The sequence below is a fragment of the Nymphaea colorata genome, chromosome 14, assembly GCF_008831285.2.
Source record: "Nymphaea colorata isolate Beijing-Zhang1983 chromosome 14, ASM883128v2, whole genome shotgun sequence".
Taxonomy (NCBI): domain Eukaryota; kingdom Viridiplantae; phylum Streptophyta; class Magnoliopsida; order Nymphaeales; family Nymphaeaceae; genus Nymphaea; species Nymphaea colorata.
The window spans coordinates 6,382,368-6,454,456 of NC_045151.1; the positions used below are offsets into that span (position 1 = coordinate 6,382,368).

The 72,089-nt window shown below is 36.9% G+C and overlaps 1 protein-coding gene across 1 annotated transcript; it reads right to left on the reverse strand.

Annotated features, from left to right (window-relative positions):
- Positions 1-16,363: 16,363 nt before the first annotated feature.
- LOC116267574 (obg-like ATPase 1) lies at positions 16,364-59,358 on the reverse strand. Its single transcript, XM_031649381.2, has 13 exons — positions 59,188-59,358; positions 54,246-54,413; positions 51,243-51,366; positions 50,583-50,674; positions 48,159-48,257; positions 43,709-43,822; positions 42,215-42,279; positions 35,992-36,108; positions 32,564-32,639; positions 29,896-29,988; positions 17,232-17,282; positions 16,790-16,930; positions 16,364-16,708 (listed from the first exon to the last, which is right to left on the reverse strand). The coding sequence occupies exons 1-12, from the start codon at positions 59,269-59,271 to the stop codon at positions 16,832-16,834; spliced, it is 1,182 nt and encodes a 393-aa protein (XP_031505241.1). The 5' UTR covers positions 59,272-59,358; the 3' UTR covers positions 16,364-16,708; positions 16,790-16,831.
- Positions 59,359-72,089: the final 12,731 nt, after the last annotated feature.

The window sequence follows — 72,089 nt, forward strand, 5'->3', positions numbered from 1 at the left end:
GTGCACAATCAAGGTTAAAGAGATATTCGACTCGATACCCCACCTAATTTGCCCTGAGCAATTATAATTGCTAGTATGTATATGCAATTGCGTAGTAATTTTAAAAACAAAACCAATCTCATAATCATTCAATCACATGTATACATTCATTCAATCACAATACAATTACAAGATCCAACAATCCTGAAAGACACATTCTAAAGTTGGCACCAAGTAGGGATCTGTAAAAAATGCATACTTGTCACACGTCGCCAAAATACCCAAAATGCCTCTAGCATCGAATATTGTCACTCAAGGTCTACTCGGCGTGCCTGGTGTACCTGAAAGCATAATCAAGCAATAAGTTCTCTACTTGCTTCGCTTTACAATGTATACAAGTATGAAATATAATCATTGAGACATATATCATAGCTTCAAGAGAGTGCCAACGGGTAGTATCGATCAATAAAACCCTCCAATAAATCTCTTTCCCAACAAGTGACGTAGTATGCACATCAACAATAGCATTTGTCACGAGTTCACTAAAATGGCAATACACCTTCTCCAAAACATCAAAATTTTAATATGCTTCCTAACCGCTTCAATTATTAGTCTCATCATGCTAAAAAGATAATCATATGCATAAATCATCGACCCTCCATAACAGTCATAGACCTTCTTCAAAATAGCAAAGTCGCTAACGTGCATTATAAAACATTCAATCTTAAGTCTAACATGCTTAAACAATAATTATACATGCACTAGTAGAAAATATTAGATAATTTAGGCTCGATTAGGCCTCTCTCACCCCAGTCTAGAGTCTTAACTATTGGAGTGTTCTCAACAGCCACCTCAAGTACTCAATTGATCCCCAAACAGCTAAAATTATATGTTGTCTTCGCCTCCAATGCCTTTTATTCCTTGTTATGAAGGGAAAGACGTGTTCTCCAAGTAGCAATTCGACCAAAACAACATTAAATAGGGTGAGAATTAGCAAAAAAGAGACCAAAAGTGAGGTCTGTTGTGACAGTGAGGGACCTGGTTCGACTGATTTTGACACATACATGGAATAGAGTGTGAACAGAGGACAATGAGAGTGAGAAGTGAAGATCGCCATAATCATCAATAGATTGCAGCTACCTTCAGTTTGCAGTAGTAGCTTTGCTTTCAAGTATGGCTGTGAATGAGAAGAGCTGACAGTAGAGAGAGAGAGGGACTAAACAGAGAACTCGAACAGAGAGGGAGACGACAAAGAACGACAAGAGTGGGATGGACAGAGATATGTAGAGGGTGACGAAGAAGGAAAAGATAGAAGAGAGGGCTCACCTAAGCGCCACCGCTGTTGTTGTTTACCTCTGCCACTACTGCAATTTCTTCTGCCTCCTTCTCCTCTACGTTGCAGTCGAAACAGTGGAAGAGACAAAGAGGAAGAGCCGGCATTGGGCTCCTCTTCACGTGATGGAGTTTAGGTCCGGGTCTGGACCTTGATCCAGCTCGACCGCCCCAAAGCCAAACGTTACATATTTACCTTTCCCCCAACCACATCATCCGATATAAGGAATTTTTTCTCTTGCATAAATTTGTTGATACTTTATCCCTACCTTGTATTCTTTTAGGTGACTTTAATGCTATGACTGGTAGATATGACAAGATAGAAAGGAAGCCTTTGGTGGTCTCCTATGAGTCTTTCAATTCTTTCTTATCCAATATAGTTTGAGTATCCTTCAATAAAAAAATACATGCATCACATGGTCCAATAATAGAAGCAATGAAGGGCTTTTTCTTTGTAAACTAGATTGATGCATCATCAATCACTTGTAGAGAGAAGCCATTGAGAGCACTAGTAGAATCAAAATCCTCCGTCATACCACTTCTAATCATAGCCTACTAATTCTTCACATGCAGATTGGAGATGCTCCTAGTGGAGGCTCTTTCGTTGTCATATGGTTCATGTGATTAATAAGTCGGAGGCTACTAGAGGTGCCTTAGCCAAATGGCAAAAGCACTAACTAGGTCCAGTCAAAGCTAGACTGTCCAACCTCTAGAGAGAATTAAATAGGATGCAACAAGTCCAAGATTTTGGAGGCGATTTGGCTGAAAGCTTGGAGAGGATGTTAAGAGCAGAGTTGTAGGACACCCTACATGTGGAAGGGAGCATGTGGAGGTTGAGAACTATAATCATATGGTTATAAGAGGGTGGCCATAATATTGCCTTCTTCCAAGCCATTGTTTAAGGTCGCAGATCAAAAAACTATATATACGAAATTGAAGTGGATGGTACCACACTCAAGAACTAAGAAATGATTTTGGAGGCTGGTAAGAGATTTTACCAGGCCTTGCTTGGAGTGGAGGAGATGGATGGTTTTCATTTTGTAGATGCTCTAGATGGTCATATTGTATTGCAGGAAGAGAATTTCTCCCTCTATGGACATGTTTTTGAGGAGGAGATTTGACTTGCAGTCTTTAGTTTTGATGGAGATAGTACCCTTGGTGCTAATAGGTTCTCTGCATTTTTTTAGCAATTGTATGGAGATATTTTTGGCTAGGATGTAACAAAGCAATTATAGGATTCTTTTATATGGGTAGGATTGTGAGGAAAGTTGACACGACCATCATCACCTTGATCCTTCAGTCTATGGTGCTAGACTTTTCAATGAATTTCAGCCTACATTTCTACTCAACTATCAGTTTAAATTCTTTACTAAGATTATGGTCAATCGTGTGAAAGGGATCCTCAAGAGAATAATCTCTCTTGTACAAGCCACCTTCCTCATTGACTGATCCATTTATGAGAATGTGATCATTTCTCATGAAATTGTCCATAGCATAAATATGTCCAACATAGAGGTAGTTTGCTTGAAAATATATTTCTTCAAAAGTATACGACATAGTGAACTAGATGTTATTTCAAAGGGCCCTTCTTCATTTACGTTTTGAGAGCAGTTGGGTGGATAGGATCCTCACTTATCTTTCCTCTACTTTTGTATTAGTTATGATAAATGTGGAATTAGGAATTTCTTTGTTCTCAAACGGGCTCTTGGCAAGGAGTTGAGAGCAGTTGGGTGGATAGGATCCTCACTTATCTTTCCTCTACTTTTGTATTAGTTATGATAAATGTGGAATTAGGAATTTCTTTGTTCTCAAACGGGCTCTTGGCAAGGAGATTCTGTCTTGCCCTATCTATTCATTGTTGTTATGGAGATGATGTCTAGACATACAGCTACATGTTGTGATGTAAAAAAAACCTCCCTCCCTTGTTTTTTATGTCCAGGTATGCTTTTTTTTTTTTTTTAAGATGATGTTTTTTCTATCCACAAGATTGCTAATCTTTAGGTAGTCTATTTTCTCATGCCAGTCTGAGAATCAACCACCATAAATCCATGATCATTCCTTTCGATTTGGATGAGCACCTCCTAAACAGGATAACATTAGTTCTAGATTAGAAAGTGGGTGATCTTCCAACTTGATATCTTGGCCTCCCTATCTCTTATGCCAACCTCAATCTGAATGGCTGTGAGGAGTTGTCATCTAAAGTTAACATGTACCTAGTAGGATGGAAGACCAAACTGCTTGCTTATTCTAGCAGTTTGTTCACTCAAGCATGTTCTCTTCAGCATCACAAGGCATTGGATAGTTATCCCTAATCTTTTTTCTGTGGTTCTTAATAAAATTAAATCCCTAATGGCAAAATTCTATGGGATCATTACATGACACTAAAGGTAACCATTTATTGTGTGCAAGCCCAACAAGGAAGGGGGGGGGGGGATGAGATTATTAGATATTCATATGCTAAGCAAAGTGGTCAGTGCACTTCTTTCCCTGCAAATTTGTTGCAAGAAGGAAGATCGGTCAAAGTTTTATCTACTATAAGTACTTCAGTGATCATTCATTATGGACCTAGAGATATGTGAAAAATGCCTATTGGATCATGAAGGGAATTATGGAAGGATGAAAGCCCACTCAGGATTTAATTGAGTATAATCAACTTTTGGTTTGTTAATTGGTCTTCCATTTGTCTGAAATATCTCATTAATGAAGAATAGTAACCCCACTTTCAAGGTTTGCTTTGATGCTCTCTTCATGACATCATTGATGTTTCCCTTAGATGGCATGGGAAGATTCAGAGATTTCTTGAGTGAGTCCAGATCCTCTACCACCCATGCTACTCTTGTCCAATTGTTGGTTCAGGGTCAGCCAATTGAGCATGTGAGATTATGCCACATACTTCAGATGGTTCAACACAAGAGCCTAGAAGAGGGTTGGAGGAATTGGGTTTGGCACAAAGATAGTACCCCTTATGCCACTTGGTTTTGCAACGTTGCTAAGGAAGACTGGTCACTCATGACTATATCAAAGCTAAGGATCATTTCTTAGCTAACAGATGCTACCTCTATTGGAAACAAGAAGAAGAGGCTCAGCATGTTCTATTCAATTGTCGTAGAGCTGTGAAGGTGTGGAAGTCTATCATGAGCAAGTTCAGTAAGAAGAGAATTCCCTACCAGCCTTTCATATCTGAGCTCAAGTGGTAGTTCACCATGAGCTTTAAGCATGGGTGGTTTATGAATTGTGGTAAAATATGCTTCCATACTGTCAGATGGAAACTGTGGATGGCTAGTGATGCTAGATTTGCACAATGTGGGGGACTATCCAACTTGGGAACTTCACCATTCGGATTGGGTCTACTTATGTTGAGATTTCCTCTCTTATAGTTAGGTAGGGCACTAGAGACCACCAAACGGGTTCATGGCTCAGATCAAAATGCATTGTCGATGAGTAGCTTGTAAATCAAGAGAAAGACATGTGCATGTAGTTAGCGACAAGGAGTTGTCCTCCTATAAAAGAGATTTCCTTTGGAATCATGTTAGGAACTAGTGGTAATACTGAGTTTGGTTTCAGGTGGTGTGGGCAAAGCGAAAACTTGGCTGAATTTTTATCTTGAAGGAAATTTGCAACCTTTGGTGGATGACAATGACATGAACATTTTCCTCATTTCTAACAAGAAGTTTTGGCTTGGGAGGTTAAGAAGCTTGCTAGTGAACAGAGCAGACCACCACCTCAACCTTCCCCATATTAGAAATGTCAGCCACAGAGGTTCTACTCTTTGAATCAACCCCGGGACATTGTTGCTATGCCTACTGATTTGTAAATCCTGGTTTGCTCCTAAGTGGTTCCTTTTTGCCTTGATGTATAGTAATTTTTTATATTTATTATAATAAATTGGTGGGAGGCCTATCCACCAGCAGGGTTTGCTTCTGAAAAATGTTAATTAATGCAAATGAAGGAGTTGGAAAACCTGTAAGCTTTGGCTAAGACGTATACAGACTAACATTTAACCCCAAAACATGTAAGCCTAAAAAAAATATTGTCCACCCATTCAGGTTTCAATTAGGAAGACCAAAGAAGAAATCAAAATTTTTTATTAGATATGTATCTGCTGTCCAAAAACCAGAACTGCTTCCTCTCTATTCCCTCGTATTGAAGAAAAAATAGACAGGAAATTTCCCAGTTTTGTATAGTTGGTAGCATGACATGGTGGAGATTTTCTGTTCGGTTTTCCTGCATGAAGTAGTTGATGGAAAACAATAGTTCTAGTGCAGTAAATAAGAAGAAGCAGTTGGAGGTTAAGAATCAGAAAAAAAATCAAGGGCAACGTCAACTCCACATTTAAGTGTTTTATTATCGTTATGTCAGAGTTTCAATCAAAAGAGAAACAAAACATAAAACCATTAAATAGATGACAAATTTTAATTACATGACAATCAAGTGTTCTCGTGAGCAAGTAAAATCGTGTTCAACAGAACAACTAATAAATGAACAATTAGATCCCAATGAAAACACAACAGGGTCGACATGCATGATGCATATTTGTAGACACTTCCCCTATAGTGCAAAAATATATTTTAGGGATTTATTTATAGAATTGTTATTCAAAAGGATCAATGCCTTGACCATGATCCTTTCGGACACCCAGGGTAATTTCAAAAATAAAACTCAAATAAGAAAAGAAAAATAAAAACGTAAATGGAAAGGATATCGATAGAGATGAAGCTGGCAATGCTGAAGGTTGCAACAAAGGGAGAAGAGTCTAGCAATCAAAGTTCATGTTGACTAAGGGGAACATCGATGAGGAGGGGGAGCTACCGAATTGGTGAAGGGCAAGCCATCGTCACAAATATCTCTGACGGGTTCTGACGAAGTTTTTCTCTGGTATTTTCAGCAAAGCTGAAAATTTCAAAAAAAAAAAAGCAACTTTTTAAGAAAAAAAATTCTAAAAATTAGGAAAAAATAAAGTCAATAGCTAAAAACAAAAAAAAAATAATCACTTGATAAAATGACGAAATGTTGATTTAGGAATGACAAAAATGAAGACAAATACCTTAAGGTACACTTTAAAATTTGAAGTAAAAGTAATGTAAAAATAACAACAAAAAATCTGATAAAACTGCAAAAAATGAAATAATTTATTTTGGAGTTCTAAAAAATGAGAAAAAACAGTTTTTTTTTCATTCTAATTGTTTTATTATTTCTACCGAAACTTTTTTGAAATAGATGAGTTCTCTTGAGAATGGGTCACATCAATGGGAGAGGGATCAACTGAAGACGAAACTCGTGCTAGTTCAGATGAACACAGTGGGAGAGGAAGACGGAAAAGTCGAAGCTCAAACTGATGCGAGAAACTATCATATGAGAAGAAGCCAATGAAGTCAAAGCTGACGCCCCTAGAGAGGAGAACTAATGGGGAGAGGAAGCTGGGCAAAGTAAAAAATGAGAAGAGCCTGTGAATATGGAGTTATGTTGGTAACACCTTATGTATCAGTGTTTCTTATCCCTAGTACAGTCACAGCATTTCTTGTATTACTGAATTTGAAAAGCTAATGTCTTCTTCGATTCTGCATCTCCCTCCTGTTGGGGTAAACCCACCACAGTTGGCATGTATCGATGACATATAGGAATTAACCAACCAAACTCTCTATAAACAAGAAAGTGTTTGTAATGAGGAGAGAAGTGTAACGGCAAAACACTACCGATTTGGGTAAACGTGGTCCCTCTCAGCCTTTGTCTTTACCCTGTCCAACCTCATCAAGTGTGTCGATGGTTGAGGAGAGACGCCCAACACCTTCCACTACTGTAGGAGCATATGCCCATGTGACAGCCATCGATGTTCAGTCAGTGGTTGTTAATGCAGGTTCAACCTCTCCTCCTCTTGCACCAAGAAAGTTTTTGTCGATTTTGTGCATCTATTCCATCAATTGTTAAGTAATAGTGCAAATAAGCTATGGGCCCATAGACCCTTCTCCTTGTGCATGTTTTCCTAGCTTCTATCATGATGCATTGTAGACCATGCTATGGAGAAGAGTCGTGCCCTTTTCCCCTTTAGGCAGAGTGCTACCGTCAGATAGCCCATGTCTGTTAATCACCGTCGGTAGGTGGGAGACGCATTGAGTGATTTCCTTGCACATGGGACTCTCCACTTTCCTTCTTTCTGGCAAAAGAGTGGCTCAGTAATGGCCCAGCCCTGCGTTAGTAGGTTGTACCTGTCATGGCTTGTGGTAGGGACGACCATCATGATGGTCATCGACTCTACCGAATGGTTCATCAACATCTAGCCATGGAACAAGGCGACCATCATTCACCAGGGATGGGCCTAACCAGTCTTGAGTCTCCGCTCTTGGGCAGTGCAGAGGCCGGCCGAACAGACCTCTACCTTGGGTCACCGGCATTCGGCAATCTCCGACGACTCACAACCCAGTAAAAAAAGGGAGGACGGCCTTACCTATGCATCACCTGTTGTGGAGTGCAGACGGATGGGTTGGCTGCCATTAGGTAGGACGACAGTGGATGGTTTGGGTTGCCAGCATTGCTGCGTACGCCAATGACCCGTTGTATTTTCTCTTTGAAACCCCAAGGAGTTTTTAATGAAACTCTTCTTACGTATGATGTATGCCTCAATCAGACATTGTGTTCTGCATTTGTAATGATAAAGTTGTTTATTTGGATTCAGTTACTGATAAAATCTTGGGTTGCTGACATATGATGTTTTTTCGGCGACACGTGGCTGTTGTAGGCACCCGTTCGATTGACTTCATGATGATTTTCTTTTCAAACCAATGGAAAACCCAGTTGCTCAGTTGCTATCCAACCTTGTCGAAAAATTGCTACTTTCTAGGGATGGCTGAGGGGAGCGAGGCCATTAGATGGGATGTTGAATCACCATCAATGGCCACCAGTGGTCCGTTTTTGCGCAAGACAAAAGGAGAGGGAAAGAGAGGTTTCGAAAAGAGATGGTTGTTGACGGTTTTCTTACAGGTGCTAAGTTTTTTTTAGTACGTTTATTTTGAAACCAGTTAGGGCCACCTTCGAACTGGTTCATGAGGTTTTCTGACTGGTTCCGAGCCTATACCAACTGATTTAGTGCAGTTTTTACTGATGCAGGACCGTTCCAACCCATTATGTGGCTGGTTTGTGGAATTTTATGAACCTGTACGGCTCCTTAGACCGATACAGAGGTGGTTCACTTTCATCTTTAGTTAATTTGGTAGTAATTTTAAAGCATTTGAAAGGAAAATTGGGACACTCTAATTAACATAAAATTTTAAGATGCATAAATGATTTTCATGGATATAGTTTATTTATTTTATGCTATGTCTTGTATGAAATGAATAATTTTATACGTAGTTCCTTATTAAGCATGATATTAGAAAAAATCAATCGTCGATATTAAAAATGGTAGGACTTTATTAAATTGTGTTTAGTGTCACCAAAGTGAGATAGTAAGTTTTAATTGAGAAAAATTTCAATAGAAAGAAACATCAACATTTATGTTGCCCTTAAGCTCATATGAAGTGACAGTGATATGCTAATGTAGTAATAGAATGTTATGTTCAAAAGAATAGGAATGTAAAATAGAAAGATTGACATTTCAAAAATTTTAACTAGTTACACCCAAAAGTATCTTGCTTTTATTATTGCTATGTCTAATCTTTTTAGATTTACCAAATAAAGTTTAGGCAGATTATATATGTTTGTTAGTTGTATCACCAAGGTGACATCCTAATGACTCCTTAGTATTTTCCTTGGAAGTAGTGAATATTAAGGGGCCTTATTCTCTATGTTTTCCTTATATTGCTTAATCTAAGCTTAATCTAATGCATGTCAACTTATAGATGTTTTTTATTTCTAGCTCTTATCTTATGAATGGTTCTAGCAGCATCCTTTTTCTTGATGGATCAAATTTCTATGAGTGGAAAGAAATTGTCATGTTAACTTTGGGGTATACTGATTTGGAACTAGAACTAAAAAGGAGGAACTCTCTAGCTCTTATACCACAAAGTACACATGAAGAGAAAATATTATATGAAAAGTGAGAGTGATCTAATCGACTTAGCTTGTTTCTTTTTCAATCTAAAGTTATAAAGAGCATACTAGGTAATATCCCACAATGCAAAACAGTGAATGAGCATCTTGACACTAAGGTGGAATTTGTCAGCCCCGGTAAAGTCAAGGGCAATAACCAAATAGCCAAAGATATATATGAAGTACCCTAGAGGGAACAATAGTCACCAATACATTATGGAGATGAGGAACATAGTAACACAGCTAAATGACATGCCATTGATAATATCACTATCTTTCTTGATGCATTTCATTTTTGTATCATTACTCAAAATCTCCTACAATACATGTAACATTCAATGCACAGTTTTTTTCCCATAGGTATTGAAGAAAATGAGATACTTTGAGGTGAGAAGTTGGAAGCTGAGAAGAGGTCATCAAGAAAAAATGTTGCATAGGTCAAGCAGTCTAATCCAGCTCCTATAAAGTGTTTCTATGTAAGAAGAAATGACATAAAAAGGTAGATTGCTTAAAGTACAAATAATGGTTAGAAAAGAAATGTAATTTGTTATTTATTTATCATAATATAGTTTAGTACATGTTCTTATGAATAGCAGATTAATTGACTTAGGTGGTGCATATTGCTAATACTTTGCAGGAATTTCTGAGAAGAAAGGAGCTGATAATATATGAAAAGGAGCAACTTGTTAGGAAGCAAGATGCACTCATGTCTAAAAGTTGTTGGGACCTACCAAGTTAAATTTTATACAAGTTTTATTTTGGATCTTCATGATGTACTTTTTGTACCATCATAGAGTAGAAACCTAACATCCAAACCAATGATGAAGGTACTTGGTTTTTTTCTGAAGGTAGTAAATACCAAGATGTATATATACATAACTATACTTTGCTGAAGTTAGTTTTGCTCTTTTGTATAATGATTTATATATGAAGACCCAAACTCAAGAGATATTGGTTTCTAAATTTACAACAATTGCTATAAATGTGACATCATAAATGATAATTCTTATATGCTATGGTACTTCATACTAGGCCATATCTTTGTAAAAAGAAAATAAAAAGACATGTAAAATGAAGAGATCCTAAAAACCTTAGATTTTATAGATAAGTAGTACATATGTTGATTATATGAAGGCAAAACAAACCAATACAAGTAAAGAATGTAGTAAGAGAAGTAATAAGAGATTAAAGATTATTTTTACATATGTTTGCAGTCTTTTCACTCATAGTTATACAAATAAAAAAAATTTGCCACTTTTATTAATGACTACTCACAATATATGTATCTCTACATACTTTTTGAAAAAACAAAATGCATGTCAGGTTTTCAAAGGGTTTAAAGAAGAAGTAGAGAAACCGATCAATGAAACAATCAAGATAGTTACATTAGATAGAAGAGACAAATAATATGGTAAATTTATGGACATGGAATAAATGGAGTGATTATTAGCATGAATTTTAAAGGAAGAAGACATTGTGCGTCTACTAGGCAGTGCTTACTAGAGTGACATAACTAGAAGAAGAAATCATATGCTTAATGAAATGGTTATATTTATCTTACATCACTATGAATTTCTTATTTATTTATGAGGACCTGATCTCAAAACAATAATGTATATTTTGTATAATGTTCATACTAAAGTTATACCTAAAATTCTACACAAGTTATGGACAGGTAGAAAACATTCCCTTTCTTATATGCACATATGGGGATCATCTATTGAACTAAACTATATAACCCCCACTTAAAGACCTCTGATCATAGAACAATAAGTGGATTTTTCATTAGTTGTCCAAAAAGATAGAAATGATATAGATTCTATTGTTTGTCTCACTCACTACATTGTGGAAATAGATAAAGGTAAGTTCTTATAAAATAGTCCAAAACCTTGAATTTGAAGAATTACATGATAAGTAGCACAAACATGTTAAAAAAATACTAAAGAATTGTACTTTATTATCTCTGATGATAACATGGAAGTTGATCCAATGCATAATGCACCAAGCCAAGATGAGAGAATTGTGGATCGAGCAAAAACATGGTATACAAGTTTAGGTTGACAATGTACAACCACATGTTCAAATGACATTTAAAATAAGGAAACTTCCTATTTCACCTGAATATGTGGTGTATCTATAAGATCCTAATGATTTTATAGATATTAATGAAGGTCTCCTAACCTTTACGAAAGCTACAGAAAGTACACAATACACATACTTGATAAAGACTAAAAGAAAAGAGTTTGACTTTATGGCAAAAGACCAGATGTAGAGTTTTATTGAGATGTTTAAAGAATAACAATCATATGATGTAAAAAAGTCTATAAGACCAAAAGGAACTACAAAACACATCAAGAGAAACAAAACATGTCATGTTATTAAAGAATTCACCCAAATTGAAGACATCAACTACAATGAGACGTATTCTTATATCTCTACTAAAGAGTCAATAAGGACAGTTCTTGCATATTTAGCTCATTTTGATTTATATTTATACCAGATGGATGTTAAAACAACTTTCCTAAATAGGGATTTATATGAAGAAATATATATGGAACTACTTCAACGGTTTTTTGAAAGCAATATAGACCATTTAGTTTGCAAGCCTAATAAGTTAATTCATGGACTTAAGCAAATCTCTTGACAATGGTATGTCAAGTTTTCCAGTGTCATTGTGACTTTTGGGTTCACGAAAAACATCGTCGATCGATGTGTGCATCTTAAGACTAGTGAGTGAAAGTTCATAATTTTAATGTTCTATGTTGATAATATTTTGCTTGTAACTAATGATATATGGATGCTGATAGAGACCAAACAATTTTTTGCATCTCATCTTGAAATGAAAGATACATGTGAGGCATCTTGTTTCTTCAACATTAAGATCTTTCAAAACAAAAAGAAATGAATTTTAGGCCTCTCTCAAATAACATACATAAATAAAGTACTTAAGAGATATGAAATGGAGAATTGCTTTCTCATTTCAATGCCCATAGCAAAAGGAGATAAACTAAACCTAAAAGATATCCACATGACAAATATGAAAAGGTAAAAATAAGTAACATTTTATATGTATAAGCAATTGCCCGCCTGTAGTATGTGTAGGCTTATACCAGATTTGACTTTTGCTTTGCTGTTAGAGTGCTTGGGAGATTTGAATATAACACATAGATGACCCATTACAAAATTGTAAAGAGTCATGTGATATTTGTGAGAAAAAAGATTATATATTGAGATACTACAAAATAAACCACTTTGAAGTAGTTGTCTTAGTAGTAGGAAGTCTACTATGGGATATGTCTTCCTTTTAGTTGGAGGTGTTATATCATGACATAGCAACATGCAAATTGTTGCTACTGCTTGCATCATGAAAATATAGTTTATTGCATTATATGAGACTATATCGTATGTAATTTTGATAAATAATTTTATCTCACAGCTCATAGCGATAGTACTGTTGGGAGACCACTTAAAGTTTACTATGACACTGAAACTGTAGTGTCTTTCTTTAATAATAACAAGAGTGCAATCTCATGTAAGCATATTGAATTAAAGTACTTTGTTGTTAAAAAGAATATAGAAAATCATTAGGTGTGGATTCATCAGATAAGTACTAAAGATATTATGACATATCACCTTACTAAATCACTAGCATCTGGATTGCATTATGAACATGCATTGAAGACAAGTTTGCTTAATTCGACTACAAACACAACATTTGCAATATAATGAGCCATCAGGATAGATTTGAGCCTGATTATATAGATCAGCCCACAAGACTCAAGTCACTACCCCAAGGTCAATTTAAAATTTATTACCTATATGTCTAGTTTCCCATAGACAAAAATTTCTGGCTCTACCCTTATACTGATCACATACATTTTATTGGTTCTCATAATAATTTTTTGTTTTACATAAATTTTTCTTTCATTTTTTTTTACTTAAGGAATGTAAAACAACTTAAGGTCCAAAGAATGGATACCAAAGTCAATCCATTCATAAGTACTAGCTCTCTTACCCCGATCAGGACTAGTGGGAGAGTGTTGGGGTAAATCCATCAATAATAATCATATTGATACAAGAATATAACCTACTAAACTTTCTGTAAATAGAAAAGTGTCTTGTAATAAAGAGAGACAGGTAACGACAAAACACTACTAGTTTAGGTAAACCTGGTCCCTCTCAGCCTTTGTCTTTTTACTATCTACTCTCATCAAGCGTGGGAATGGTTGAGGGGAGAAGCCCAACACCCTCCACCATTGCAAGAGCATCTGCTCATGCAACAAACACTGATAACCAGTCGATGGTACTAACATAGGTTCGACCTCTTCTTCTCATGCATCATGAAATTCTTTGTCCATTTTCTATATATATTGAACTGATTATTAATTAATATTAATTAATGTCCCCAATACCTTCATCTAAATCACTTTGTGTGTTTGGGTTTTCTTTTGTCCTCAATCGGCAATGGGTTTTGAGTTTGTTCGTGAGATTCACTTGTATCTCTTCTAAAAGTCCAACTTCGTGTAGGAATTCATATGCAATTGAGGATTGACTTTAATTTAGGATCTTTTTATACTTTTATTTCAGCAAATTTTTATGCTTTTCCAGCATGGTTTACGATGTTCCTGGCATGGTTTTATAGTTGATTTGCAATAAGAACTGGATTAGGCCTTAGATTTGTGATTCAATTCTTCCATTGTTATTTTAATTCATACATCAGGATTATATTAGGTTTATTAATAGTGATTTTACCCTAGCATTTGTATAGGTTTTCACTTTTACATTTCAGGTTTTCAGTCAAATGCCTAGTGTGTTGACAACATTTTTGTTAGGTTGTTTAGGATTTGAAGAACTTGTGCATGCCTAGATCCCACTAGAGGAGCACCCAAGGCTATTTTACCTAGAAAACAGAAACCATGGTAGCTTGTTTTCAATGAAAATAATTCATTTTTTTTTACGATCAAACTCTCAATTTCTTCTTTCGATTTTGGTTATGATTATTTCTATGTTCAAAGTCAAATGTTATTTGGATCAGATTTTGAGCTTCAACAATTGCATTTTTCATCCTCACACAGATTTTGAGATTTAAAAATTACATTTGTCCTCTCTATGATTGCTTTTAGTCAAATTGCATGTGATAAAAATCAAATTTTGATTGAATATTTCTCTCATTTGGATTAGATTTTCATGCTATCCTTGCACTATGGAAAATATAAGTGGCTTGGAGGGGTATTATCAAATAGAGATTGGAGCCACAAACTAGCTAACATCTCTAAAATTTCATTAGACATTTTGACTGAAAATCATTCGCAATAGAACTGCCAACAATGCAACCTTTTTTCAGCTTGATTCTCGCAGTCTATGTGACTTTTGATCTACTAAGGACCCACTTTCGCTTTTCAAGTGTTGATAAAAAAGATTCACGGCTAAAAATGACCAGGTCATTGCCAGATGAGAGTTGATTTGGGCTGTTTCTACAACCATTCATCCTGTTTTCACTGCCAAGTGGTGTGGCTCCCTTTAGGGATGTGTTGAAATTCTTCATTTTCAGTCCATTTTTTAGGTTCTTACTAAAGTGAGGCTTACTACTTTCAAGTGCATCAAGCATTTACGCCAAATATCAATAACCACCAAGTTTTCATGTGAAATAATCCATTGAGCTGCATCTTACATATTATGTTTACATCCAACTTATTTGCGGTTAAGATTATTAAGTATTACCTAGTGATGATAACACTATAAGCAGCGACACGTCATACAAAATTCATTTCATGAATTTTACCTTGCTTACATGCAATAAAGCAATATTTGTTAATGGCAAAAAATATATGGACAATTTACATTATTGTAATAAAGGAGGTCGCAAAAAGAAATTAGGTGCAAGAAATTGGATGTAACGCTTGTGTTACATGTGTAGCATTTTGCACTGCATGCGTTCAGAGCCTTCATTGCATGATGATCATTAGTTAATGTTCCACTCATTCATGATTCATGCAAACATGCACAAGCGGAACAATCACAGCTTGCTAGTGCAAGTTACTAGACCCCTAAACTCTTGCAGGACAAGTCAAATTCAAAGGCAGATTCTGCTATGGACAAGCCACAACTCAACAAATCTAAAGAGCATGGCTGCTACTCATGCTACTTCATGCAGCACTCTGCATGACCATGTTTGAAAGGAGATATAATTTGACAACCGTCAATGCAACCCCAACATTTTTGGGGGGCATTGCTCACCATGTAAAATTGAATGGAATTGAGCAACTCAATGAAGATAGTGACAAGGTTGGGTCTTTCAGCAATATCAATCTTCTACGAATCATGAAAATATCACTACTGCCCATTTCGGGAAATGATAAGGTCTACCCTCAGAGAGAAACATCCAGCTAGTATAGTTGGAAAAGGGAAAAGCTTACACAATTCACAGCAGCGTTAGTATTACTAGTAGGCTAACGGGACAAGGCTTTGCAGACCACCACTTATGGACGCCCAGCAAGTTAAACCACATTTAGTCTGCCAAGTCAGTACTCACAAGTACACTTCAACCCATATCAGGGGCTTCTGTCATTAGGAAGCATAAGGGGATCCCCATCCTACCAGTTTGAGGTGTATAACGTGCCGCTGTTTCCAATACAATCCATGTTTGGTGGCTGATTCCGACATGGAATCCAACGAAATCCTCTTCGTACAGATTTTTTACCTAATTTCTCTGCATATAGAGAACCTCTTCCCACAGCAGCCAACGTAATAGGGCTGAGAGTTGGCGGTAGTTTTACCAGTACTTACCGTAGATGTCTTCTCACGCCAATAAAAAGTTTCATAGCACTATAAACATCATGTAACATCAAACTTTTAAAGTCGCCCGGTTAGTTCCTCATGGCTTCAACTTCATTAATTCTGAAGATTTCATGGAAAAGAAACCAATGGGGGGCAAATTTGTAGGGAATGAAATCACCTTTAAATTGCTTGGAAATTCTCACCAGATGAAATTGGGTTGCATCTTGTTCGCTGAATCCAAATACAGCACAAAGAGAGATTAACACCCTTTCCTGGCATTTTACTTTTGAATATGATTGACATAGATTACACAATTTCCCCTCATAGACATAACCTAATAATGCCCCCGTCTGCCCTGAGCAAAAAGTCAAAATAGCACCCGCTACTTCATATTGATGTTACAAATTCTGGAAGGCTGCTGTGAAACACAAACAAGTATAACAAATCAATGGTGCCCACTCAGAGTTATAACAAATGCAGATACCTTGATTAGAAATCAATCAACTTCAATCTTGTTGCACATCACTAAAGCTTGCTTGCAGTCTGAAGAATCTGTCGTTGAAGGATGTTTGATTACCCTTAAGAGCATGAACTCAATCTGCCATCAAAATCCGAAAGGAACCCAATTTAGTATCCGAAGAATAAGTGGGATACTTTGATCAACCTGCTGCAAAGCTACCTGCTCCGTAAGCCCCAATCAGATAGGTCAGGTAAAGCAACTTCACTTTTTCCCACCCCCAGAGACATTGAACTTGAATAATATGATATCTCCATCGGCGACTACATATGTCTTTCCTTCCTGCCTGTACTTCCCGGCTGCCTGAATAGGAGCCAAAGAACGTGTAAGAGAGACCATGACAAATAAAAAACCAGGTCATCGTTGTTGAAGCTTCTAGGCTACTAAGCAACCAATTCACATCAATATGCCATGAAGAAATATGAATTACTCCAGCAACAAATATTTGGCAAAATACATGGATTCAAGATGTATAATAAAATTTTGGCAAACAGATTGTTAGAAAGTTAAGAGAGGGATAGTATTTCATTTGCATAGCCATCGTATTTTGATAAAAGAAAAATCTCATTGGATCACATTAAAGGAAAGAATCCATCATAAATACCTTGACTGCTGATTCACTACCCAATTCTTTTAAATCTTCAAACTTCATCACCTGAGCATCATGTCATCAGGAAGTTGGTCACAGAAGAAAAAGAAATACATATTCCACATTGGCAACTGAAAACATAAAATCTGAGGTCTGAAATTAAGTTCCATAACTAGGACAGAAGGTTCTACCTGAAACATTTAAAAAATAACTAGAATTACAAAAATGGTATGTTAAATTATGGTTGATTTATTCTTTTTATCGATTGAAAAGCTCTTTCACCATCATGAACTAGGAAAACTAACATACACATGAAGTTCAAATAAGAAAGCAAAAAGAAATGCAATGCTGTGACACAAATAAAAAATTTGAAACAGCACTTTTCCCTTCTACTAGAATATGCTATATATATCAAAGATCCAAGGAAAAACATTTAGCTGAACAAATAATAAAGGCCATGTGCACAACCAAAGTGAACATTAGAAGTAATGTTAAAAAAACTGAAAAAGGAAAGCCAAATTTTGTGATAAAAGGTCAGCATCTATGTCACCTGAGTGCGGGGTGCGGATATATATATATATAGATATATATATATATATATATATATATATATATATATATAAAACTCAAAAGCAGCATCTCACATGACTTTATTAGCTGCACGGCTGCCTGATAAAACTCATACAAGCATAAAGAAGAAAGCTAATAACTAGTATATAACTAAGATATATCTAATAAATAATATATAACTAACAACAGCATTCCTCAACAGAAAAAGCATGGCTCGGACAGAACAGAAATACTACATAAATTAACAAATAACATTATAACAATTTCACGACATAAAGAAGCAAAAGGAGATAAAATATCTTAACGAAAAAAATAACAACAATGAAAAGGTGAAAAACGGCAGAACGGCATGCACAAATTGGGGCAAATCAGTAGGAAATAGGCCAACACATGAAAAAAAACAAAATAAACAAGATATTAAACATGAAAACATTCTGAAGAAACAAAAAAAAAAAAAGTTTTGCAAAATCACGTCGTTGTTGCCGATTCACAAGCTCGCCGTCGAAAATCACCACTGCTGTCACCGACTTGATGCTCACTGTCGCTGTCGTCGATTCAATCACCATCATCGAACTCTAAGGTCGCCAGGGGATGAAGGAGGGAGGGCCGCCATGAAAATCAGATTCTTGCCGGATTGGTTGGAACTTGGAACTCATTGTCACAGAAAACGCGTATTAATTGAAAAAATATGTTAAATACGTGAAAAATAAGTAAGCCGTATAAAATGGCATGTAGATGCATCTTTCTTTTAAAAGCACCAGAAAATAAAAAACGTGAAACAAAGGCACATTATATGCATTTTTTATTAATTTTATTTTTTTTATAATTTTCAGGATTTATTAAATGTTTTAAATTTAAAAAAAAAATCGCAATTTTTCCAAGATATTCCCGAGACATACAACTTTGTCGTATTATACCTGAAAAATCCCTCGCCGTATAACACCCATACACGATATATGTGACAATGGTTGAAAGTCTGATCGGAAGTTGTGAGAGAGGTAGAGGGAGGTGAGCGGCACTCCAAGTTCACGCGTGAAAGGGTTAAACCTAAAACCGTGAGCTTTAAAAAGTCAAGCTTAAAAGTTTAAGTTCAAAAAAGGGACAAAAGTGTGCTCGGTGCGCACACGGATGAAACTCACCCGAGTCGGTGCCTGTAAAAAGGCAACTCTCAGTCTAAACCCGTGTGGTCAGCCGCATGGGACTCACTTGGTGCAGCATTGGTGGCGCGTCCAAGGCAAATTTGCACGCACAAGTGCACACACATCATGTCGACATGCGTGCGGGTGCCTAACTCAAGCACTCAGGTGACTTAGGTAAGCATTGTTCAAGAATGTGACACATCACATGGGGCTAGGTCACTGGCACCAGGTAATGGCGTTTAAGAAAGTACCTCGGCAATGCACTAGAAACTGAAAGTTGACTACATCCATGCAGATTAGACTTCAGCTCAGCAGTGTTACTAGATGGGTTACAAACTGACAGATCGATTAATCACAATATTGATCCACATTATCAAATTTACACAGATGACTCAGGGACCACCACAAGTTTTTGAGAAATGCTGCACAAGTGTGCACATCTACACTCCACACTCACATCTACGACATAGTTTCCAGGTGAAATGCCTGAATGGCACTGATAATGGTTCACCAGTGAGGGTTGAAACACTTGTAACTCTCTTCACTGATACATCTTTTCAAAACAGCATCCAGACACAGCTCTAGGTTTGAGAAACAAAAATCTGCATAGCTATTTTCAAGCATAATTAACTAAGAGAACTGCATGTAATCACACCCTTTCTAGCACACCCTATTACAGATTTATTTGTAAAAAAATGCACTTCAAAAATAAGTAGATTCACCAAGCCACAATACAAAACTTGGCAACAACTCACGAAAGATACAAATAAAGGCACAAACCCCAAGAATAACTCTCAAGAGTAGAAATATATATAGAATACTACAATAAGGAACAAATATTCAAGTGGAGAAACCCCAATATTTATACATGGAAGGAGCGCTTCTTGCCGTTGGAGGCCTCATCATCGGCTCAATTTGAGCTGTTGGAGAAGTTCCAACAGCTAGTTGGACCAGAAATTTAAGAATAATAAAAAATAAGAACACCAAAATACAGAAATCAAGTACACACATTTATCCTGTATACAAAATACACTTTAAAGACATACGTAATGTATGCATAATACACATACACTACATATATATCCAAGATTCCAAACTATACAAAATATGTACCGTATGAGCTACCATTTTAACACCTCTTAAACTAGTGATATAACCAAAAATTTGTCAAGCAAAAGGTTAAACCTAGGAGAGCACAAAAGTCTTCAAAAAGAAGTCAGCCAATTGGTACTTTAAGGTCACATATGGTAAATCAATAGTTTCATAAAGATATCATAAAGGTATTTCTCTAACATAATGATAGAGACCATCAATATATAGTTTGTCCTTTCATCAAATGTGTCCTTTCATGCAATATAAATTGCACTCCTGCTACCACAGCACAGTTTAGATGGTTAAATAAAGTCAGCACCCTTTCCTTTGTCCATCGTTAATCCCTCCTTTTCTTTTCCTTTCCTTGCCATTCTTTTATCTTCTTTCTCTTCCATCCACCCAAACAATAACGTTAAGGAAATTGAATCAAAATGTTTACACAAGAAATATAATCAAAACACTTATGTGAAACTAAAAAACGCAACAGGTATCTAATATTTTAAATAATTATTTTGCATGTCTTTTGTTTGTAAGCCATTCAATCAAGTTGACCGAAGGCTGATCAAGGAAACCACGAATGCTCACATTTAGCATATCTGGTGTTGCTTATATAACAAGAAAGTCTGTTGGGTGTGCAGTATCTAAACTTGAGTCCATGTCCAGATATGCAAAGCTCATCATGGGCCGCAGCTCCAGGGACCTTGCCTCAGCTATAGCCACCCTTGCAAAAGTGCTTACTCTCTTCCGAAACACTGGATACAGTAAGAACTAATTCTAGCACAACTTCTTCATACCAGTTTCCAAAATAGACACAAAATTTTCAAAATCAGAGGCTGAATACAAGTCGAAATCAATACCAGAATAAAGACAAGCCGGTCGAGCCAGTCAACTAAAAATAAATAAGCATGTATTAATACAAAATAAAATATAAAAAACAAATAATATATATATGTAGTCTCACAATTAACAGTTGAAAAAAAAATAGCAGATAAAAAAGAATGTCAAAATGGAAATATTGTATTTTCCTCACATTTTTCCCCTTCTTTCAAAAATATATATATATTAATTCTTATGAGGTTATTTAACATATTATTAAATATTTCAAATTTTAACCACATTTTTGTAAGAAAAATAGTACAAAGCCCAAAATTTCATATTTTTCTGTTGTTTTTAATATTTTTAAATTTCTGGAATCTCACAATTTACCAAGTAAAACAAACTTCCAACGGAGAAAGACTTTACCAAAACAACAGCCAAGAACAAAATTTGAAACAATATGTCCATGTATAAAACAAATTAGTCACTGGTTGCATGCCTGTTGACAACCGACTCTAACAACTAAGTGGACTAGTTGCCAACGAAGTCAGAATTTTGACTATATGCACATGCATGTCACACACACACACACACACACACACAAACAAACGCACACCAAATATGGGTTCAAAGTCTAGGTACAACATGTCACTGAAATCTCAATACACAAAATCCTTACTAACTAGTTTTTAACCCTCTCGCATTATCAAACCAGTAACTAGTTAGTCACAGTGTCAAACTAGTCAACTGGTCAGACTTGTGAGTTCACTAATACTTCACACATACACAACAACCAGCCTAAAAGGGGACTGCTTTCAGAATTTCCACGCTCTTTAGGAATGATCCACAAATCTTCACATAGGGAAGATGTACGTGAAAAGGAATAAAGAGCAAACAAAGATAGAAAGAGAAAATGTAGTAAGAGACCAAGAGGAAAAAGAAAGGTTGGAAAGCCAATCCAATTTTGAGACGGTTGAACGCACTTTTCAAGAACCCAAATGGACTAGTCAGTCCAGTCCAGGACATATATATGCACACACATACATATATATAGTATATACACATAAATACATATAAAACTGATTTAGAAACCTTTTTTATGTGGTTTTCCATGCTTTTCTACCGAATCTGCATCTTTTACTAATTAAATTAGTAAGTAGAACATGTTAAACTAAATAAATTTTGTAGTCATTTTAGGGTCTTGAACAACTTGTGTCCTAGTAAGTAGAACATGTTAAACTAAATAATTTTTGTAGTCATTTTAGGGTCTTGAACAACTTGTGTCCCACTGCCAAACAATAACTTGTAACTGTTATATGACTTCTATACAAAACTTGTAACACAGACCTAACGATGCGGGCTAGGTTGATGGCCAGCCTGCTTAAACAAGATCAAGGGTGGTCTGGGTGAGAACCATCAGCCAACGGCCCAACAGCCATGACGGGTGCAAATGGGTTGACTATTGGGAAGATGGTGGCTTCAAGAAAGCCTTGCACCATGATGCCCAATGAGAGCAAGGACAACTTGTGTCCTCAAAGACTGTCCGATATGTCTGGCTACGGACCACCACCGCAAAGAGCATCACCAAGTCCAACAATGCACGGGATGCCCTTTGGCAACCTAGGAAAGAGGGCCCGAGTAGCCCTCTATCTTTAAGGAATTGAAAGACAAAATCAAAGACACAAGGTTCAAATTCTTCATTCAATATTCAATAGATGCTTGCCAGACAGTGCTGCCCTTATTTATACTAAAAACATAAAAAAATCACTCCTAACAAATTACTAAAAATGTGCTATAGAAATGGAAATCAACTCTAGCTAATAAGGATCCATGCACTACATTTGGTAGAATTTCAATGGCAACCTTAATGCTGAGTTGGTTGCGCCCCCCATTGTGCTAAGGATCTCGCGGCTTCCATCTTGGGAGAGAATCTCCATTCAATTCAATACCAGCTGGCATACTGCCAGCTGAGCACATTGTCTGCCGCCTTCTTTGCACCAAGTTCCCCATTTGAGGATTTTTTATCCTTGAGGGATTCATGGTTGCCTTGCAGAGCTCAGCCTAACTGTAGACTTGGCCTTGCACTGTTGAGCTAAATGCACATATCAGGGAGGAGTGGCAAGTGGTGTGGCCCTAGGCAGGTCAGCATCACCTAGACACATAATCCTTTTTCTACTTAATCGACATCATATAATTAATTTAGTATACAAAATATGCTAAGTTTAACAATCTTTCAAGCAAGCAAAATCAAAGTATCAGCATGGTTCTTGGAAACTAAGTAATAAAAACTGTGTGTTAAGAGTCTTCACACCTAGAGAAAAAAGCACGTTAAAGCCTTTTGAACATACATACACATTCATAAACATACACTTTTACAGAAATGACCAAATGGTTGTGATATTCATACGTTAAAAACCTGGGAATTGAGAAAAGAGAAAATACTTCCGCATATGGAAAATTTCAGATAAAGTTGGGAAAGACCAAATTTTTTATTTTCAAATCCTTGTAAATAAAATCTACGTAATAAAAACATGATTTTTTTTATTTCTAGGTTTTTGAACATGGATGTCAAACGCATATTAAGTTTTGTGAAAATGCAATGATGACTGAGTCACTGAGCTATTCGGCTGGAGTGCATTTACCATCAAAGTGCACATGAACTATCCTTTGCACCTTATGTTGCATGGACACAACATTGGCAACGGTACTGGGTCAGAAGCATCAGACCCAACAAGTGAGAGGATACTAGATAACTTGGCATGGTGAGTGTGCATGCATGCACACAGACCACATAAATAAATAGCTACATATATATGAGAAACAAAAATATGTAAAATAAAGAAAATGTTAAAATAGATGTAATGGGGAACCGGGTCCATTTCTGGACCCGGTCCCATGGGGCACGGGTACCGAGGCCGGCTCGGTACCCTAGGCAGCATTCTTCTCTCCCTCCTATATAATCTTCACTTAAGTGTAATTGTGTGATTAAGTGAAAATAATTTTTCTCTCTCCTAGGGTTGCGGTGTGCACCTAGGTCAGAGCTTCCCGTGGTTTTTTCCTCTTTCTGAGGTTTTTCCACGTATATCGTGTGTTCCTCTCTTCTTCTTTCGTGTGTTGCATGTTTCTACATGGTATCAGAGCCGTGAGATCGTTCGGCTTCGTCTCGTATTTTCGTAGTCGCCCTTGCACCGCAGCCGCCTACGCCGTTAGGGTTTCCCGCGCCGCCACCATTGGGATCTTCTGCGCCGCCGCCGTCAGACGATCCAGCGCCGCCGCCTGTTGCCGCTTGTGACTTCCGCTGCCGTGGGTGTCTCCTTTTCCGCCGTCGGTCGATCCAGAGCCATCCCATCTTTCTGCTGCCGTGGGTGTCCAGCGCCGTCACGCCTCTGCGTCGCCGCCGTCGGGCGATCCAGCACCGTCGCCGACACCTAAGGTTCCGTGTGGTGCTGGTGTTTCAGCCGCCGCCGTGCTGTCTTGTTGCTGCCTGGGGTTGTGTCTGACTTGACTGCTTGTGATGGCGGAAGAGCTTGCACCTAAAAGTGATATGGCCTTTGACGCGGGCAGCACTCCCAAGAGCGAGATCTTGCCGGTTCAAGTCACGCCCATTCGTCTGACTAAAGACAATTATCTTTCTTGGTCTGCTGCTCTCGAGATTGGGATAACGAGCCGTGGTCGTCTTTCCTATATCACAGGCGACAAACCGGCGCCCAGCAAAACTGATCCTCAATGGGCGACGTGGGTGTTGGAAGACAGTCAGGTTAAGGTATGGATCATCAGCTCTGTGTCTGCTGATATTCAGCCTCTTATTCTGCGAAAGCCGACTTCGTTTGATATGTGGACTGTGCTTGCAAGGATGTATGGTCGCAAGAAAAGAGTTCTACGTACGTATCAGATTAAACGCAGTATTTATTCTCTGAAACAGGGTGACCTGTCTGTTGCCTCCTTCTATGCAGCCCTGAAAACTAAGTGGGAGGAACTTGATTATCATGTGAATGATAACTGGGACTGTGGTTCTGATCATGCTCGGTACTGGGAAAAGGAATGGATGGACCGGACGTTCCTCTTCCTTGGAGGCTTGCGTGATGAGTTTGAATCCATTCGGAGTCAAATTCTCAACTGTGATGAGATTCCTGGAATAGAAGATGTTTATGCCAGAGTGGAATCAGAGGAACAAAGGCGTCAAGTGATGCAAATTGACCCCAGTCACGGGACTGGTCCCTCGGCCTTTGTTAGCCGTTCTTCTGTGTCTGGACCACGCCCTGTTAGGCGATGTACACATTGTCACAAATCAGGACATTCTGTTGACTTTTGTTGGGATCTTCACCCTGAGAAGAGACTTGTTCGTGGTCGCCCTCCGTCTAGTCGGCGAGGTCCTCTTGTGCAGGACTCAACTCAGAGTGGTTCTTCAAGTGGTGAAAAATCGAGGCTTTCCTCTGATCAAATCAAGGAACTACAAGCTTACATCAGTCGCCTTTCTACTACGCCAGAGGACACATCTACGTCTGATGGAGCTAAATTAGCTCAGGCTCTTGTTGCTACAAGTGATCAAGGTAATTCCTCTCCTGGTGATTGGATTGTTGACAGTGGGGCTACTCATCATATGACCGGGGACCCTAAGATGTTTCAAGAATACAAGTTGACTTCTGGGCAGCAGCGTGTTTCTATGGCTGATGGTTCTTCTATTTCTGTGGCTGGAAAAGGGAGTTTCTCATTACTGAACAAATATTGTCTTCATAATGCCCTGCATGTTCCTAATATTCCCGTGAATTTGTTATCTGTCAGCAGTATTACCAAAGAGCTAAACTGTAATCTAATATTCTCTGCTGATCGTTGTTTACTGCAGGACTTGGGGACGGGGCAGAAGATTGGGATTGGTTCGGCTATTGATGGTCTCTACAGAATGCCAGTACAGGTTGCCTCTGCTTTGATTTCAGCCACCAGTGGACAGTTATCTGACGTGGAGGACAGATCCGCTATTATGCGCTGGCACGAGAGACTTGGTCATCTTCCTTTTCAGTTGATTAAACAATTGTTTCCTAAGATGTTTCGGTCTGTTTCTTTGGACACCTTCGCCTGTGAAGTGTGTCAGTTGTCTAAGCATGTTAGGGCCTCGTACCCTATTTCGTTCAATAAAACCAGCCGTCCTTTTGCTTTGGTTCACTCTGATGTTTGGGGTCCTTCGGGAGTGCCCACCGGTCGTGGTTTTCGTTATTTCATGACTCTTATCGATGACTACTCTCGTTGTACGTTCGTGTACTTGTTGAAAGAACGTAGTGAGGTTCCCGACATTGTCAAAAACTTCGTTGCATTTGTTGAAACTCAATTCCAAACCCCTGTTCAGACCCTTCGTACTGACAATGCTCGAGAGTATGTCTCCTTATCCCTTGATGACTTCTTGCGAAGCAAAGGTATTATACATGAAACATCCTGTAGCTACACACCTCCTCAGAATGGCGTGGCTGAAAGGAAGAACCGTCATTTGTTAAATGTCACCAGGGCCCTTATGTTTCAACGTCATGTCCCTAAGCGGTATTGGGGTGATGCACTTCTCACTAGTGCTCATCTCATTAACCGTATGCCTACTCGTGTATTGAATGGTCATTCCCCTTATTCTGTTTTGTGGCCTAATCAGAGTCCCTGGCCTTTGACCCCTCGGGTGTTTGGGTGTGTTTGCTTTGTCCATGATCATAGTCTCACTCTCAAGAAACTTGATCCTCGGTCCATCAAAGCGGTCTTTTTGGGGTATTCCTCCACTCAGAAGGGATACAAGTGTGTTGACCCTAGCACTTCCAGAGTCTATGTCTCTAGGGATGTTACCTTTCATGAACACGAGGCATACTTTCCTGCGAATCCTCTTCAGGGGGAGTGTTTAGGTGAGAGAGTGGACGAGTATTCTTCGCATCAGTTGATTCAGTTCACAGATTTCTTGGATTACACGACTAGTTCTCCGAGTGTGAGTGTGGATGACACAGTCAGTGAGGACAGAGACAGTCAGATGGAAGGGGGCCCTGTGGAAGAACAGTCCCGTGATCATTTGTTTGGTCAGGTATACACCAGGAAGAAAAATGATGTGATGGAGGTTGTTGATGTTACCAATCCCGATCTTGTGAGCTCCCCGGATGATCCAAGTCCAATGAATGAAGATCTTCCCATAGCCCTACGCAAAGGCACCAGGTCATGTACTTCTCACCCTATTCAGAGATTTGTCTCGTATGCTAAACTCAGTAAAGACTACAAGTGCTTTATTACCTCTTTATCTATGGCTGTTATTCCCAGGTCAGTGGAGGATGCCAGGGAGGATCCCAAATAGCTACAGGCCATGACAGAGGAGATGGACGCCCTGGCAAAGAACAATACGTGGGAGGTTGTTGATATTCCTAATGGAACTCACTTAGTTGGTTCCAAGTGGGTGTTTACTGTGAAGTACAAACCTGATGGCACTGTAGAACGCTATAAAGCTCGTCTTGTTGCAAAGGGGTTTAGCCAAAAATATGGGATTGACTATCTTGAGACGTTCGCTCCCGTTGCTAAACTGAAGACAGTAAGGGTCATCTTAGCTCTGGCAGTACAAAAGAAGTGGAGCATGGACCAACTTGATGTCAAGAACGCCTTCTTGAATGGGCACCTTGAGGAAGAAGTCTATATGAGCATGCCGCCTGGATATGCGCAGAAAGGAAAGTGTTGTTATCTCAAGAAAGCATTGTATGGCCTCAAGCAGTCCCCTAGAGCGTGGTTTGAAAGACTAAGGGTTGTGATGAAGACTAATGGATATAAACAGGGAAATGGTGATCACACCCTCTTCATCAAGCAGAGAAATGGTCTGGTGAGCCTCCTACTAGTATATGTTGATGATATGATTGTCACAGGTGATGACGAAGAAGAAAAAAGGAAGATGAAAGAAACGTTAGCTGCTGAATTTGACCTCAAAGATTTGGGTAAACTGAGGTATTTTTTGGGAATTGAGATTGCTAGATCTGAGACTGGTCTTGTTGGACCTTCTAAAAGAGACAGGTAAACTGGGATGCAGGCCCTTTCTTACTCCAATGGAGTCTGGCACAAGGATAAGTATCAAAACTGGGACGATCTTGGATGAGGAAGGAAAAGGGAGGTATCAGCGACTGGTTGGTAAACTCATTTATCTCACCCTTACTCGCCCGGATATTACGTATGCTGTGGGTGTGTTAAGTCAGTTTATGCATGCCCCTACTGATTGTCATTGGAAAAGTGCTGAAAGAGTATTGGGATACTTAAAGAATGACCCAGGGAAAGGACTGCTCTATACTCGACAAAGTCAACTCAGTATTGAAGGATACTCTGACGCCGACTGGGCAGGTTGCACAGATACTAGAAGGTCTACCACAGGATACTGCATCTTTCTTGGAGGTAACCTGGTGGTATGGAGAAGTAAAAGACAAGAAGTTTGTTCCAGGTCCAGTGCTGAGGCTGAATACAGGGCGGTTGCCATGGGGGTTACAGAAATGTTATGGCTCAAAATTCTGTTAGCAGATATTAGGGTGAAAATGGAAGAGAAGATGAGGATGTATTGTGACAACAAGTCGGCTATTAACTTGGCAAACAATCCAGTCTTGCACGACAGAACCAAACATGTGGAGATCGATCGCCATTTCATACGGGAACGCATAGATTTTAAGGAGTTGATCCTGCCCTACATGAAGTCTGAAGATCAAGTTGCTGATGTTTTAACTAAGTCTTTATGTACATCTCAATTTGAGAAAAATGTTAGCAAGCTTGGCATGTTTGACATGTATGCCAAGCTTGAGGGGGAGTGTTAAAATAGATGTAATGGGGAACCGGGTCCATTTCTAGACCCGGTCCCATGGGGCACGGGTACCGAGGCCGGCTCGGTACCCTAGGCAGCATTCTTCTCTCCCTCCTATATAATCTTCACTTAAGTGTAATTGTGTGATTAAGTGAAAATAATTTTTCTCTCTCCTAGGGTTGCGGTGTGCACCTAGGTCAGAGCTTCCCGTGGTTTTTTCCTCTTTTTGAGGTTTTTCCACGTATATCGTGTGTTCCTCTCTTCTTCTTTCGTGTGTTGCATGTTTCTACAGAAAAAAAAAACATTTGCTTTCCTTTCGTAAAATTTGGAATTTATTTTAATAGAAAGCATAAAAAGGTAACAAAATGAAGAATCTTGAGTCCACTAAAGTGGCAGTTATAGCCACCAGCAGCCTGCAGCGTGCAGCTCCACTTTAATGATGAAATAAGAGAAATGATGATAGAAAAAGGTTGAACGATCTGAAAGTGAAAAAGGATGAAATTGGACTTTGCCTCAAGAAAATAAAAGCTATTGGAGTTGTGAAAACCCGTATCAACAAAACAGAGAGAGAGAGAGAGAGAGAGACCACGACAACCAGATTGCACCAAAAGAAGAAAAAAGGGAGGAGTACAAGGAAACAAAACAAGTACTGTATTTTGATAGAGACCAACTCTTTTACGAATGTATATTTTTGAAAACATGTCATACAAGAGGTACACAGTGTCCAACTCTTGAATACTTCATACTCTAAAAATGCTGCATCAGTAATGTCAACAAATATTGGTGTCAATGCCCAGACAAGTTTGAGACTGATACATCATGCTTTTTGCAATCAATAGCCAAAAATATTTCTAGCGAACATTTTCCACAACCCCTGGAGAGATAGTTCAATAATAGACCAAGGGTTAAGCAGGAAAACATAGCTTGTCTATTGGAACGATGATCTCAAATTGGTCTATTTTTTATATCATATAAATAATGAGCAGATTCAGCATAATTAGCAAGTCTGCATCAACGTTATCATCATCAGTCTCATTACTTTTCCCCAAGAACAAAGTTCTCTTAATTCCTTATGATCTGTCATATTACATGATAGAACTGGAAATTATGGTTCTTCTAACATGGGCTGATATTCCATAACATTCACACAAGCTAAGAAGATGCAATATCATGCTACTAGCAACGTAAGCAGAAAGATGCAACAGATTCTGAACATAAACCAAACAGCTAAAACCAAATTTGATTTCAATATCCTTTAAGAATAATCAACATTTTGACATACCTCCGCACAAATAAAACCTCTCTCAAAATCCGAGTGAATGGTACCAGCAGCTTGAGGTGCCTTCGTTTGCCGTCTGATTTGCCAGCATTTTACCTAAGAAAAAATACAGTCCACATTAATGCTACTGCTCATCAAGACAGTCTGGACTTCAAAGATTCTCTAAGCATGCCAATTAACAGAGGATGACAATAATAAGGTCCTATTTAGATACTGCAAACACCCACCAGCTGGAAGTGGTGTGACTAAGTCATTTCAGAACAATTGATTGTAGAATATAAACCTTGTACACCATAATGCCTGTTCAGGATGTTAATGATGAAAGAAATAGGTACCTAGAAAAGCTGGCCCAAACTTATCTCAAACCAATTTTAACATAAATAACTGGATAGCAGTAACTTCTAAACAATACTAGAAGATGACTCTATTCTAACCTCAAAAACCATCAAGAAGAATCAGCATAATAAATTGCATAGCTGCATGGGATAGGAAGTTATGATGGCTTAGCAAATTGATAGTTTCTAGACGAGGGCCAAGAACAAAAAGGACATAATGATACTTAGCTTTTCAACTTCTATATTGAAAAGAGACCATTTTTACAATTTACAGCACGATTCTTCTCAATTTTCTCCTTTCCTACTTTAAATTTCCCATTTATTAATATAAGGGCTTATTTCACAGTCCACAAAAAACTTATTTACTCTTACCACTCTCATTTATTAATATATACGTGACGTAAGTCAAAACAACTTGAAACATGGCAAGAACACATAGGAAGCATAAACGACTAACTATCATGCAGTCTTCAAAAAATTGCTGCAACTTAGTTGAACTGGGGTACGGGTGTGGCAGCAGACAATTTGCTTTTTTTTATCTCTTTGAATAATTGAGGACGAATTATAGCTTGTTAATTTTATTGTTTGCTAAGAATTTTCTATCATATATATATATAGAGAGAGAGAGATAGAGAGAGATATAGACAAATTGAATTTAGTTGGCCACTGAATATTAGTAGAATTTTTTTTTAAAACTGTCGATAAAAACACCTTGTAATGGAAGCATTATAACGGCTTATATATAGTCACGGTTTATCAGTTTTGTAAGGAGCATCAAACTAGTATAATAGCTATGTAACAGAGGTACCACTAAAATAGTGCCGTACATATGTCAAATCAGTACGACTCGGTTACAGGTAGTGGTATACCGTAGGACATGCCTCGAGTGCACATACAGTCATGTCAAGTGCATTCAACATGCCCAAGGATGTACCCATCCATTTTTTCACTCGGCTAAAATTGACGAAGTTTATTTTTGAATAAGATTTGGGGCTTCTTTTAAAAATCCCTGCATGTATACACGTGAAAGGGCCAAAATCGTCCACCCTCAACCATTTTCAAACCTTGAAAACCTCAGATAGAAAACATTGTGAAGTTTAGTGCTTCTTCGATAATATTCCAGTGACACTTCGGCAACTATGCATCTGACAGCAGCATCTCCAGGAGTCATTTTTATTTTCTCCAGCAACAGGTACGTCATTTTGTCTTTCTCTCTCCCTCTTTTTCTTTAATTCTTGCTCCCTAGTGTCTTCCTCCCTTTTTTCTATATTTCTCTCCATCTTTGTCATGTTCATCCTCTCCCTTTCTTCTGTCTTCTGCTTCTTTTCTCTTTGACTTTGTGCCTGCCTTGCTTACTTTGCCTTTTTCTCTCACTGCTCTCTCTTTCTTGGTTTCCCTTCGTTTACCCTCTCCTTTGCTCAAGCTCACTCAGCAAGCTTGTGCTGGTCGGACAAATATGCTTGTGCTGCCCAAATAGAAAGCCAAGATGCTAACCATATATATCACTAATTTGCAAAGGATATGAATATACTATCAATACGAATATGTGATTGTTTTTTTTATGTATTTATTAGTTTTTTTAGGCATGCAAATGGCATTAATAATGCAAATGATATGCTATGTAACACTTTTGTGATCTTGTGTGTGAATACATTTAGTGTGTATGGTCATTTATGTTATATGTTTACCACTCAATAAGTTTTCACTTTGCAGATCTGTTGCCATATAGGAGTTGAACGATATAATTTTGAAGTGTGTGTGTGTGTGTGTGTATATATATATACACGCCCATGTCCCCATACCCAAGTTTTCTGAAAGTGCTCTGCATGCATACCCAAACCCATGTGACAGTTTCAAAGAGGTCAGAAAGTATGGACAGATGCAAAAATGAACATATATGATTAGAAAAAAAAAAGGACTTGAAAATCTGACACAAAGATCAGATTCTTATAAGAGCTTTACGATTAACATTCTTAGTTCTCTCGACTCAAAAAATTCCTAAATTTTAAAAAACTTAACACCATTTATGAGTCTTAGATTTAAAAACAAAACAAAAAATGAAGCAGACTAAATTTATTAACACAGTCGAATGTAAGAATGATCACCTAATACAAGAAGATTTGATCCATAAGGGAAAACAGTATCAATGAAGAGAGTACAAATAACATATACTATTGCACAGGAAAAGACACGGCAATGTCACATAAATACCACAACTATCAAACATAAATGCATGGGACAAGGACCTCAACAGAACACTGACAAGCAACCAAAATATAATCTATATAGCTATAGTGATATGCTGAATAGAATATGCTTTGACATAAACTACTTACCTCATCGGGCCCTGCAGTGAAAAAATATATGAGATTAATTGCAGCAAAGCCAGTCTTTATAATTTTAGGGAGAGCACTGCAGTACCATAAATTTCAAACATCAGTGTACAGTTTAATATTGTTCCCCAGTAAAAACAGTAAAACCATCTCAAAATAAAACGTGAAGAAAATAAATGCTTAGAACAGTCAAAAGTTGTCCAATTTGCACAATGGCAAATAATCAGAATTCTATCGAAGCTTTTACAATTTACGATTAGTAGAAACCCATATGGCAAGCAATAAGGGGAGAAGAGGAAAAAAGGACATCATGGGTAAAGTGTACACCCCAAGGCATGAAAATATTTGACCATTATCAAGAACATAAACAGAAAATAAAAAATTAAGCTTAAAATAGCTGTTTATCATTTGGATACATCAAGTAATGCCAATTAAGAAACTATACAAATCTATGCAGATAAAAAAAAAACTCCTTGTCTCGTGCATGCAGAACACAGTATGTAAATTGTAAAGGAACTAAAACTCCCTGTCTTTTAATCGGTGTCACAAAAGATGCATTTTTTCAAATAAAACGTGAAAAAAAGTGATAAATAAAATTCCCGTTTAAAACTCTAAAAATCATGTTTTTGAAAAAAAACGTTAAAACGAAAAAACACACGTTTTTTCACATTTTTTTCATGTTTTTATAATGCCAAACAGTTTTTTTTCATTTTCTATTTTTTAATTGTTGCAAATCTACTTATTTTTTTATGTTTGAGTTATTAGTTTCTCACTTATTTTATTTTTCCCTCATTTTTTTGTTTTTTAAAATTTTAAAATTTACTGTATTTTTCCCCTTTTTTCATGCTTGCCGTATTATACTCGATAAAAACCTCTCCATTTAAAACTTTGAAACGTTAATTGTAACTATGCTTTTCATTATGATCCTGCAATGGTGTTATGTAAATTGTAAAGGAACTGAAACCAACTTGAAAAGCATGGTAGTACAAAGTACAAACTTGCTAATGGGTTTGATTTCTTATCAACTAACGAAATTCAACAAGACCACAGTATATGCACTCATGGTATTAAACTATTAATCATTGTTCTCCAGAATAACCTTCACCAGCCCCAAATACTGCTCTAAACTTGACAGAAAGGCAAGCAAAAAAGGGAAGTCTTATGAGGTAGAATATCCTAACGGTGAAAATCAAACAACTAATCAGTTGGCACCTGAGCAAGCACTTGGTTATGACTCACAAGCAGGTGTCTCAAAGCAGAATAGTACAAGAAAGGTCATTTTAATCTGTAAGCGCAGGGACAATGGTATACGTGAAAACTTCAGTTAAAGTCATTACATGCAGATGAAGACAGGAAATATGACACAAATAAAGCACATCCACATAACCCTGATTTTCACCAAGGAAAATGACCAAAGATGAAAAACAAACGTGTTAGGGTCGTAAAAGACTGACTAGGACAATAGTTACAAATATACATATTCCTCTTATGTAAGGTTTTTCTCAGTTGTTAATCAGGAAACCTGCGTTTCTTGGAAAAATCTCAGGAATTCAAAAATTAAAAATGCAGGTAAAATGCAGAAACAAATTTTATTAAAAAAACATTCATACCCAAGTAATACAATTATTAAAAATATCAGAAGAATATATTTTTAAAAATTTTTAAAATACTCTGGTAATTATTGTGAAAATGTGGTATTTTTTGTAAGAAATAGATTGGACATATTCAAAATACTGTAATACAATTGCTTCTATCACTTCTTTAGTCAAAATGTTTTCTTTCTTTCAATTTTTTTGGTTCGTATTATTGTGATACTTTTGAAAATATCCTACATATTTGTAACTTCAATCTCAATTAGTCAGGGCTTAAACAGTTCGAGTCAGTTCAAGTCAGTCAACTAACACAAAAACAATAGAAAAAATATAAAAATGCAATCAGATATATGAAGAATCATAGCTCACCCTGTCTGCCCATGTGAAATCTCTTTATCTATCTCTTCTTGTGCCAAGTCGGTCTTTCTAGTGGGTTAGCTCTACATTGTCATTCAGATCTGTCTTCATTCTGGGGTTATATTTTGAACATTTAATGTCAAAATCCTCACTAATGAAAAAGTAAGCATATTCCAGATGTGTTTTGCTTTTGACATGTGAAATCTAAAGTTTGAAACTTTGAATATTGTCATATTATTATATTTCAGGATTATCCAAGATTTGGGATGTATTTAGAATTATCAAAGATCTGGGATGTGTCCAGAGGGCTTTCACTCAGAAGGAAAACATGATTTCTCTAGCATGGATTTTGGAAAGCCCATCCATCCAATTCTAATGATGAAGTAGATTGATGATAAGTTTATCAAAATCATTCTCATAAACATTCTATGTGGTATATTTGGGATGTTTGTTCTTTACCATTAGTGAGTCTCCTTATTACTTTATAGGTTTATGTCTATTAGATATTGTCTAATAACATATAAGTTATGAAACATGAAAACATTCTTTTGTTTGTTTGCTGAAAATCTTACATATATACATAGATACGTACATACACACACACACACACACACAAATATGTATTCATACCCATAGATATCACATCTTTTTTTTTTACATATTTTGCACATTTATTCCTACACTGACCATTACAAAAAAAATTAAGAATGAAAATGGCATTTGGTGAATTTTTCTCCACATAGAAGAAACATGGGTTAGGAAGGAAGTAAAAAAGGCAATTATTGAACAAGTCATACCTTTTTCGTGGCAAAAGGGCAACGTGGATAATTTCTAACCCATTCCTTTTCAATGGGTTAGATTTCAGGATATTTTTCATTTTTTAAAACATTCCAAGTTCCAACATTTTCCTGAGATTCACATGAGAAAAACTTTGCCAAAAGATATCCAAGAGGGATATTCATGGCTATAATGCACACACACACATACAAACACACACGTATTATGTTATGTCCCCACACCAAGTATTTTGAAATTGCACCACCCCGTGACTCCACCTGCACCTGTACCTATGTGACATAGTTCAATGATTGGTAGGGACTAATCAATGCAGCTGGTTGACTAATCCATGGTCCAAAACCTTACCAAATAGGTGGCTGTAGACAACTTGACTAACTTTAAAGTAAGGTGTCAGATAGTTGCCTAGGCAACAAAGTAAAACCACAAGAAAAAAAAAAAGTGACAATGAAACAGTCTCTAGGAGCAAACAGTCACGCAACAAGGGTCATGACAAAAAATGGTTAAGATGGACCATCACACTCCACTAATGACAACCAATTTTAGGTTATAGCTGGATGGATCACCCTTTACAAGAAAAATAACGCTTTATCACATCCAAAGGTAAATGAGGCTTATCTAGACTGAATTATTGCGATCTGAAGCAACAAATTTATAAAAATCACATTAAGTGCAAACTCAACTGACCTCTGCACCTTATTCTCTTCACAATATTTTGCAGCTTCATCTTCAGGCATGTCTGCTAGTTTCCTCTCCAAAATGCAACTGAATGGGATAATTGGCTCGCCACCATGTTCTTGCACCCTTTGGCGACCACCGAATAAAAGCAAACAGTGATCTTTTATTACAAAAGGATAACCAGAATTTTGAAAAATATGCGGAACTATAAATGCACAAAGGTTGAACAGTTCATGCCCAATATTCTCAAATTTTGGATGGAAGACAAATTTTTTGCATCAGTAAACATTATTCCAATTCAAAATGGATTCCGTTTTGTTAACATATCATGTATAGGGAACCGGGTCTGGATCCAGACCCGGTCCCATGGGCACGGGTACCGAGAGTGGCTCGGTACCCTAGGCGTTTTTCCCTCTTATTTAATCCCACTTATGGTGTAATTGTTGATTAAGTGGAATAACATTTTCTCTCTCCTAGGGTTGCGGTTGTGCACCTAGGTTAGAGCTTCTCCGTGGTTTTTCACCTCTCTTAGAGGTTTTCCACGTATATTGTGTGTTCCTTTTCTTTCTCTCCATCTTGGTGTGTGTTTCTACATGGTATCAGAGCCAACGCGTGAGAGATCGTTGGTGTGATAGTCGTGTTTCCGCCGTGTTTCTTTGCCGCTGCTGTTTCTGCCATTTTTTTTCTGCCGCTGCTGCGCCGCCACCGTCCAGCGCTGCCAGCTGCGCCGCCATCGTCCAGCGCGGTTGTTCTCTGCTGCGTTGCCGCTGTCCAGCGCTGCCGTCGCCCATTTCAGCGCCGCCGTCGCCCATTTCAGCGCCGCCGTCGCCCATTTCAGCGCCGCCGCCGTCCCGCGCCAACGCTGCCCACCGCCGTCGCTCTCTTCCACACCGCCGCCGTCCAGCGCCGCTGCCTCTTGTTTGTCGTCTCTGGTGCTGGGTATTATTTCTCCTTGGTGATTGTGATGGCCGAGGAGATGTCCCTCAAGATCGATGATGCCCTAGACTCGGGCAACAATACCAAGAGCGAGATCTTGCCTGTTCAAGTCACCTCCATCCGGCTGAACAAGGATAACTATCTCTCTTGGTCGGCTGCCCTAGAAATTGGGATAACCAGTCGTGGTCGCCTGCCCTACATTACTGGGGAGAAGCCTGCACCTTCAAAAACCGATCCGCGATGGGCTACTTGGACGTTGGAAGATAGTCAGGTTAAAGTATGGATTATTAGTTCTGTTTCTGCAGATATTCAGCCTTTGATCTTGCGTAAATCGACTGCCTACGACATGTGGACTGTGCTTGCACGGATGTATGGCCGTAAGAAGAGAGTATTGCGTACGTACCAAATCAAACGTAGCATATACTCTCTTAAACAGGGTGACTTGTCTGTAGCCGCCTTCTTTGCAGCCCTAAAGACTAAGTGGGAGGAACTTGACTACCATGTGAATGATGACTGGCACTGTGGGTCTGATCATGCCTTGTACTGGGACAAAGAATGGATGGATCGGACGTTTCTTTTCCTCGGAGGAGGCTTACGCGATGAATTTGAATCCATTAGGAGCCAAATTCTTAATTGTGACGAGGTCCCCGGAATTGAAGAGGTGTATGACCGTGTGGAATCTGAAGAACAGCGTCGCCAGGTGATGCATATTGACACCAGTCAGGGGAGTTCTCCTTCAGCCTTTGTTAGTCGTGTTTCTGGGATTGGACAGCGTCCTGTTCGGCGGTGTAGCCATTGCAACAAATGAGAACATTCTGTTGATTTTTGTTGGGATCTTCATCCTGAGAGGCGGCTTGTCCGGGGTCGTCCTCCTTCTAGCCGCCGGAGTCCTTCTGTGCCTGAGCCTAGTCAGAGTAGTCCGTCAAATGTTGCCAAATCTAAGCTTTCCTCCGATCAAATCAAAGAACTGCAAGCGTATATCAGCCGGCTGTCTACTACTCAGGAGGATACTTCCACGTCTGAGGGGGCTAAGTTAGCCCAAGCTCTCGTGGCTACTAGTGACCAAGGTAATTCCTCACATGGTGATTGGATTGTTGACAGTGGTGCTACGCATCATATGACAGGGGACCCTAAGATGTTCCAAGAATACAAATTGTCTTCGGGGCAGCAACGTGTATCTATGGCTGATGGTTTTTCTATCTCTGTGGCTGGAAAAGGGAGTTTGTCCTTGTTAAATAAATACTGTCTTCATAATGCTCTTCATGTTCCCAATATTCCTGTGAATTTGCTATCTGTCAGCAGTATTACTAAAGAACTGAACTGTAATCTGATCTTTTCTGCTGATCGGTGTTTTCTGCATGACTTGGTGACGGGGCAGAAGATTGAGATTGGTTCGGCTATTGATGGACTCTACAGACTGCCTGTGCAGGTTGCGTCCGCTCTTATTTCAGCCACTAGTGGACAGTTGTCAGGCGTAGAAGACAGATCTACTATTATGCGATGGCACGAGAGGCTTGGTCATCTTCCGTTTCCATTGATTAAGAAGTTGTTTCCTAGTTTGTTTCATTCTGTTTCCATGGACTCCTTCACCTGTGAAGTGTGTCATTTGGCTAAACATGTTAGGGCCTCGTACCCTATTTCATTCAATAAAACCACTCGTCCATTTGCTTTGGTTCATTCTGATGTTTGGGGTCCTTCGGGAGTACCCACTTGTCGTGGTTTTCATTACTTTATGACCCTTATTGATGATTACTCCCGTTGTACGTTCGTGTATCTGTTGAAAGAACGTAGTGAAGTTCCCGTTATTGTCAAAAACTTTGTGGCCTTTGTTGAGACTCAGTTTCAGACGTCTGTCCAAGCTTTTCGCACCGATAATGCTAGAGAGTATGTCTCTCAATCCCTAGATGATTTCTTGAAGAGCAAGGGGATTGTTCATGAAACGTCATGTAGTTACACACCTCCCCAAAATGGCGTGGCTGAACGGAAGAATCGCCATTTGCTTGATGTTACCCGGGCCCTTCTGTTCCATCGTCAGGTTCCCAAGCGCTACTGGGGTGATGCGCTTCTCACTAGTGCCCACCTTATCAACCGTATGCCTACCCGTGTGTTGCAGGGCCATTCCCCGTACTCTATGCTTTGGCCTACTCAGAATCCCTGGCCTCTTACTCCTCGGGTGTTCGGGTGTGTCTGTTTTGTTCATGACCATAGTCCCACCCTCAAGAAACTTGATCCTCGGTCTGTCAAGGCTGTCTTCCTGGGGTATTCCTCCACTCAGAAGGGATACAAATGTGTTGATCCTACCACCTCTAAAGTCTATGTTTCCCGGGACGTCACCTTCCATGAACATGAGGCATACTTTCATGTGAATCCTCTTCAGGGGGAGTATCTAGGGCACAGTAGTGAAGAGTATTCCTCAAATCAGTTGATTCAATTTACGGATTTCTTGGATTACAAGGCCAGTGACAGTGTGGCAGACACAGTCAGAGATGATAGAGACCATCACATGGACGAGGGTCTTGTTGATAATCAGCCTACAGCCCGTGATCATTTGTTCGGCCAGGTGTACAAAAGGAAGAAGACAGATGTGATTGAAAATGTTGATGTAATCAATCCCAATCCTGTGAGCTCCCCGGATGACCCAAGTCTAATCAATGAAGAGCTTCCTATAGCCCTGCACAAGGGCACCAGGTCTTGTACTTCTCATCCTATTCAGAGATTTGTCTCTTATGCGAAATTGAGTAAGAATTACAAATGCTTTATAACATCCTTGTCTAAGTCTGTTATTCCCAGGTGTGTGGAAGATGCTAGAGAGGATCCTAAATGGCTACAGGCCATGACAGAGGAGATGAATGCCTTGGCAAAGAATGACACTTGGGAAGTTGTGGATATTCCCAAAGGGACTCATTTAGTTGGTTCAAAGTGGGTGTTCAATGTGAAGTACAAACCAGATGGTACTGTGGAAAGGTATAAGGCTCGGCTTGTTGCAAAGGGGTTCAGCCAGAAATATGGTATTGATTATCTTGAAACCTTTGCTCCTGTTGCCAAACTGAAAACTGTGAGGGTCATATTAGCTCTTGCCGTGAAAAAGGGGTGGAGCATGGATCAACTTGATGTTAAGAACGCATTCCTGAATGGCCATCTAGAAGAAGAGGTCTATATGAGTATGCCTCCTGGATATGTTCAAAGCGGAAAATGCTGTCATCTCAAGAAAGCCTTGTATGGATTAAAGCAGTCTCCTAGAGCATGGTTTGAAAGACTGAGGATAGTGATGAAGACAAATGGATACAAACAGGGAAATGGTGATCACACCCTATTCATTAAGCAGAGAGATGGCCTGGTGAGTCTTCTTCTTGTGTATGTTGATGATATGATAGTCACAGGTGACGATGAAGAAGAGAAAAAGAAGATGAATGAGAGGTTAGCTGCTGAATTTGATCTTAAAGATTTGGGTAAACTAAGGTACTTTCTGGGGATAGAGATTGTTCGGTCAGAGACAGGGCTGGTTATGAGCCAAAGGAAATACACTCTGGATCTTCTAAAGGAGACAGGCAAACTTGGGTGCAGACCCTTTCTAACTTCAATGGAGTCTGGTACAAAGATAAGCATCAAAACTGGTAACATCCTAGATGAGGAAGGAAAAGGGCGGTATCAGAGGCTGGTTGGTAGACTCATCTATCTTACTCTTACTCGCCCTGATATTACTTATGCTGTGAATGTGTTGAGTCAGTTTATGCATGCTCCTACTGATTGTCACTGGAAGAGTGCAGAAAGAGTGTTGGGGTACCTAAAGAATGACCCAGGAAAAGGGTTACTCTATACTCAGCAAGACCAACTTAATATTGAAGGATACTCTGACGCAGATTGGGCAGGATGTACTGATACTAGGAGGTCTACCACAGGGTACTGCATCTTTCTGGGGGGTAACCTGGTTGTTTGGAGAAGTAAGAGACAGGAAGTATGCTCTAGATCCAGTGCTGAGGCTGAATACAGGGCTGTGGCTATGGGAGTTACAGAAATGTTATGGTTAAAGATTCTCCTAACAGATATTGGTGTTGAAACAGAAGAGAAGATGAGGATGTACTGCGACAACAAGTCTGCAATTAATCTTGCGAATAATCTCGTTCTGCATGACAGAACTAAACATGTGGAGATTGATCGCCACTTCATACGGGAACGCATAGATTCAAAGGAGTTGATCCTACCTTATATGAAGTCTGAAGATCAAATTGCAGATGTTCTAACCAAAGCCTTATGTACATCTCAATTCGAGAAAAATGTAAGCAAGCTTGGCATGTTTGACATGTATGCCAAGCTTGAGGGGGAGTGTTAACATATCATGTATAGGGAACCAGGTCTGGATCCAGACCCGGTCCCATGGGCACGGGTACCGAGAGTGGCTCGGTACCCTAGGCGTTTTTCCCTCTTATTTAATCCCACTTATGGTGTAATTGTTGATTAAGTGGAATAACATTTTCTCTCTCCTAGGGTTGTGGTTGTGCACCTAGGTTAGAGCTTCTCCGTGGTTTTTCACCTCTCTTAGAGGTTTTCCACGTATATTGTGTGTTCCTTTTCTTTCTCTCCATCTTGGTGTGTGTTTCTACACGTTTCAATAATTAATAAGTCAAAAATTCCAAATATTACCTCAACCTCATGAAAAAAAAATTCTTTCTACTTGCTCACAGTACCAGTTTTTTCTGGTAGCATAAAAGTTATGCTTGACCAGTAAAATTTTCAACTTTCAAGACTGGATTTAGTTTATTTAGTTTATGCAAGATATTGAATTCAAAGATATAACGTCATGTATATCACAATTATGTTACCGAAAATGGGTACTTGGACACACTTGGGTACCTACTAGAATAGGCCTGAATCAGCCTCTTCAAATCACATTAGAGGCAAACCGATTCAATTCCATGGCTGATTCAGGGAGTCACATGTCACATTAAACTATTTTTTTAATATGTTTTAGTTTTTTTGTTAATTAATTCATATATTTTTCATTATTTTAAAAAAAATATTATTTTTTCAAATATTTTTTGGCGATTCACAAACAAGTCGCTTGAATCAGCAAACCAGCCAATTCCAATAATTGGAAGGCTGGCCGATTCGATTCCTGAACTGATTTAACAAGACTGATAGGCAGACCATTTTTACTCAAAAAAAATATTTTAAACTTCAACAGTTCAAGCATGGAAAAGAAGCATATGAGAAAAGATTGCAGCATTGCAGAACCTTAACTTCCGAATGAAGTATAGAGATCTGAGATAAATATTTATCATAAAATAAGCATTTATACCATGCATGTATCTTCGGTAAAAACTTGTTCTTCTTTCTTTGGTAGTCCTTCTCATTCATGTTTACCTGTGAGTACAACAGCACGTCAAGCATCACAAAGAATGAAAAGCATCACCAAGCAATAAGGAGACTCAAACTTGGTAAACGGCCTTAGGTGTTCTACTAATGCTCCATAAATTCATTTAATAACCTCTCACCAGTAACCATCTAGCTAAGATACTACAAAAACTTTAGATGAAAAGTTGCTAAACATCAACATTTCACTTGAAAATGCTTCAGAAGACTCAAAATGTCAAAAGAACAATATGCCCAATCAGGCACCCACCCTGTCTTAAATGTTATGGCACACCAAGTTTTTCGTAAATTGATAAAAAAAAGATATACTAAGAGAAGTTACGTCCTTATTATCAGTAGCTACACTGAATATGATTGACAAGCTTCTGGAATGTTAAGATGCTAACCAGTTATCCCAAGTGGAAATCCCAACCAGGCCTACCTTTTGAAATATAAATTGAGAAAAGAAAGAAAAGTGAACAAGTTCACCATCTATGATGTCACGGGTTCAGCACATTTTACTTGCATAGGTATTCCGTCCAGTATAATGAACCAGTGATAGAAGGCATGCAAAACCATGGGCATGTTTCAGCATGCTAATCACTGGCCCAAAATATTGAAGATCAAGATAAACTCGCAAAATTTTTGAAAGAACATTACAGAGTTGCAGCACAGAAATGATATCTCAAGCACTTGTATCAGCCAATGATCCAAAGTGCAGCATGCGAAGCAAGTCTTAATTAAACCATAGAGACCTAAAAAACTGATGGCCTAAATCCTTTTTGAGGATTTTCCTTATGTAATTTTATGGATAGCATATTGCTTAGAAGGTCTTGAGCTATGTCATAGGGGTGCTCCTAAATGGCCGCCACACCTGCGTCGCACCCGTGTTGATGCTGGTGCTTCTTTGACACAGCACATCCAGTGGGGTCAGCTGAATCAGGGCAAAAGTGACCATTTAAATGTGCACCTGACTAAATCAGCTCTAATAAGTTAATATGTAAACATAAATAAATAAGGCTACTAAACAACTAAATAACAATCTAACATTGATATATACACACACACACATATAGATACATTCTTGACAGAGGCACAGCCGCACCTAAATTTGTTTTGAAAAATTACTGCATTCGCACCCACACCAGCACCTATCAACAATCATGAAACAAAAGATACAATTTCCTGGCAAATTTTTCAAGGTCCAAGTCAATATCACAAAGATGGCAAAGCAAATTCAGGGTTTCAAAAAATTCTGTGCAGAATTTTCAACCTAATTGATGCATAAAGAGGCATGACACGGGTGTCCAAATGTCGATCATGCAGCACAGGGCTATGTCTTGATAAAATAAAAGAAATGTATAAAAGATCAAAACTATAAAACAAAAACCAAAAATACAAATAAGTCATAAATAAGAAAGAAACAAATAGAATGGCCCACCAAGTACACAACAGGCTTTGCAGTGAGCAGCTGGAAAGTATTCAAAAATTCTATATCAGCAGCTTTCCAGTCTCCAAGGCGTACATCTTTTTCCTCTTCAAGCCATGCTTTCACCTGAAAAGAAAATTCAAAACATATGATTTGGACCAGAAGGATCAACTATTTCACGTGACACATCCACAGGTTCACCCCATGTATGCTTCCACATGTGGTCATCAGTGCTTTATGCACCATGAGTTAGGTTTCTGCAATGGCATAAAAAGCGTGACAAGTTCATCCAAAAGCAAGTGAATTTTGTGCTATTTTATCCCATAAATAATCCTTTTTTGTTCCAAACCAGCAAAGAGTGCTCCCAAGGCCCTCGTTCATTCAATCAACCAGAACTCTCTCTTTCCATTCTCCATTCCCTCTTATTAGTTTCTAATAGACCACCTATGCACCCATTTTCTTCCTTCTGCCATTCACTCCTACCCTAGAGTTTCACTTTTAAACAAAACTCACGCTTTGCTTTAGAGAATGCTTTGTGCCTCATGTCCAAGGATTTCAATCGTCCAGCCCATGATCATGTTTCCATCCTGAGCTTTCACATAGCACATCGAATGGTAGCATCTGATCCATCATTTCTTACCTTTTTCCCTCTTTCTGTAGAGATCTAACAGCACGGTTCAGAAGCAAGATTGAGCTTCCAGTCACATTAGCAATCCATTTGGATGCCTTTTATTTATCTCAAATGACAATTGACAATTAGGAGCTAGCACAAATACCTTAAAAAAGCATAATGTGTCATCAACAAGTATACAAAACCAATAAAGGTGACAACACATTAGGTTCTTGTAGAACAAGGACTTTGCATATCAAAAACTAGAAACTGATATGAGATGCACCATTAGTCTTTGGTACCGAAGAAGAGTGAAAAAAAATCAAAGGAAAACTTGTACTGAAAGGTCAACAGGGGACATTTTCCAGAACATTTTTTTCGTTTTTAACTTTCCAATACACAGCTTCTCGGTTTGCAATCAACTGAAGAAGAACACTAATTAACGCCAAGGTAGACAAACCATGGGCAGGAGAAGTTGTAGCTAGTCAATGATCCAAACAAGATTTGAAACGAATTTAAATATAAAAAAGACCTTAAAATAACAATAAATTGAGAAAGCTCACAAGCCAAATTAATAAAAAATCTTCACATATAATTTCTTTACATGAAAGACGAAGGAAGAAAAGAGATTTTAGGTGGCTCTCGATTAGGCTATACTTGAGCACCTAGGGCTGAAGTTATCACTAGGGAACCTACAGCTTACATGATGCCAAAGTGAAGTTGTATTCTAGACTAGGCCCAAAAACATGCCATACTTAGGCATTTCAAAACGACCGGTTAAGAATGCCTCATAATTTTGACTACAAACATCATAAGAACTGTTTCTTGTAAAATTCAAACAACTCACTCTCTCAAACCATTGAATGCTTATTATTGTACATTTAATGAGAAGAAAAATAGAGAAGTGTTCCAACAACTAATTGTCAAGATCCAGTTACATAATACATGCATACATATATACATCCATGTATGTGTATAGATATATACAAGAAGTGATTTCAACAAATCCTACTTTTGGCTGCTTTTACTACATCCATAATTTTTAACATTTTTCGCTGACTTTTGCATTCCAAAAATTATGAATCCATAAAGAAACACCTGCAGCAATCCCTTTTTTAGAAAACTTACAATTATTTTCACTTTATTATCATCTTCACTTGCGTGCACCATCGCAATGCAGGATCATTTGAAAGTTGAAACCATATCTTCAAAAATAATAGAAACTAAGACCAAGCACCACAAACTTTTAACAAATGACGACAACTTAGATTAGTCAGACAATGACAGGAGAGTATGAAGCCCTGATTCATGGACTTCCCATTTTCAAACAGTCAATATGCAAGATTGAAAAATTTTGCATGTAAATACGAAGTCACATGGACATGGAAAATTTATCCACGTACCCATGTCAACACTCCAATAGTCTGATACCAGTACTCAGACACGTCAGACACCTTGGATCCAAAACACGTTAAATCGTTCTTCTTTAAAAAAATCCACGAATTTTTTGTGACATTTTGTATATATACATTAGATGTTATTCAAAATAAACTAAACCCATTTTCTTTTTAACACTAAACCCATTTTCTTTTAACAAAATGGGTTAACTTTTGTGGGATTGTGTATACATATTATATTACCTTACATATCCTTGTGGCTTGTACCCACATCTTCCAAAATTGTCGTACCATACACGCATCGTTGTACTTGTACCATTACCAGTATCCATGTGACTTAGAATAGAAACCTATGGTTACATTGGAAGAATTTATACCGTTTACAGTATAAATGGTCATGGAAAATTTTATATCTTTCATAAGAAAAATGAGTTGTCACGCAGAAAACGAAGGAAACCTCTCCTTGTTTGACCAAAGATTAATACCTCACATACTTAAATTGATGTTTTCTTCTTCAAAATGACAAAAGTAGCCTTGCACACAACTCCTAAGAAGGTCTAGGAGATGTCAAACATGTATAATGCTATATGGTCAATATTGGGTGTTACACTCCTAATAATAACACTGGATACATGGGCTTACCATGAAGTTTTCTCAACATTGGTAGTCTTATGTGATGGTCCACAATACATTATGCATTGTAATGCAGAACGATACGCAAAATACTAGTTTATCAGCCTTTGCACCTTAAAAACGTAGTAGTTAAAACTTAAAACTTCATTGACATTTTCAAGATATTCCTCTCATAACTTTTAAATGCCTCCTGGTCTTTGAAACATTCTAGAGAAACATGAAGCAATTGGAAAAATGACAACTGGACAAAATGGCAGTCACCGGCTATCTTGGCTCTTTCCTGTGAGAAGAAAGAAATGAAAACACACACTCTAACATATAATAAGCTAGGGATGTGAAAATAACAACCTTTTCATCTCATTCATAGTTTTGGGGGTTCACCCTGTCAAACATATATAAGGTAATACAGCCACATGGGCAGCATGGTTTTTGAACCTCTTTGGTCCCTGACCCAACCTATTATAAGTCTTTTTCTTTATATATATAACTACAAAGCATGCATGATACTTTGTAACTATCAACACTTTGCTAACAAGAACCTTGTCCACATATATAACTAGAAGGTTCCTCCCCCGTTTGCATCCTTGCCATGCATTTGTCCCTGTTGTGTGAGAGACTCAGTGGACTGTTGGAATTTCTTGGCACTTAAAATATTGTTCAACCCCAGATACTGAATTAAGTGGCCTAAATATTTGGGGTATTCCATCTTCATGGCTTGTACATACCTTGTTTGTTAACCCATTTCTATGAAAGGGCCCGATAGAGAATCTAAGAGGAGGCTACGTACCTTGGATGCTTGTGTTGGAGAATGACATGAGGGTTTATGTGTTTCATGCCATTTTCATTTTTGCCCTTTGACTGCTGGCCGATTATGATTGGAGCACTAGTTGTCTTGAACTGGTTTTTCTCTTGATTTTGTTGACTATTTCTCTAAACAATGACGTCAATGTCTATTCTCGGTTAAGATTGTATGCACTCTCTAGTCTACCTCCAACAACCTTTGGCCAAGGTCACTGAAATTCTTCTCGCTCACATCTATTTGGCCTGTGAGTGCTAGACGCTCTTCATCTACCTACATTCGAAGGTTCTCCAGGGCAGTGAGAGCTTATCTTCTCGACATTTTGCCCAAGCACCAAGACTAGTTGTCAGTCACCTACTACTTGTTTCTTTCCTATACAAGAAAGGAAAATATGTGCACCGTAACACATAATAAGCTAGGATTAGGGAAGTAACAACCTCTTGATTTTGTTCATAATTTATGGGACTCCCCTTGCACAATATATACAAGGTAAATACAATCATGCAAGCCCGAATGGTTCCTCAACATCTTTGGTCCTGGCTAACTTATTACACCTAATATTCATAAGCCTAATTTCTCATAGATCTACATTACATACCTGAATACCTATGTGACTAAGAGATCCATGTTTAACCTTCCAAGCACATATACATGACCTAAAATGGTCATTGATAGATCAAGCTATTTACACCCCTAAAAAGTCCAGATTAGACTATTGCTTTCGCATATTTTGAGCACATACTCCAGTACAACCTTCGACCCTGGTTAAACCTAATAGTGACTAAGCAAGATAGCTGCATTGATTGCAGAGATGCGGAAATACAGATACCTGTACCAACAAGCATAGCTACACCAACAAATCAAAGGCAATAAAATATGCAACAAGTAATCTTGTAAGGCTCAAGCACCTCCTTATGTTGTGAACATAAAAAGGAAATAGATTCAGCACCTAACTTATTACAAGAGATACCATCACGGTAGTATAATACCTTCCAAACATAAGATTTAAGGACACAAACATACCTTCATGCAGCACTCATGTTCTAACTTCAATTGCTTGTCATTGCTCCTTTTCATGCTTTTTTCAAGATCCTCCACCTTCCTCTCCATAAACTCTATATCCTAAACACAAAATGAAAGAAGGAACATGTAACCTTTTGAAATTTTTGCAAAAAAAAAAAGTAAACAAACAGAAAGAAAATTGTAGGTAACAATAAGGCTCTACCAGCAAGAAGTACAATGATAATTTTGAACCCATAAGAAGCATCCTACAGTTAATTGTAGGTTTTTACTAGTTTTGTGAAGATATAATGTTGGAACCTGCATTGCAGTGGTGTACATTGATTTTTTGAACATTGAAGAAGCAGCCAAGCTTTTTGAACAAGAAGAGGCTAGAGAGCAATGGAATGTTGGCAACATTCCAACAGAAGGGATAGAAGCAATTAATGAAGAAAATGATGCAAATGACTAGGATTATCATTGAATCGTGAAAGATGAAAAATATATGTTTTGAACTTATGAATTTTGATGTAATCTAAGTCTTAAGAGGCTAAGACTCCAAGTCCTAAGACTCTTAAGTCCTAAGATTCTATAAAATTTTCATGTTTAAAATTGTGATGGATGCTTATTACGTTATTATGAATCTCTGATTTCTTATTTTTTAATGTGTTGTTGATATACATGAATGTTCCTTATGTATGATGATTTTTTTACATTGAATACATTTTTCTTTATTTTTCCAGTTTTTTTATTTTTTATGAATTTTTCTCTATTTTTTCTGATTTTTAATATTTAAATCAAAAAATAATTTTACGATATGTTACATTAAGTTTGCGATACAGCGTATAGGTTGGCCCGACCGATACGCATTACGCTATGCCTTTAACAACATTTGTATGAGTTGTAAACTCGAAACTATAGTATATTTCTTGTTGAATTGACGATTGATATCATGATTTGCAATTTTGAATTTGTTATTTGATAATTTTGTGGTTTATACTTTATAGACAATTATACATACATATATATATATTAATATATATATATATATATATATTAGAATAATAATAAATATGTTATAATAATAAATTATTAATAACAACAAAAATACCCTTGCCACACTGCCGCACCTAAATTTTTTTGAGATGTGCCACTCCAGCACCTGCACCCTCACCCTGCACTTATGTGACATAGGCTAGTCATGAATCTTATTCACTCTACACATCCATGTATTTTTCTAATTTTATAAGTTTTTTTATATTTTCAATTTTGATAACTGGTTAATTATCAAAATAACAAAGATATAGTTCCAAATTTTGTCTTCTTTTTTAAATTTATGTTAGGACTTTTGTAAGAGATGTTTGTATCTTCTTTCCTGTGCTTTAAGATGTGGAAATTAAAATTTCTAGTAAATCCAGTGCTTCAACTTGTCAAAGAAATCAGAGTTACGAATGCAAAACCAATCATGCACAATCAAAATTAACATATGTGAACCCATTTTTCTAAGGAAGAAAATTCAAAAATTAAGTTGGAGAACTACTTATTTTATATTCAAAAGAAGACTTGATTTTTTTTTTTTAACTGAAGAATGAATTGATTTGTGTTGTAAAGCAATGAGGGCTAAATTGTTGTTAGTTGCAGCTTGTGCTGTTGTGCATTTATCAAACTACTAGTTCCCATTTCTACTTTTTATTTGTTGCTTATCCAGTTATTTATGAATATCTTCTTATTAGTTTCTCTGTTATTCTATTTTTACTTAATTGTTAGGATTTTTTTATTTTTTATTTTAAAAAAAAAACAACTTTACCTAAAAATACCCGAGAAAAACCTCATCATCAAGAACCCAAAAACAATATTTATGACAATGCCTGCACCTGACGCTGGAACACTATCAGTGTCCATGCAATGTAGACAACTAGTCTTTGTCTAGATGCCTAGTTGGGCACCTAATCAGTGAATCCCCAATCTAAAACACAGACGATCACTCGACTAGACCCTAACAATTTTTAGGCCAAAGAATAGTCATGCAACCAGCAACTAGGCCGACTAGCTTGACTGAGTGGATGCTGGTCTGATAACAATGGCAACCTCAACTGAGTATGAATTTGAACAGTTTTGAAGCTAAATAAAACATTATTAAGCTTTTATTCTAATTATTTTACCTGATGAAAACATGTTCAATTAGGTCAGACATATGACCCAACTCAAGCCACTAACGTTTATAATGAACATGAGTGTAAAACAAGCATCCAAAAAACATCAAGCAGATAGATGTGTGTCTGGGCACATATATATAACATCCAACACACACACACACACACACAGATAGATGTGTCACTGGGCACATAAATATAACATATAACACACACACACACACACACACACAAAATAAAAAAAAAAAACATGCAATTGAGGGGATCAAGCCAAAGACATCGGATAAGGATGCACCTTCAAGCGTAATTCTCGACTTATAACCTCCAAATCTCTGACAGGGTCAACAGAGTCATCAACATGAACAATATCAGGATCTTCAAATGCTCCTATAAACATGAAACTCCATATCATTTCATATGAAACTAACTCAGTTCCATATTAATTGCACAACATCAGGCCCATCATATCGCACAAGTTCCTAAAAGGAAGGTGAGCTGCTAGCCCAAAATAAGTCTCCACTTTTCATTCATTGCATTTAGGAAGAACAAGATGAGCTCCCCTTAAATCATTACTTATTACACTTCTGAAGGATATATCATCTTTCTTTCACCTTAAATAATTTTCAAATCAAAAGCAAAACAAAAGAAACTGGGAATCAATTCCATGCCACACAGATACAGCGGTCTGTAGAGATATGGAGATACAGCTACAAACAAGTTTGCTATTACTGTAAGTACATAGGGGGATAAAACATAGAGAGGGAGAGAGAATAACATCATAGAATGGAGAGGTCGGATACCTTCAGCAATCATCACCCAGGCCAGGGTTATGAATGAAAATTTTGGAGAATATTATCAACAGCACTAAAATAAAATAGATTTGCAACACTACTTACCAAAACATGGAAAACATCAACAACAGCATGAAATAAAACAAATTTGCTGCAATACTTACGCAAAACATGGAAAATGCCATCAACGGCACGAATATGAGATAGAAAACTGTTGCCTAAACCTTGCCCTTCATGAGCACCTCGCACGAGTCCTGCTATATCATGAATTTCCAAGAATGCAGACACCTGCTCTAATGAAAATTTAGTTATTTGGTATCTAAACTTGCATCCAAAGTTATCAACAGGAGAAATGTGCAAGTAAACTTGACAAAGAAAGTGGAGCAACATGCACTCAAAGAAATGTAGTCCTAATTCAAAAAGAGGCCCCATGTTTCTGCTTTTCTTGATGTTTCTTGTCTTTGCTTGCAACTGCCAGAAAGCAGACATCCATTTTATACTGGTTGACCACATGGATGAATAACTTGGATTTTTCATTTTCATATTATCGTACAAGAAAAATTGCTTAACACTGTAACTAGAAAAACTTTTCCAGAGCACCACCACACAGAAAGGTGGGACATTCAGCACATTAGCAACTCCCTTTCAAGGTCATCATCATCACTTATCATTAATATTGATATTGTTACAATCACCAGCATCAATATATAAGAATTGCTTTTCACAAATAGCAACCATGACAAAGCATAAGATGCATTGGATTTGACCAACTTTGTGTTGACTAAGTCAATATTTTCGTTCACTTTTAAAATGGAGTCTGAACCTTTTTATTTCAATCCCGCAGTATCATTTAATCATTAAAATTGGTTAGCTGACCTTTATAATTAGATAAACAATGTCAATACCCACTTTCAAACTTCAAAGAAAGGTGGAAATCCATGATTATTTGGATATTTGCATGATTTTTGTGGATATTCTCACATAGCTCCCTCAATTGGACAAATGAGTAGAACTGTAGAACTCATGATTGAACCTAGGGTCCGCACAAGAGGAAACATTAGAAAAAATGGAGCAACAAAGACTAGGAGAAATAAAGGGGATTATGAAAATGCTTGGAACAGAACAGAGCATGTGACGGAGATACTTGGAATACAAATGAGCATCAAGAATGTGAGACAAGCAGGCTGAGAATGAAAATGAAAGTTGAAGAGCTTCAAAAATAATCAAGGTTAAAAAAAAGGTAAATTTGGTGTTCCAAAATGTTTATGCCAAGTTAGCTAGGTCAATATTTGTTTGGTCTGACACCTTCATCAAAAAGCATGAGCATATATTAGGAAAATAAGAAACCTGGGACCCTTGTCCACATGCTGGGTAAGAGTTGGGCTCGTAAATACAGAATTCCGAAAGCTTATTGTTATCTTGAAACATAGTCATATCTTTCGTGTTATTATGGATGAGGTTTTTCTAGAATATTAATCAGAAAGTTTTCTTGGGAAGTCTCATAAATAAAAAATTTAAAAAAATATATAAATAACTAAACATTCTTTAAAAAATGTGATATTTTCATTTTTCGCATTTTTCCAAAATATTGTAATTTTGCATGTTTACATACTGTAACTAGGTTTCTTTTTCACTTTTTGGAACAGCAAGAATGAAATTGCAATGAAACATAAAAAGCATTTAAAACGGTCCCTTTTTCCCACTGATCCTTTGCTGTCAATTACAGACACCAATCCATTCTTGACAATAATTCATATGGTCCCTTCTCCAAAATGTTTTTCCACTTAAAAATCAGAGGAAGATCCCTTAAAATAGAAAAAGGATAAGAAAAAAAACTATGAAATAAAGAACCAGCTAAGATGCCAAGAAACAATCATAAAAGTTTCCACATGATTAAAAAATAAGGAAATTTTTTCCAAGAAACTTGCAAAATTATTGTAATATCAACAACAATATCGCCATATTTGTCAATATTTGGCAGTACCATGATATTTCCCCAATACTATAAGCTGGTTCCAAAAAAGGCAATAATATCAGGGTGTTTTCTACACTTTGGAGGTAATAGGTGAAAAGAACACACTATCAACATCAGTAAAAGAGTCAAGATGTTAAATTCATGATAATAGAAGTAGTCATCAGCTTTGATCATGTCAACATAGACAATGAACCAAAAAACTTCTCATAGTAAACCTAAACCTGGAAGATGACATGATAGGAATATGAAATGCTGTAACAACCTTAATCAAGCAAAATTACCATGGAAATGTATTGACTTGACACAAACACGGTATATATAAAGGAATTGCAACATGAAACTTATGAAAAACTATACTGGGATAGCTCAATTTACTTGTCCCCCATGTTCTCTGATGTACAAATTATTGGAAGAGGGCACAAAATTAGCATGATCTATGTCCTATGTAGCATTGCAAAAAGTCATTGAGATACCTAACCAACCTTCATCTTTATTGAAAAAACTTAAAAGTTTGGGGCAAATTTTTGCCTCCAATACAAGGTAGGGCCTCATGGTCTTGAATTTCCTGATGTAGACCACAGTTATACAAGCAAGGGTGTACAATATTTACCATTATTTCTCAAACCATCTTCTTTCATTTGATTGAATTAACAGTATCCTTCAAATTTCTGAGACCAATGTGGAGATTTCCAAAAGCTCCATTCTGAAATACAACAGATTTAACCTAAATGGAGCACTAAGGAGTTATCTGGAAAATTATGCTCCTTATCAGGAGATTAAGAAATGTGAGGCCGTTTCTGGAACTAGAGGCAAAATTTCACTGTCAATATAATATTACTTCTTTAACTGAAAGCATGCACAGGCTGCCACAGTTCTATCATCTTCATAAAGAACACTAGGACTAGAGACCTTCCATTTTTTGCTAAGTATGATTTATTGTTCAAATTTTAACCTCGAAGTTAAGCAAAACACAAGCCCAGTATGTTCATATATGCGTATGATGTGATGGCAATCAGGATTAATGAACTATATGTGCTTTGCAGCATTTTGAAAACGACCAGCTTCCACAATAATTACAATAAAAAAACTTGGAGACTCCTACCTCCTTGTGTAGAAAAAACAAGTAGAATTGAGTATCCTATAACATATGAGAATGTAAAAATAAGAAAAGAATGAAATATTATGGAATTACCTCACTCTTTGGCTTGTACAACTGACAAAGCCATTGAAATCGTTCATCAGGAACATTAACTCTTGCCTCGTTTGGTTCTATGGTGCAGAAAGGGAAATTTTCAGCAGGTATTGACAATTTTGTAAGGGTGTTGAACAAAGTGGACTTGCCTACATTTGGCAACCCAACCTGCCAATGAAACCAGACACACTTAGTTAAACAAGGAAAAAAGGACAGGATTCAATGGAAAAAAAAAAAGATAACTTATATTAAGCTACACATAATATTTATGATGTTCTAAAAGGGCGAAAGCACAATCTTAACGAAAAATACGATGCAAGTAAAATTTAATATGCTATACTTTCCTATGTCCCCCGAAAACAATGTGCAGAATCAGGCTATTATGCATGATCAAAAACATAACATAACATTTCTAGATATTAGGGAAGCACCAAGAAAGCAAAATAATGAGTAGACAACTTTACATGACAAGAAGAACAAATGAATCTAGTAAACATGGGGTAAATTTTTGTGACTTTTGATGCAATTGTTGTGACTTTGATGCAGAACTCATCTATCATTGCATTGGAACTTTCTTTTTTACCCTAAGAGATAATCGGTCAAAGATCAAACAACAGAATGAAGACAAGCAACTGGACCTATCACTCTGGTATAAATACTTCAAACCCCTCTGAAAGGCCATGATGCATTTAAAATTTCAAACAGAGGAAATATTAGTGTCTTTATGCAACAAAAGAACATCCAGTTAGTTGTCCTAGGTATTTTTATTGGATATAACTGATTGAAAGGCTAATTGCTTCACGTAATCATAATGATCATCACACATTCTGCATCACACACATACTTCCCCTGTAAGAGACCATGACACAATAAATAGAAGACCTTCACAGTTACATCTATGTTACGCAGTGGAATATAAGAAAGAAAAACAGCCCAGTTAGTTGACAAATGTAAATCTCAAAGAATGCAATTGATTAGCCTCATTATCTGTTAATATGCTCTTCACAATAGAGGCATATATCATTTCATGGAAGTTGTCAGACCTATAGCTACAGATGAATAGATGACTGAAGCAGCAATCCTAGACTCATCTATGCAGCTTCAAGCATAGGTATGATGTCTCGGAAGCCAGCAACTCTAGGAAAATTTGACAGTTGCAGACCTTTAGGAACAACACAGACACACAAATTCATTCTTCTGTGCTTAATCTTGAGAAGATAATCAGGTTATACGACTAGGCTCAATGAAGAAAATTATATGTTTAAAATATATTTATAGGTTTCTATTGGCAAGGTTTTTCTCGGGAATTGATTGACAAGGTCAGTTTTTCTTCCTAAAAATCTGGCGAAAGCTCAAGAAAATCATGAGAGTTCAAAAAAATAAAAAACCAAATGAAATTAAGTATTATCATTATTTTTACAATATTAAAAGTTCTATATTAATTTCCTTACAAATATATTACCAAGGATCCACCTTTGAATTCTAAAAATAAACATCTTGTAAATGGAAACATGCACTAAAAATCATTAAAAAGGAAATTTTATGAAAAAAGAAGAAATATTATGATATTTCCTATATATATATATATATATATATATATATATATATATATATATATATATATATATATATATATAATGTTATATATACATGCATGTACATATGCACAATATACATATCTTATATTCATATATCATATATTATATGTTATACATATACGATATGTATATATATTATATGTACTCATTATATATGTGTATATACATATAATATGTACATGTATATATTGTAAGTACATCTATATATTATGTATACATATATAAATATACATACATGAATCAAATATATGCGTTATATATATGTATATGTACCATAGTCACAAATAATGTCTTGGAGTTTTAAACGGCGAGGTTTTTGTCGGGTATAATACGGCGGGCTTGAAAAATACGGGAAAAAGGGGAAAAAGCAGTATTTTAAAAAATTAAACAAACTAAAAATTGGGGAAAAATAAAATAAGTGAGAAATTAATAACACAAACATCAAAAGATAAGTAGATTTGCAGCAAATAAAAAAATTGAAAATGAAAAAAAAATTGTTTGGTATGAAAAAATAAGTGGAAAAAAACGAAAAAACGCGTTGAAAACAGGTTAATGTTTTTAACGTTTTTTTTAAACAAAAACACGTTTTTTAAAGTTTAAAACGGCATTTCATTTTCTTGCTTTTTTTTGCCTTTTTTTCGAAAATAACGCATTTTTTGTGACTATGGACATATTATAATATATGTATACAGGTGACAAATACTTTTAGTTTGTCGCGATATTTTGAAAATATTGGAAAACTTACCTCTTAGAAAATGCTTACACTGTTTAGGACTTTCGGTGATAAAAATGAGGAAGTCTCAACATATTGCAGATATTATTTGTGGAAATGCAAAAAGATATGAAAAAGGGCTTTGGTAGAAGATTTGGAAAAGTATTGGGGATATCTTGAAATAATATCACAATAATACGGTGACATTTCCCTTTTTTGTGCTATTTTGAAAATGTCAGGATATTTATCAATGTTAATGGATGGGTTCAAAACGGCAATAATATTGAGATATTCTGAAGATATCAGAATATTTGTCTGTAATAAATAGAATGAGACATGCATCCAAGCACATAAGTGCAAGATCTTTCTCCTAAAAGACAACACCCCTTAGAAACTATAATTGCTCATGCAACTCCAACTTTTCAACAGAAGTGACCTAAAATCTTTGAGACAAAAGCCAGGAGTTCAAAATACCTATATAGTTTACAGAGTTTAAAAAAAACAGATTTAGAAAATTAGAATGACTTAAGTGTTATCAACAATTCTAAAAAGTACACAACTGCTTAAGAATATTTTTCACTCTAACCAAAATCAATCAATGGTAGTATTGTATAGAAATAAAAATTATTATTTTATTAATTGTTTAACCGTGTCTTCTCAGCAAAAAACTTTCAGTTGTGATATTAAAAAACCAGCCTCCCTGGAGCATTCTTCCCATGAAAAATCAGATTCAAATAGCAATTAGCTGCCCATCTTTAAAATGGTGTAAGTATGCATCCCGAATCAGAGAACCGTCTTGTAAAACATAACATCTGATAAAGATACCTAATACTGAAAGAGGGAGAAATCCTATGTTACAAGAAATTTCTGAAAGACCAAAGGGAACATGTTACACTTGCACCACTTGTATTGCAATATATGTATATACACAGTTACACACATATATACATGTATACATACATGCGTACATAGCCAGGATCTATAGTAAGAGCAAGAGGAACCAGTCAACATGTCAACAACATAACCAAATACTCAACATAGAAGCCACTTCTTGGTTCACTTGATTTCTCAGTTCTAAACCGGACATAAACATATTACTCCAAAATATTGCATTGTGACATGAGCCAAAAGTTCTCCAACCAACTAGGAAGCCCAGTTCTTCATAGTTTCAGAAGCTCCAGATATGCTCAGTTTGCAAACAAAGTTGATTAGCGGTGCTCATGTTCAACAGTTCAAGTCATCATGAGATTCAGGACCCTACAACCTTGCTTGAACAAAGGATGTCTACCATTTTTGTTGACATTATATAAAAAGCCAATTCAGGACACCATAGATGAAATAAAGTACTGCTAAAGTGCGGCCTTGCCTACTATATCACATGCAAGTCCAAAATTGAAAATGTACCTCCTGATCCCCCTGCAGAATTAATATATGAACAAAAATATACAAAAGGGCAACTAGTCTGAGACCAAATGTCTCCAATTATCAAATCAAATGAAGAGAAACAATTATTCTTCATACGATTGAATTGGAGTATGGAATTCCCCTATGATATAGGCACCGTGCAAAAGGTAGCATGTAATTGAAATACAATGCTCCTGTGTCTGAAGAGCCATTAGTTTAACAGGGAAAAATAGAAATTGTCAGATTCAACCACTAAAATCAAGACAATCATAATGTTAGACCCCAAAAATCAAAATAAAGTAAGTGACAAATTAATATAGAAATTGAATCCCAATTTAATCTGATATGTTTCCAATGATGGTGGTAAATCACATTACCAAGCAATCAAGAATAGAACAAATATTGAATTATTAAATCAATTGCAATATTACATTGATGTTAGCAAGTTTTCCAACAAAATATCTGACGGAACAAATTTGTCATAACTTGAAAATTGTGGCAATAATAGGTCTCTGAAGTTCCATAGACATGATCCACTCTTTATTACCAAATTAAAATTTATATAAATAACAGCACCTTCCAATTTTTCATAAACTGTCTAGAATCGTAAAAATATTTATGGGACATGCAAGTTGATGAGAAGAAGTTCAATATAAGATCCTATTGAAACGATAGGTTTCAAAATGCATTTGTCTTTTTTTGTGGTAAAACACTCGATAATAGACACTAAAGATTCAATTATTGGAAAACAGATTGGCTTAACCGGCGCAAAGGATCAGCTACTTAGTAAAGGTGCTGGAACCAAGACAGAAAATACTACTTAATCAAATAAAGTACCTAGCTAGCTTACGCTTCTCTCTGGCATAACACCACAAGCTGCGAAGGGCAATGATATGGAAGAACCCAAGCTTCCTTAAAATCAAAGCAGCTTGAGTACCCTGAAACTGATCCGTGATCGGGAAGCTACTTGAAAAAAAGAAAGACATTTGGAAATGATTTTTTTAACTAAACAAAAGATTGCGTCGATAAGAATGCTAATAAGATGAACGTAGAAATCGAAAGGAAACTCGCAGTTCTACAGGACAAGGAACACGACAACAATAAGCATTCACAACCTAGTATCAAAGAATCACCTCAAAACAAAATCAACGAGAGGAAATCCTAAGAAATATCAACTGGATTATAGAGAACGAATTCCAAAAATCTCTTCCGGGGACGGAGAACTTACGATGCCAATCTTGAGATGCGACGAGAATCTGCCGAGGATGGGACGCTCGGCCGGGGCGTCCTTCTTCGCTGACTTTGGCGGCATTTTTTCTTAGGTTTTAGGGTTCTTCCTCCGCCACCCACCCTTACTGCTTTTCCTTCCCACCGGTATTTATAGGCAACCCTAAAGCGTAGGTGGGTTATGCACTCCGCGTCGCGCTTACGCAGCTGGATTGCCATCAGTCTCCACTCTCAGTTCACCGTAAACGCTATCTGGTTAATTGCTGCGGATACGACCGGAACTTGGCTGGATCAGGTCCTTTGGGTCCGGACTCGAGTTCGGTCGAAGAGTCTGTTCCCATAAAGCGGCGGAGCAGGGCAATAGTGATTCAATACGACACTCCTCCGGATTTGAGCATACACAAACGTCGTTCGGAGACTAACGAATCTGGAGGACCAGACTCACGACACATGCTATGAGTAAGCTGGACAACGGGTACAGGCAAGCAACTCATACTCGATACCCACTACACCCAGACTCGGGCCGGGCTCAGAATTGAAAAAAACCGGCCCGGTCGAGTAGGGCTTGATTTGACCCGATTATTTTTTATTATTTTTTATTTATAATATATATTTTATTATTAAAATGTATTTTATATTTAATTTTTTTTTATATATTTAAAATATATAGTCGATCGTCAGGGTCAGACATGGAGTATGGGGCTCGGGCCCTAACTCACTCAGGTTGCAAGCCCAAGCCTTATCGGGTCAGGCCGGCCCAATGCCCACGTCCAGCTATGAGACTCTCTCCAACTTCAACTGCCCTCTCCCAAATCGAAATATCGAATGACGCACGATTTTATCCGGAACCATACCACGACCCTTCGAATTTGAATCCTTGCGACCTCTTTCTTCATTATCTATCTCTATTGCTTTTTGTTGGGGTTTACTTTTTCTCAAGGTGAAGAAAGAGTTTCCAGCGAACCATCAGTTTTAGTGAAGGGTTTTGATATGTGTCATTCTTTTGAACGTGTTGTGAATAAAAGCTTCCAATGAACCATGTGAAGATGGTTTTGTCGGTTGAACAATGAAATATTCATACAATCTGCTTCTTGATTCCTCTTGTTTGCTCACTATGGTGTCGGCAAAGAGATTAATGTTTTTTCCCCTAGCGGACCAAAACAGGTAAAAAAAATCCTCCAAAACCAAGACTAAGATCGATGGTCATTCCTTTGGTGATATAAAACATAAAGGTACTTTGAGTTATATCTACAAGGAAGGAAATAACAATAAACCCCTGAATCGGCAAACATTTTGGAAATTGCTGATGCCTAGATGAGCAACGAAGTCCCCTGCTTGTGACAACTCACAACGAACCTTTCGAGCAAACAAAGTTTGCAGATGAATGAGCCTTAATAAAGCATGTAAAGAAGTAGAGATGGGCCCCCATCACCTACAATTGTCAACTTATAACATCCTCCCAAGTAGAAGTAAAGGTCACCAGTGAATGAATATCTCATCACTGGCGATTATTGACCCATAGCACTCCTCTGAGCAGGAGGAGCAGACTAACAAACTCCCAACCATCAAACCATTAGTGGTGCATGCGAAAGAAAAGTGTGATGGTGGATAAACATCTGGCGGAGCAGAGGTACTCAACATATGCAACAATTAGGAAGTTGGCATCCACCAAACGAGATATACTACCAGGTGTTGAGATGCAAGCAAAAGAGGTATTGTCGTCATCGACGTCCACAAGCAAACAAGGGTTCAACCATTACCTGGAGCATTTGAGCAAAAGCTGAGAATTGACAAGGGTGAGGATTTAAGCAGAAACTAAGAATTGGCAAGGGTAGGGCATATGTTTGGAGAACCTCTTAAAGGGGGGAGAAGAGAGTTGTGAAGGGAATCAACTTTCGTGTGGAGAAAAAAAAATTGAATGAAAGGATGAAGAAAGAAAAAAAAGAAGGAAATGTACAATACTGTTGGATAATACATTGTGTATTTGGAGGAGGAGGAAAATGAAAATGGGGAAGGTTTGAGTATATCCAAGACGAAAAAAGACAGAGAAAGAGGATGAGGAGTTGGAGTTGGAGGAGAAAGGTGAACTCATGGTTTCGAGACAAGGCAAGAGGAATAGGGATCGTAGGGTATGGCATGAAGAAGAAGAAGATCATGTATGATGACTTCTCCATGCTCCATGATAGCATGTCATAGGTGTTGTCTCTTTTCACCTGTCATGCTTATTAGGCGTCTCATGTCCACTAGTAGTTTTGTTTCGTGGTGAATATTTTTTTTTCAACATTAGTGATATTCATTGTTTCTTATTATATGTCCCTAGAATAGTCATCTAATTGTTGTCTCTTGTTATTTTCGGCTTTAGTTTGTGAAGTTGGCATTGTTTTTATTGCCCATACCTTTTGTGGCAGTTGTTTAAACTATGTTTGTGCATAATAATGCGGCGATGCATTTTATTTGCATTCTTATGGATGCAGGTGTAGGGCTAATTTGTTGTTTGATGCAGCTGGCATACGCTCCATTGGTGGTACTTGAAACTAGCTAAGTTTCGAAAGCAGCGATTGAGGGGCATTCATTTCAGTGGCATTATAGATAAAACGCCACTTAAAATGGATAATCGTATTTGCTCTTTGTTATCTTGATACCAGAACCTATATACCAACATATTCAAGTTAGTGACTTTGAAATGCTATCTTGCTAGTATAGGATATGTACCGTATTACTAGAATGAAAGTCATAAAACACTAGTTGTTGGAATAATGTATTATGATTATATGAACCGTGTACAAAATGTTCTAGGTATCGAAGAAGAGGCATGGGTGAAGGCTAAGAAGGGTGAACTTTTGGCTGCATAAGCATTCGGTTAATAGAGAATAAATTTGATTTGGGTTACAAATCCCCACAACAAGCCTAGGTGCAGCAATTGATAGAGATTGCACTACATGAAGATAAGTCCATCTAACAAAATGGAACTTTTGAACATTACAATATTACAATTTCATGTCGAACTGTGCATCCACTGCTGATATTTTCAGCCATCCCCTTTTTGGAGGTAATTGAGGAGTGTCCTGTGCAATTGTTTGTGGACTAGAGGTATATCCTCTTACATGAAGTCTATAGGTTGATATGAAAAAACTGACCCCATGCACTTGTAAATGAACACCCTACAATCACATTAATTGTGTTGCATGGGCATTTGAAATGCACACATGTGTGTGACACTCGTTAAATTACCAATGAATTTATTGAGGAAAAAATTATGAACAGGTTCCGTTAGTTGAAGCCAATCTACTAGAACCAGTTGTAATTTGACTTGACCTACCTAGGCTAAGTCAACTAAACACAGGCCAAACCCACCTAGGTTAGTGGGACTCGGTAGGGGATGTTCCCTTTGTTTAGATCAAATTCAAAATCCAGATTACAAATCTGGATCCATAACATTATTATCAAATATCAATACCATATCTTTGCTCCAGACCATCATCTAGATCTTCGATCCAGTATTTTGTTTGAAATTGAGAATGTAATATATATTTCAGATTCAGATTCTAGGACAAATGCATGTCAAAATCCAATATTCAAGGTCTGAATGCATATGATATTGCCACATAATCATGAGCGATCCTAGCCATTAAAGACATGGTTTTATCTTTTTAAAATTACCAAGAACTCCCCTAGGGCTGCACCCTTCTTTTTATGTAAATTTTTGTTTAAAAAATTCCCTAACTTCACTTTATAAGTAGGTGTCAAGAAGGGCACGTCCCCTTCGTTACCTTTGGGCTCCCTCTTAGGTACCCTTTCTCATTTCTCCTTTATTTCTCCAAGTATTTTTTATTGATTCCCTTTGGTCTCTCTTTGAGGTTTAGGATGAGGCAGAAGAAGTTGAAAGTTTATTTGCATAAGAAGAGGCATCTCCCGTGGGTACCTTTTTTCTTTTCTTATTTGCATTGCTTGTAGGGTAGCCTACCCTTGCATGACACCACTAGCTCCCTACAGAGCCCAGTGGGTCCTAGCAAGAGATCCAGCCCTTTTTCCACTGAACCCTACATTACGTATCCCCAGGTTCGTATTTTTCTTAATGTTTTCCATTTTTTTTTTTTGCATATTTATGAGTGGTTTTGGGGAGATTCTATCCGTTTCATGGATATAATCCAGTAAAGAACCCAACGTTAATGAAAACACATTCCCATTATGAGCATAGTTTACATGTAAATTTGCAATTTGATACATAGATCGTATATATGGGATATAATTTACCTGTACTCACCTCCGTTTGGCACCTTTACAAGGGGTAATAAGACTAAAACTAGACTAAATATTTCATTTATAAGTCCAAATGTCCTCCAAAATCTATGAAAAACAGACGTGCCTTAGCTTTAAAATTATGTATGCTTAAAATCTATATAGATTTCAGAAATTGACTTATGAACAAGAGGGATTAGATCTTGATATCCACCTATGTTTGGATCATCATAAATCAATGCAAATCGACATTCTAAGTCTAATTTGATGCATGCAAAAACTGGATCATGTATACTTGGAGCCTAGTCTCTACTAGGACATGGGTGTAGGGCGTTGACCTATTGAGAGAAAACTGGATCTGAATCCAAGAATTGAAATGACAGAGATCCAAAATATTATGTCATGTTATTGAGGTTCCTAATCCAAAACTCAAGGCCAAAAAGTCTAACACATTTGATCTTATATTCATATAGGTTGATCTTCTAAGAGCCAAATCCTAAATTAACATATCCAAATCTATTGTTTACATGGTTCAAATTCTTGTTTTGGATCTAATTATGAGGGAATTGACCTAACGTTTATGATCCACACTTCATTGTGTAAAATCTGATCCAAAATCCATGGCTTGAGATCCAAAATTTGAGATCCATAATCTGATATGCATAATCTGAATCCACAATATGAGACTTATGATTCAAGACTCATTATGTGAAATCTGATCCACAATCTAGAGTCTAAAGTCTAATGCCCAAACCTAAGATTTGAGGTCCAAAATACAAGATCAATAATCTGAGATCTAAAATTCAATAATAGAGATGAAAAATCCATATACTACAATCGGGTTTAATATCAAGGTTTAGATCAGTGTAAGGTTCATGATTTGAATGCAATGTCTTGAATTGAGATCCAAGATCCAAATAGGCTAAGGGTAGGTCGTTCAAGAGAATTAGGTTTCGATTTTACCTAAATTGGGCCCGAACCTACTTGGGACGACTTTGACCATAATAAGTGGGTTTGTTCTTAGTTAGACCGTATATAACATAGACTCCATTTACTTTATATGAATGGGTGTTAAGGAAATTTGACTAGATCTAGGCTGTGGGACTAGGTTTATAAGCAGTGGTCTATAAGACCAATTTGGGCTAGATCTAAAAGAACTGATCTAAGATTGGAATCCTCACCTCCATGACCTAAGGTTTTTGAAATCATTTGAAGGAGCAGATTTGAAAACAATATAAAGAAAATTATGATTTGAAAGGGTTCTTGAATGAAGACCAAACTGGATTTAGGTTTTCACATATCTGGATTAATGCCACAAGGTATGCTATTAGGTTGACCTGGTCTAGTTTCAGACAAGGGGTGCACGTGGTCGCAAGGTGGTCTAGGTGCATGCTGAAACAAATGTACAATGCATGATTAATAAAAACACAAGAGAAAACTACATTCTATATGCATGAGTTAAGCAAAACTATGTAATAAAAAACACAAATTAAAAGAAAGAGATAAGGAAGAGAGAGGCATACCTGACTCTTATGCTTCCCCTAAAGACATTAAATTAAATCTATCTTAAGCAAGCAAATAAGCTAAACGAAAGCATTACAAAAGCAAGTAAAGAAAACTTAGGAACTAAGCAAGAAAATAAACTAGACTAAGCATGCTAAACTAATTTCATATTTTAATGCCCACGAATTTTCTAATTCCGCACATCAGTGCACACAAGTTTTTCCAATTTCGCACCTTGGTGTACATAGGTTTTTCAATTTTGCATTTCCGTGCATACAATTTTTTTAGTTTCACATTTCAATGCTCACAAGTTTTCCAATTTTGCATAATAGTATATACAAATTTTCCAACCACATACCAAATTTTCAAGCTTGCAAATCAGCACATGCAAGTTTTCCATTCACATACAAGTGCGTATAAGTTTTCAATTATATGCTTTGGTGCACTCAACTTTTCACAAGTTCCAAAATTTCATGTTAGAACACATGATTTCACAGTTCAATTCACCCAAATTTTACAAGTTTCAAAATGATTTTGTGCTTCAGCAGACCATTTTCTTGCTCCAGTATATGCAAATTTCAAATCTTTACAAGCACTCATATTCGTACGAGACCCAAAAGCACTCGTATTCATATGATACCCACAAGCACTCTTATTTGTATGCGACCCACAAGCATAAAAGCACTCACATTTTAATGAGAGATTTTACACATAGATGCACATTTTTGCACTTCGATGTATATTTTCGCATTTCACACAAGCATTTTAAGTATAATAAACATTCCTTACAACTTATCATATTGCATTTTGAAAGCACTTAATGATTCTAGTTGCTCTAAAATGACAAAAAATTTTCAGCCAATGATTTGATAATCCTTAAAATACTAAAATTTTGATAGAACCATATTATAGGCCATGAAAAAGAGCTCAAGGAAACATAGGAAATCAAAAGTCTAGGAAATGTCATTGAATTCGATCTATGGGAAAGCAAGAGCTTATCAAGAATCAATCAGAGGATATGTGACTGAGTTAAGTGAGTGTTGAAATGTAGCCGTTTATTGGATCAATACTCGAGAGTACAAAATTGGCACAAAGTTGATTTGCATTTATTTTGTGATGCTATGTGATCTACAAACATTTATTTAATGTCTTCTAAAGCCTTCTAAACTTGAGTAAGTTGGAGGAATGTTCTACATCTAGTACCCTAGGACCGACTGGCTTGAGAGCTACCAGTCCAAAAGTCATTAAGAGTTTAGCAAAAAGCCCAATAGACATGACATTGCACATGACAAAGTTACATGACCATCAAAGTGATGGAGCCTCATAGTAGCTTGAGGGGTGGTGAGGTATTTCTCCTGTAGATGAAGGTCAACCTAAAACACCAAGAAAACAAGAACATGAATGAAAATATCTAAAAAGCAACCAAATTCAAGTAAAAATAAAAACAAGCAAAAATATTTGTCTAAAAAAAAAACCAATTTAGGTCACTCAAGTCAATAATTCTCTCATGATGAAAAACATAAGCTTCTTGAGATTACAAAGGGAGTCAAGATAATGACAAATCCTATACTAAGAAACCCTATGACATAGAGAGCAACTATTCTCAGCTTATCATTTGGAAATCAAAGAACAATTGTTTAGATGAATTTCATAACATTGGCTAAAAATTTTTGTTCTTAGATAAACAAAATCATGCAAGTCCTTACAAGGTATAAGAGATACAAGTAAATGAATTATGTCAAATTTCACAAGCATTCATATTTTGATGTGAGATTTCATGCTTCGACACACACATGTATGCAAGCCCATGAAAACCAATATATGAATTTCACAAGCATTTTCAATCATTTCCTCAAGCACTCACGTTTGATGTGAGATTTCGCATTTTGGCACACACTGCCATTTTACAAGCACTTGTATTTTGGTATAAGGCCCACAAGAATTTCCACAAGCACTCACATTATGTGAGATTTCCACGCTTTAGTTCACACAAGCATTCAAACAAATGCACATGAATGGATGAACCTCACAAGCATTTTACAAGTTCACAAGCATTTCAAAAGTACTTACAAGCATCACACCAATATTTATACTAGGGCCTCTCTTTTTTTTTATCTCAAAAGAATTTTCTTTATGATAGTCTATTTTCAAGATTTCATCATCACTTTAAGGGTTTGGTGTTTGGTCTTTGTCACTAAGGATGGTTCTCCGGCTTAGTAGCAAAGTCGAGTATCTCTGAACACCTAAAAATCTCACAAGCCCAAAGACCATTTTACTCTTCTCCATGAGCTTGTCAAATTGGTTTTCATAAACCAGATTTCAAGAGCAAAGGGTTGCATAAGCACATTTTACCACAGTATTATGCACCTAGAGCTAAATCACTTAGGTCACGATTGTTGAAAATGACCATTTTACCCCTACATTAAATCAACTTGACTAGAAAAGTAAGGATCTTCACCATATTTTCATGAATTGCCTAACATTTGAGTAATTACGACAGCTCCACAAAACTTAGGGAGTCATTAGAGCCAGCTCATTAGGGCTATCCCAACCATAAGTCAGCTCCCATGTAGCTCAAATTAACTCACTGGAACCTAAAACTATGAATTTGAGCTCCACTTGAAACAGTGAGCTCAAAGAGCTAGGACCATGTTTAGCATGCATGAACCAATATTCCCTTAGTTTGGTTTGAGTTCATTCACCCCCGTTTGAGTTCATTTTAGTAAGATTTTGACCAAAGCCTATCTATGAGTAGGCACAACAGACTGGATCCACTAGATCAAGAAAGCTCATCCAGAGCTCTAGAAATTCTGACAGAGGCAAAATAGTTGTTTCTCTTTTTGAGCCATATTCTTCTACATAAACATAGAGTATAGGGCACATATACCTTGGTTTATAACTTTCTTTGATTTCTAGAACCTTATTTCAAAACAATCTCCTTATTCGAATCTATTTTAGCCCTAAATCACACACAAGAATATATTGGTACCACCATGTACATACTTTCTATAAAACCTAACTTAGCAACCACATGAACCTAAGTTACCATTTCATATACATTCACATGTACTTAGTGAGTTCGAGCCTGGGCTCACCCACTTCAATTTCTCACTAAATTAGAATTTTTCAAAGACAACACTCAGACTGAGCCCAATAAACATGTGCCTAATCTAGGTCTAAACCCACTTTTCAAAACTGAACCTAGACCAAGTCTAGTTCATGTCATACATCTTGAACCTACCTAGCCCAGGTCTAGGTTCAAGCCATTTCAGATTACAATTTCTTGATCTAGACTTCATATCCAAGTTCATTTTTTGTATCTTGATTTCATATTCAAGTCCTAGATCTAAGATCTCTTTTCATAGACCCATATTCATTATTCCAAAATTTCAAATCCCAGACATCAAATCATGGTGAAGATCTCATTATTATATCTTGATTCGTCTTCTAGAATTTTCTTTTCTGGACCTAGATCTAGATCCTAACATCATACCCAAATCTAGGATCCACATGTCAGCTTAATGCACATTATATTTAAAAAATGCATCAATATTTTCTCACTCCATACTTGATGTCCATTAGCATGAGAGAACTCAAAATGTGTGAAATTCTTTGTTCAGTACTTCAGCATAGATGGAATCAAAATCAGTATCTGTATGCAGACAGAATGAACATTTTTCTGTTTCATAACAAATTTCAAACTATGGTTTTATTGTGTGTTTTCTCCACTTCATATTCTTGCATTTTTTGTTTTCCATGCTCAATGTTAATCCAAATCATTTATCAAGAACCGATCAACGCTTTTCTGTGCATGCACGGCTTTTTGCAGAATTGAATTCGAAACTTTGGAACTTTTGAAAATTTGAGTGCGCCAAAACACATAATTGAAAACTTGTATGAACTTGTGTGTGAATGGAAAACTTACATGCACTGATGTGCTAGGTTAAAAATTGCCATGTGAATGGAAACTTGTGTGCACTAATATGTAGAATTAGAAAACTTGTGAGCATTGAAATGTAAAATTGGAAAACTTCTATGCACTAAAGTGCAAAATTGAAAAACCTATGTGTACCAAGGGTGAAACTAAAAAAACTTGTGGGCACTGATGTGCAGAAATTAGAAAAGTTGTGGGCATTGAAATATGAAATTGAAAACTTGTTTGCAATAAAATGCAAAATTAAACGCCTTATTTGCACTGTGGTGCGAATTTGGAAACACCTGTGTGTAGCGAGGTGCAAAATTGGAATAACCTATCTGCAGCGAAGTGCAAAATGTAAACTTGGAAACTCGTATGCATTGAAGTGCAAAATTCAAAGAACTTGTGCACACTGACGTGCAAAAAAGGAATAAACCATATGTGCATCAAAGTGTAGAATTTAAAAAAACCTATGTGCATTGAAGTGCAAAATTTGAAAAACTTGAGTGCACCAAAGTGAAAAATTGAAAAAATATGTGTACACTGAGGTTTGAAAGTGGAAAAAACTGTGCACCGAGGTGCAAAATTTGAAAACTTGTGTGGACATAGGTAAATTTGCATGTTCTTGTAAAACTTATATAAGCCGAAGCATGAAAATGGTGTGCTAAAGTATGAGATCACTTTGAAAACTTGTGAAACTGAGAAATTTGGGTGTGTTGTTACATGAATTTGAAAAACTTGTGAGCACTGATGTGTGAAATTTAAAACTTGCATGTGATTGAAAAAATTTGTATGCACTGGAGTGCAAAATTTAAAGACTTGTATGCATCGAGGTGCAAGGTGTGAAAATCATGTTTGCATCAATTTGTGAAATTGGAAAAACTTGTGTGCACTGAGGTGAGAAATTTAAAAAATTGTATGCATTTAAGTGCAAAATTTGAAAAAACATTTATCAAATGCTTGCAAAATTGAAGCTCTTGCAAAAAATTGGTGTGTACTTGGATGTGAAGACTTGTGGATCAATTGCTCTTGGATTTTGAAAACTCTAAAATTTTCCTTGTTGAAAAATATTTTGAGGACAATTTCTTGCAACTTGTAATGTTCTTGTGCAAAAGATACCTAGTATGAAGGCAGTGAGAGGAATGCATAATAGAGACAAGAGACTAGTTCGGCCATCAAAGGATATAAAAGGAATACCAAGATGCTTGAACATGGGAAGGGGAAAATTGAGTTTGATTGAAGAAAGAATCTTGAGGAGGGGACCCCCACTATCGCTACATTGCATGGGAGAGAATAGAAAATGAAATAATATAAAGTCGATTTGAAATTCCACATTCTACACTTGATTGGGGAATGGATTTTGGTGTTTGGGTCATCTCTAAAATAGAATGTAAATGTTTTGATTATAGTAATTGACAAAAACGACATGCAAAAGCAACATGGTGAGGGTCAAGATAAACATGCAAATTAATGCACAAATAGAGGTTGATCAAACGAGGTGATAAGGCTGTCTATCATGGTCAACCCAATAAAATGTTCAAACCGAATGACAATGTTGACCTTGACAGGCTGAAGAGACCTTACATAATGACACTAGAAAGGACAACTCTGGACGATTTTGACACAAGAAAACAAGAACTTTACGGAAATTCATCAAATTTTTGATGAAAATCTTGTGCATAGTATTGATGAAATGTGATGCATGTAAAAGAAATAAACATGTAACTCAAACAGAACATACACATAATGTTTCAAACAACACTCTCTAACAACACAACTCTATCAAGCAAACGTTTGAGATTAGCTTGGCCACCTAGAACTGGATATCTAGGATTTGAGATCAGCAATGGTTTTATATACCATATATGCCTATATACCTACAAAAGAAGCCCAAAGTATGTGGCATAGACTCTTCCAAATGGATACCCACCTCTAGTAGGTTGGTTCAACTGTTGAATCATTCCTTGCTAATGTATACAAGGAGTATTCTACGACATGATGACCAGGACATATAGGTGAGAGGAAATTTTGACATGCAATCACATGCACAAACAGTTGACTCTAATGCAATGCAGATTAAGATGAAGCTTAAAATCAAAGAGAGAAACAAACATTGCATCAAACAACTCCTAAATTGAAAGAGGTAGTATGTAAACTTATATCTATATATCTATATGAGCATGAAATATCTCTCTCAATTTTAGGCCCTAATGCACATCAGAAATATACAAATTCATTCATTAGATGAGGGTACCTAAGTGCCTCTAAATGTGAGACAACATTTAAAACATAGAAAAGTGGAACATTCTTGTCTAGCCAAGTAGTGACAGGTCCCATCACAGTTGCCACTTTTGTTTCATGTAAAATTTTCAACCTTACATGCAGACTATATAAATGAGATATAATTTACATGTACTCACCTCTGTTCCTTGTGCGGGATTTTGAGAGACATGACCCAACCTATTGGTACAAGGTCTGACCATTCCTAGCACATTTCTATATGTAATCAGACAAAGAACTAGACTAAATATTTTATTTTCTAAGTATAAATATTGTCCAAAACTTATGAAAAGGGAACATGATTTAGTTCTAAAACCACTCATGTTTTAAAATATAAGTGGATCTCAGGAATACACTTATGAACAAGAAAAATTAAATCTTGATATATGTTCATGTCTGGATCATCATAGATAAGTGCAAATCGATGTTCTAAATATAATAAGATGCATGCAAAAACTAGGTCATGTATACTTGGAGTCCAGTCTTCACTAGGTCCTGGATGTAGGACATGGACCTACTGGGAGAAAACTAAATCTGAATCCAAGGACTGAAATGATGATCTCAAAAATTTAAATAATTATTGTTTTAAATTTGAAATGAGAGATATCATAGAGATCCAAAATATCATATCATGTAATGACTCATAATCCAAAATTCAAGGTCAAAGACCTAGTACATTTGTTCTTTTATTCATATAATTTGATCTTCTGAGATGCAAATTCTAAAGGAATGGATCCAAATATGATAATTACATGGTTTAAAATTCCTGTTTTGTATCCAATTATGTGGGAATTGACCTAAGGTTTTTAATCCAAAGCTCATTGTGTAAAATCCAATCCAAAATCTAATCCAAGATCCAAAAAATAAAGTTTAATATCCAAAATCCGATATCCCTAATATAAAATTCATAATCTGATATCCATAATTCAACATTTATGATTCAAGTCTCAATATGTGAAATCTGA

What these genes read in the sequence shown, in the direction of transcription:
- LOC116267574 (XM_031649381.2), bottom strand. Translation starts at nt 59,271, where the DNA reads ATGCCGCCAAAGTCAGCGAAGAAGGACGCCCCGGCCGAGCGTCCCATC. An exon ending in TGGCATTTTCCATGTTTTGC is followed by an intron (nt 50,675 to 51,242) that starts GTAAGTATTGCA and finishes TCATGTTTATAG; the next exon opens with GAGCATTTGAAGATCCTGAT. An exon ending in GTAGTGAATCAGCAGTCAAG is followed by an intron (nt 16,931 to 17,231) that starts GTATTTATGATG and finishes GCTCCTATTCAG; the next exon opens with GCAGCCGGGAAGTACAGGCA.